The sequence below is a fragment of the Gossypium raimondii genome, chromosome 13, assembly GCF_025698545.1.
Source record: "Gossypium raimondii isolate GPD5lz chromosome 13, ASM2569854v1, whole genome shotgun sequence".
In the NCBI taxonomy this organism is placed as follows: Eukaryota; Viridiplantae; Streptophyta; class Magnoliopsida; order Malvales; family Malvaceae; genus Gossypium; species Gossypium raimondii.
The window spans coordinates 38,110,043-38,182,131 of NC_068577.1; the positions used below are offsets into that span (position 1 = coordinate 38,110,043).

The 72,089-nt window shown below is 32.2% G+C and overlaps 3 protein-coding genes and 1 long non-coding RNA gene across 12 annotated transcripts; 2 read left to right on the plus strand and 2 right to left on the minus strand.

The window, feature by feature from the left end:
- Positions 1–9,909: 9,909 nt before the first annotated feature.
- On the minus strand, positions 9,910–14,426 carry LOC105783909 (transcription factor bHLH81). 3 transcript variants are annotated; one of them, XR_001130271.2, is made up of 6 exons: positions 13,673–14,426; positions 13,189–13,332; positions 13,041–13,106; positions 11,137–11,192; positions 10,705–10,773; positions 9,910–10,492 (listed from the first exon to the last, which is right to left on the minus strand). XR_001130271.2 is itself a non-coding variant. In XM_012609623.2 (5 exons), the coding sequence occupies exons 1-5, from the start codon at positions 14,123–14,125 to the stop codon at positions 10,445–10,447; spliced, it is 780 nt and encodes a 259-aa protein (XP_012465077.1). In that variant the 5' UTR covers positions 14,126–14,396; the 3' UTR covers positions 9,910–10,444. The 3 variants fall into 3 exon arrangements, 1 of the variants encoding a protein (XP_012465077.1); XR_001130272.2 differs by having other exon boundaries at positions 11,137–11,189; positions 13,673–14,425; XM_012609623.2 differs by lacking the exon at positions 11,137–11,192 and having other exon boundaries at positions 13,673–14,396.
- Positions 14,427–20,510: 6,084 nt separating this feature from the next.
- LOC105784419 (uncharacterized) lies at positions 20,511–23,458 on the plus strand. 7 transcript variants are annotated; one of them, XR_008192446.1, is made up of 4 exons: positions 20,511–20,772; positions 21,060–21,204; positions 22,177–22,984; positions 23,064–23,458. It is a non-coding gene; the product is annotated as an uncharacterized LOC105784419 (long non-coding RNA). The 7 variants fall into 7 exon arrangements; XR_008192445.1 differs by having other exon boundaries at positions 22,177–22,976; XR_008192443.1 differs by having other exon boundaries at positions 20,523–20,772; positions 22,177–22,319; positions 22,539–23,458.
- A 19,276-nt stretch (positions 23,459–42,734) lies between these two features.
- On the plus strand, positions 42,735–47,154 carry LOC105784486 (pentatricopeptide repeat-containing protein At3g13880). Its single transcript, XM_012610392.2, has 2 exons — positions 42,735–44,589; positions 45,099–47,154. Exons 1-2 carry the CDS (start codon positions 42,896–42,898, stop codon positions 45,460–45,462), a joined length of 2,058 nt encoding a protein of 685 aa, XP_012465846.1. The 5' UTR covers positions 42,735–42,895; the 3' UTR covers positions 45,463–47,154.
- An 11,992-nt stretch (positions 47,155–59,146) lies between these two features.
- On the minus strand, positions 59,147–61,239 carry LOC105783816 (hypothetical protein). The gene is made up of 2 exons (XM_012609475.2): positions 59,830–61,239; positions 59,147–59,750 (listed from the first exon to the last, which is right to left on the minus strand). The coding sequence occupies exons 1-2, from the start codon at positions 60,967–60,969 to the stop codon at positions 59,412–59,414; spliced, it is 1,479 nt and encodes a 492-aa protein (XP_012464929.1). The 5' UTR covers positions 60,970–61,239; the 3' UTR covers positions 59,147–59,411.
- Positions 61,240–72,089: the final 10,850 nt, after the last annotated feature.

Below are 72,089 nucleotides of genomic sequence, written 5' to 3' on the forward strand. Positions count from 1 at the left end.
GTGACTAAAGTCAGTGAGTTACACAGGCATGAACACGGGCTGGGACACGGCCGTATGTCCTTACTTCGAATGTCCATACAGTTTGAGACATGAGCGTGTCTCTTGACCGTGTAAGTCACACGGCCGTGTGACCCCTACAGTTTTGAAAATTTTTATTATTTCCTGAAAAATTCTATAAGCTTTCGATTTAGTCCCGACTTGTTTCTAATGTGTTTTTATGGCCTCAATGGCTCGTATAGGGGACAACATGTATGCCATTGATTGATTTTGCTATGATTGATATAGTGAATTGAATGTTTCTAATTTTTTTTATACTTTTGAAACGTAAACTCCAGTAATGCTCTGTAATTCTATTCCGACGACAAATACGGGTTAGGGGTGTTACATTACTCTCTTCAAAAGTTGGTCAAGTTTTATGTTTTTGGGGATCGTAAGACTTCATGGGTTTCCGGTCTCAATTATTTATGATAGAGATCGTCAATTCACTTCTTGGTTTTGGAGGAAACTTCATGAGGCTTTGGGTTCGAGGTTGGACTTCAGTACTACATTCCATCCTTAGACAGATGGTTAATCTGAGAGGGCGATTCAAATAGTGTAGGATATGTTTTGCAGTTGTGTGATAGACTTTCAAGGTAGTTTTGAGTATTTTTTTCAATTAGCCGAGTTCGTCTACAATAACAGCTTCTAGTCCAATATTCAGATTGCAGCTTACGAGGTTCTATATGGTGTGAGCGACGAATTTTGGGTCCTGAGTTGGTTTCTGAGACTGCGGATAAAGTTAGACTGATTCGGGATTATCTTAAGGCGACTTCTGATAGAGAGAAGTCCTATGCAGATCTGAAAAGAATAGGCATTGAGTACTCCATGGGTGATTATGTGTTTCTTAAGGTGTCTCCATGGAAGAAAGTTATACGGTTTAGATGTAAGGGCAAGTTGAGCCCTAGGTTCATTGGGCTGTATCAAATTCTGAAATGTGTGGGACCAGTCGCTTATCAATTGGAGCTACCTCCGAAGTTAGATCGTATTCATGACGTGTTTCACGTCTCTATCTTGAGGCAGTATGAGTCGGATCCATCTCATATTGTCTTTGTTGAAGAGATCAAGATGTCAAGGTCTTGAAGAGAAAATCTATTCCATTAGTGAAGGTTTTTTGGCGGAATCATGGTATTGAGGAAGCCACGTCGGAACCTGAGGACTCAATTCGTCAACAGTATCTACATCTGTTTGGGTTAGGTAAATTTTGAGGCTAAAATTTCTTTTAGGGGGTAGAGTTGTAACGCCTCAATTTTCGTATGTGTGATTTGTTAAATTTCATCATAAGTAAGTGACTGCCTTAGTGGTTAAGTGATTTGTGTGTATGTTTGAGGTCTTAGGTTCAAGTCTTACTTTTGGAAATTTTTCTATTTTTGTTCCTAGCCTTATCCTTAATTGTTTGGCTTATATTATATTTTCGGTCAACTCATGTTAAAATGAGCTTGTTGGTTCAAGTGGTAAGGTGTTAACTTGCCTTAAGGTCTTGTGTTTGAATCCCTGAGTGGGCGAATGACAATAAATTTTGCTTCTGTGTGTGTGTCGTTTGTGTAGTAGAGGTTTCGTGGAATTGAAATTCTGTGGTAGTTGGATGAGGATTAGTGGGTTAGATTTTGTGGGATTTGGTTGGTAGTGAGGGTAGTGGGGAGTTGAGAGTATTATCTTGAATTCAATTTAATTTTTAATTTGTTTCCAAAATTCCCTCTTTTCCCCACGTTTTTATTCCTCTGTAAATTTTCTTCTGACGTTATTTTTTGGGTCCCTTCCCCTTTTTGCTTTCTTCAATTCTGACATATTTTTGCTTGATTGAATCGTTGTGGCTTGGATTCTTTTGGTTCTTCTTGAGGTTTAGTAAATAGGGTTTATGTGTGTTCGCTTGGTTTAGAGATTTTGGGAGTGACGAAATTGTGGTAATAGTTTTTCTAACAGGAAATTAACGGTTGTGAATCTTTTGGTTTAGGTGGGAATTGTGAGTTTAATGCTCCTCTAACGAATAAATTCTCGTAGAGAAGTGTTGTTCATTTGAGGGTAAGTGATTTTGTTGATTTGGGATAATTGTGGTTGTTGAAGTTTTGATTTTTTGGGAAGCTGATGGATTTTAGTTTCATAAATTGGAGTGTTCATGAGGAATAATTTGTTGTCTCGTAGGGGCGATTGTATCGAATTTAGACCATGTGTATAATGAGAAACCAAAAAATCAGCGAATAGCGAAAGCCGAAATTGGGAACAATCAACACTATATGGCCATGTGACGAGCCGTGTGGTAGGCCATGTGCAACACACAATCGTATGATAGGCCGTGTGTGACACACGGTCTAGGCCATTTTGGGCCGTGTGCCAGGCCGTATAGGCCACATGGACAAGGCAATTTGAGTCGTGTGGGCCACACAGGCAAGGCAATTTGGGCCGTGATTCAGAATTTTTCTTTAGGATCGTACATGTCATCCCGATCGACTGTGAGCATTCCATGGGGTCAGTATGTGGTTATATAAGTTATAAAACATAAATTCAGTTAACCTATTAGTATGAAACTTGACGTAAATAACGTTTGATATGTCTGATATTATGTATAAAGCATGTTCTACATCTCTTATACGAGCATGATGATATGTAAATTTGGGCATCTGTTAATTCTGTTTATATCTTATTTTAGGGCGGGACATATATTATGAAGAGGAAGTGTTTTGTGAGAGGCGAGATCTCACCCATTATACTGGCAGCGCTGTTGCAATTATTCTAAAAAGTGTCATACCGACACTAAGTGGTGTAGGCTAGATGGGTCTTTAAAACCCGATATAGTGTGTAGGGATGGTCAGAGATGGTGTGTAGCAGATGGGGATAGGAATGTAATTTGCATATGATTCTAATTCTGTATGAGATATACATTTGTATCTGTTGTGTCATGTTGTAAATATAGAAATAAATTTGTAATTCTGTTTTCTGTTAAGTTACACACTAAGTTTCAAAAACTCACTCTCTATTTGTTTGACACTTTTAGATAACCCTCAGACTTTGGCGGGCCACAGCGACGAAAGCTCAATTATGTCCATATTTTCATAAACTTATTTTACTTAAATTTGACTTATTTAAAATTCTGGTTTGGGAGTTTTGTAAATTTTGGACTCTCTCTAGACATTCGAGATAACTTTTTATTTTGGTTTTTTAGTTTGGATTTTTGGCATGACACTCGATTAAATGACCATTTTTCTACAATCAATAATTTTCGAGAAAACAATCTCGATTTTCCAAAATATAACGATCTAAGATTTTTCCACTGCAACATATTCGATTTTATTAGAAAATGTAAACAAATAATAGTTTTAATTAAATAAGTGTGACGAACATGCTTTCAAATAAAATGGACTTTTTTTAAGTAACAAAGGTTCACGTTGTTTTTAATAAACGAAAGTCGGATTTCAATTCATTTTATGTAATCACTCCAAATTCGGTCATAACGTCCAAGCCGGGTTTGGGGTGTTACATAGGTACAAAAGGTTAGTCACTTACTCAGGTTTGAGGTAAGCTATATCATGAATGTTACAAGTGAATAAATCCAAAAACAAATTCAGGACAAATTCTACCTGGGTTCAATCCAATGCATTGTCAATCTAGACAATAACACCTATGTGCCTATCTTTAGAAGTCAACTACTATGATACCCAAGATAAGGTATCTACCAATTGGACTTAAAAAAAACATAATAGTCCCCATTAACTAATTGTTCATTTTGATTCGAATAGACAACGTACAATTTTAGATTACCTACTAATATAAGTTGTCTTCTATATCATAATCCTTCCATATGGAACAACTTAATATTAGTAAAACCCTTAGGTAATCAATGAGTGCATATTTGCTCATTCATTTTGTTTTTCTTGCAAAAATCATTTAGACAATCATACAAAAATATAATAAATTAATTATTACAAGTAAAATGACAAAATCATTGCACTAAGGAAAAAAAAATCTAAACACCTTCTGATGTGAGCTCGTAATCAATTTAGAAATTACAAGTCATTCAACTGCCCGATCATTTCTAAACAGGTAGTTGTTACGAAATAAAATAATATAGGAATCCTTAATTCAACAACTTGTATGAGAAAAGAACCAACGCAATAGAACGTGACCCGTTTTCTATACGACAAACAATTGGAAACAAGAATTAAATTTGAACAGACCCCGACCCATTGTTTATGAAAGAAACAAGAACCGAAGGTATAAGAAAAGAAAGAAGAACACCACAAGCAAAAAGCCTTGATAAGTTCAGTTTGTATGTTCTTAAGAACTCAAGAGAGAAATCTCACAAATCACGTTTATATTCAAAGTAGTCTAACCAAAACAATGTCCTCTTACAAGTTATTTATAGGTCTAATATGACTATTCAAATGCTTATAAAGGACCTTTCAAATTCAACATTTAACTAGCTGTTAATACAAGTATTTAAATTTGATTTAACTCATGTTGGGCAGTCGATAAGTCATGTCTTTTCACTTGATTCATGTGTAGTTGAAAAGGCATGTCTCTTCACTTGTTGATGACTTAATGTTCCCTTAATGTGTTGCTTGGTGTCCCTATATCTCCCTTAAAACCGAATGTCAAAAGACTTGTGCAAAGACCTCTTAAAATGACATGATAATGAGCTTTGAAGGCACAAAAACTGATCAGATTTGAAAAGTCTTCCTTGGTCCATTTGAATAGCCACCATAATGAACTTTTGAATGCTTGAAACTGTCCAAACTTGAAGAGTCATTGGTCCTATGAACAGTTTGAACAACCACCATAATGAGCTTTGAGTTCTTCATTATCCACCAAAAATGTTTCCTTTATGCACCAACAATTAAGTGACCGAATGTACAGTCTTTTATGCCAAAACTAAACAGTCATTTGAATGTGACAGCCTTTGATTCTTCTTGGCAAACGAACAGCCTTATTGTAGCTTTAAAACATGTGACTAGCCTTTTGAACTTTCCTAGGACAAACAATTGAACACTCAATTAATTTATTTAAGATACATTAAACATTGCAAACTTTTCACATTCTTATTCAACTTGTCAATTAACTAGAGACACACATCTTTATTCATGAAAATAAACACACTATAACTTATGCATTAAAAAGTAACAGTCAAAATAAATGACACACTTCACACACTTATGAAACTAACTCATGCTTAAACATAATTAACAAATAAGATGCTTAAATGCATGGTTTAATTAAAATGCAAACTAAATAAAAAATGAGCTACATAATGCATGACATAATTTAATATGCAACTTAATTAACATAGGAGTTACTTAATACATGACATAATTAAAACACAAACTTTATGAACATATGAGATGAATTAATGCATGAATTAATTAAATGCAGAACACATAATGTAAATCATAATTAAATATGCAAACACATAATGCAAGTCATAATTAAATATGCAAACTTATTAAATGAAATAAAACTTAATTAAATTAAAAAATCCTTCAAAACGTTGGTCCAATAATCAATTAGGCCCGTGAGATGTTTCATTTTACACTTGCGCCCCTCATGCTTGGGTCAATCCCGACATCGTCGAACTACATCGTAACATGATGTGGTTGTGCTCACATCACCTTCCATCTCAATTGAACATCAACAACAAGATCTCCACTTAGTTTGTCATGTGTCTAGCTTTGATACCAATTGAAAGTTCATTGATTTTTGCATGTTAATTATTTGTTCAATTGCAACTACATGATGAAACTACTAGTAGGGAAATAGAGATGGACACAAAAAAGATATTCACGCAATTTAAAAACCTCCTACATCTGCAGGACCCTGCCAGAATAATCCGCTGTGAACAAGAAGTACAGACTATGATTTAAGTTTAACTCACTCACAAATCGTAACCTCACTCTTATAAGTCAAACTATATCACTCTTTCTAATAGGTCAATTTTGACCTGAGTCTAAAGACCAAAAACAAATAAAAACAAAGCCCAAAATACCCTGGCCCAAATGGCCCAAAAACAAACAAACAAACAGAAACCCTAAAATCTCTAGCATTTAGCCACGCTACTGCCCCCATGTGCTTCTGTCAGCGCGTCCACCGCCCACCTCAGCCCGAGGTCTGCTCCTCTGGTACGGCCTTGCACCAAGATGGAAAAACCCTTCCGTTGACCTCACCCCGCCTGCAAAAAGAGACAAAAATATAAGCAAAAAAAGTGAAGAAACAGTGGCAAAGATGAAGCCAAAACAGTAGATAAAAGTGCCTTGTAAATCGGCTATAAATAGCCTAGAGAAATAGATTGTAAAGGGGGATTTTTCAAAAAAAAAAACATTTGAGAAATAAAAAACAGAAATCGTTTTTTTAAAGGTGATTGCTTTTATTTTATTTTTTTTTCTGCTCTTGTTTTTCTATTTTTTTCTTATTTCGAAATAAAAAAAAGAGAAAGAAGGAATTTTTACCTCTGTTTGTTGTCGCTGGAGGGGTACGGGGGGCCAAGGGAGTGCGTCGAAAAAAAAAAGAAATTTTTCAACTTCTCGGCCGCCGTGTACGATGGCACTGGCACCGGTGACCGGCAGCCGGCACAGTGGAGGATGGTCGGATTCTGGGTTTGCCCAGAGAGAGGAAACTGAGAGAGAAAAAGTTTTTTTTTTAAAAAAAAAAAAACAAGAACTGAAATGAATTTTTAGAAAAAATTTGACTTAAATAGACCCATGAAACGGCGTCATTTTGGGCTTGAGCACCTATAGCCAAAACGGCATTGTTTTGACCTGTATCGGACCGACCCGACCCGAACCACCCTTAGGATCCGCGTGTTTCTGCGGTAAAGGGGATATTTGCGCGCGAGTCCCTCCGCTTTTGCGCCTTAGTGTGATCTGGTCCCATTTTGTTTTTTTAATTTGGCCGTATAATTTTCTGCGTGTTCCATCTTAGTCCGCGCTGAAACGCTGTGCATTAGGGCAAGGGATATTGCCCAATCGGTCCCTCGCCTTTCTAGCACGCCCTATTTCAGTCCCGGGCCATTATTTTTATTTTTATTTTTACAGATTTAAACCCCGAAGTTCGTTTTAAAGTTTAATTTAGTCCTTTTTTTATTTTGTTCATTTTCTTATTAAAATTAATATATTTGATATTATCGTTGTTAGTATTAATTATTATTTTGTTATTTGCTCATTTACACCTTGCAAATTTAAAATTTTGTTATATACCTATATACATACATGCGTTTTTATAATATATATATACACGTACACATTTTTATACACTGTCTATATATACATATATATACTTATACATTCTTTATATTTTATAACTTATATGCATATCTATATATCTATGTGCATATTCTATTTTCATATATATATATATATATATATATATATATACTTTTGTATACCTTCTATAATTTTTATATACATGCATGTACATATACACATTTTAATTTACATACGTATATATTTATGTATATGCTTACCTATATATATTTTATATAATAATTTTAAAATATATACATACATATATATATTTTCATATTTCCATAATTTTATGTATACACATATATATCTTTTATATTTTTATAATTTTATTCATTTTCTTTGTTTATTTCTTTATTTACATTTTATTATTATTTTGAAAGAATGTTTTAATTTTATTTGCTTATATGCATTGTTATTTTGTATGTCATTGATTTGTCCTTTTATCTAATTTATTTTCATTGCTATTACTCGTATTATTTATGCTACATCATCGTATTCATTTTTGTTTTGTTCGCATATTGACACCGTGTTTTATTTCTACTATTTCGTGTTAGATTAATTTTATTCAATGCATAAATTATGTTTTTTGAATAAGTAAAATCTCGTGTTTAGATTCGAGAAGGTCGTACCCTAACTTACTGGGTTTCGATTTTCACAATAAATCTAAATACACGAATCTTTTCAAACTCAAGTTTTTAAACAATCTCGGGAATTAAGAAAAGATCGTATCCTAACTTACTGGGCATGATCCCTTTTTTAAACTCGAGATAATTAAATATCTTTTTAAATAAGTAAATTTTTGACATTCATTCGTGCATTGGGAATTCAAGACATCGTGTCCTAACTTACTAGATATAATTCTCTTTCTCGATTAACGTGAAATATGCAATTCTCCCAAAAATTTTCAACATTTCAATAAAGGATCGTATTTTAAATCTCTTAAAAGTTTTCAATTTTCGACACTAAGACATTAATTAATCAACTAGGTATCAATTTTGGGCGTTACGAGGGTGCTAACCCTTCCTCGTACGTAACTGACTCCCAAATCCGTTTTTCTAAATTTTGTAGACCAAAATCGTTGTTTTAATAAAATCAAATTGTTCATTAAAAACAACCACTTTTCGAGGTGACCCGATCACACTTCATCAAAAAATATTGGTAGCGACTCCTGTTTTCTTTTTCATTTTCAAAATTCAAGTCGACCCCGTTTTATCAAAAAATGGTGTCAACACTCTCCTTCTAATATTTCCCCTTGAAAGCTTAGATGTAAACTAATTGAATCAATTCAATTTACTTACAAATTTTGCACTCAAAGATAATTTATAATTAAACAAATATGTGCTCTTGAGTTCGTACTAACCTAAACAAGTCATTTAAAATAAATACAAAATAGGCTTGTTAAACACAATAACTAATTCCTATAAAATAGCCACTTAAAAAGTCTTCAAGTAAGAGAACTTCGATCACATATCTTATTTAAGTGAACTTTGATTGCATTAGTTTGAATCCGATCTATGCTTAGCTTGATTCTTCCACATAAAGTTTTCACTAATATGGTACTAACAATCCTTGGAAACCAACAATTACTAATCTAAATAAATTTAGTCAATATATGTCAATCAAATAAGAAAAGTTATAACATTCTACCAACTTTCCTTAAGTTGCAACTGATTTTGTAATTGATAGTTATAACTAGACCGGCCCAGAAAAAATTTTCGACCCGCCTCCTAGGCCCGGGCCCGGCCTGGCCCGAAATATGGGCCTGAAATTTTGCCCAAGCCCGGCCCGGGAAAAATATCATAAGCCCGACCCGGCCCATTTTTAAAATAAACATTAAAAAATTATTTTAAAAATAAAAAAAATTTATTTTAAAATTAAAAAATAAAAATATATTTATTATATTCGGGCTGGGCCGAGCCGGGCCCGGGCCAAAAAAGTAGTTCCCGAGGCCCGGCCCATTTTTTAAACGGGCCTCATTTTTTGCCCAAGCCCATATTTCGGGCGGGCCGTCGGGCCGGGCGGCCCATGGACAGGTCTAGTTATAACTAGCACTAACAAAAAAATATATATTAGGTTTTTTATGTTTAAAGTGTTAATATCATTAAATATTAAATTAAAAATAGCATAATATTTTATTATCATTATTTGAAATTGATAAAGATACTTGAATTAACCATTTATACAAATAGATGATTGGGTTAAAATTTAAGATCCATATTTTAAATCAGATCAAACAGGAACATGCACGTGTAATATTAATACCATACATTAATTCGACTATCAATGAACACTTTACCAAATATAAAGTTATCCAAACATGTATTCCAACAAAATAACCAAAGCTATAACTAAGTTTTCGTATTTCTACATAAAGCTAATATTTCTCATTATCATATAATTAAACAAAGTTGTCGTATTTCTACAACAAAGTATGATCTCTAATTATCATATAATTAAAATAAGAGTTTAGATCCTCTACCGTTTCATGTACCACCACTTCTACTTCTCTTAAATTATTCTTGGTCGATGTGGATATTCAAACATATATATTTTCTTCCAAAGACACACATATTAAACACATCCTTGTGTAATACTTAAGTGTTAGAGATTAGGTTTTCGTAGAAAAAAAAAACATACGAAGACGAAAATAAAATGACAGCCATTGTTATCATCTGAATTTGTAAAAAAATCACCATACAAAGCAAGCAATTTCTTTTCCTGGTATCATGCCATTCCCAGGTCAACAACAAATATCTGAAACCTCGAACACAGATCCTCACCGATTCTTAAAATGTAAATAGAGAACTTCATTGAATACAATTATCTAGATATACAATATGAATTATGGAGAAACAAATATCTTAATTAAAAATGGTATATATATATATATATATATATATATTATAGCTATATAGTTAATAAAAAAATATTTATAGTCTACGTCAATATTGTACAAGTACAATTATACCAATTGATCTTCCAGGAGCAGTACTAGGCAAAGCAAAGCAGAGGTCCTGATATGAGGTCTATAGTTAGCTTCAGAAGCAGCCACATCTAGGTATTGCATGCTGAAGAATGCAACATCGTAGGTGGTAAATCTAGTAATTACAGTGTGGATCTACCACCCAACTTTATCACTGTAGGCGAGACGGTTTACACTAAAAGCTCTTGGTAGTCGATCAATCTTTAGCTTTGCATTTGCATCTCTTTTGATGCTCTGTGAGTTCCTGCGAACATCCAGGTTTCTCAGTACCCTATCTTTTTTTTCTTCTTTTACTGCAGCACCACTAATATAACACAGTGTTGCCTCTTTTCTCACTTTGTTACGATTTAACAACGGGCAGGGGGAAGTTGCATGTATTTCTAAAACTTTAAATCCACTAATCCCTTGAAATCAAATGGATAATTACTTTTTCAGACAAATTTAATAAAGGAGTACCTGAATCTGCCTTTGAAGATATTTAACATACTCCACCGCTTCTTCCAGCATGTCCGCCGTGTTGGTTTGCTGATAGTAGAAAGAAATTACAAAGTTAAGTAGTGTAAGATACAATTTTCAATAATCTTTGAAAGATATATTCAACATTGACATTTTAGACAAATCCGATCATTTTTCATTTCCAAGGTTCAGATGATTTGAGATAGACGGCGGGATATTTTATTTAACGCAAAAATCTTAGACAAATCCAAGTCGAATAGAGAGAATTAAATGAGCAGTCACTTAGCAGTGTTATTTGCACTAAGCCAATTTATGAAAGCTCCCATGTTATGTCAAGATTAATAACAACAAACTAATATTTTCCCACTCATTACTTAAATAAGAAAAGAGAAGATAAGGAAAATGAAGACAACTTGTCACAATGGCCTTCACCTTGTTAGAAATAGAAATCATAGTCTCAAAGCCTTTCAGGGATACCTTTTAATCTGCTAAGATGAAGAAGTGACAAAATTTTCAAGACATTTGCTAATACATAGCTAGATGAAAGCAACTTAAAAAATGGTATGATCTTGAATCCTCTAACAATTGACATGGTAAACATTTCTAATACTAGACTTCTGTTTTTTTCTTATAATGCTTTATTGTATTTGCTCTTGTTTTAGCCCATCATTAAATGGTCCAAACCGTGACAAGCTGAGTTAATTGAGAATGTATACAACTCATAAAATCTTAATCCACTTAGTCCCAATTTGTGTTTAGGAGCCTCATCTTGTGACACTATAAAACCTCATCCTTCTTGTTAAGCTCGATTGATCAATTTTAGACAAAAGCTTAAGCTTATAGCAAAGGGCACGACTATTATATTTAAGTTTCAACATGAAACTGCAGGCATATGAACCCAAGTGTAGAAGAAAAGTGAACAATAACAAATAGCTTGATGAACAACAAAACACTGGGTGAAGAAATACTGAGGGAGGAAAGCGGTTGTTATGATTCGAACTTGAAACTCTGATACTATGTTAAATTTGGGAAACCAAATAAAGCTTAAGCTAATAGGAAAAGACATAACTATCATATTTAAGTTAACACTTACCAACTTCAACTAACTCCTAGATAGTGAACTCATCAATAAATCTAGAAAATTTCTATTGAGGCATTACATCAAGTAGTATTAACAGAAATGTCATCGTTTCTGAAATCCACAGAAATTCCTCCTACTTCATAAAAAGTTAAAATAATACATGAATATATCTTGCTTTAACATTAGAAGATTATGCATGATATAATGTTCACCTGAACATAAATTTATAGGACAGCCAAGAAAATATGAAGTACTACAGTTTTACTCAAATTAGAGCTTATGGATATAAAGTTCCGTTGCACCCTAAGCATGCCAATTCCATTTGGCTTATGCCTTATATGATAAACAGTAACGCTAATGGGGGAAAAACATTGATCAACTTAAATCGCTTAAAGATCTGAGCATAACAAAGTATGAATCCATATCGCAAGTTTTTTTATTTCAATCTAAGAGAGAGATCTTTCCAATGCCTTTCCTCCACCAAAATAACTCTTCTTTCCCCCTACAATTATGGAGTTGATATAAATCTTTCTATTGATAAAAAAGCAACTTTTTATATATAACCATGAATCAAACACATCTCTTTGCTTTTAATAGGCACTCAAGCTCTATCAGAACCATCAGCAGAAGATACAAGTACCAACCACATCCCACAGTTGAACATTAAGCAACCATTTCCAAAGGAACTAGAGTTTCATCTCTTTTCTAATGTGTTTCCATGAACCTTTAGGACCCTGAAATTTTGACAAATTCCTTCTCTTTTCTTACAAACACAGAGGATATTTGTCACTAAAAATAGGATAATGGCCACCCCATGATTAATTACTTCATTTACTTATAGTAATAAAATCCTGGTTACAAACATGACAAGTACTGGGGCGGCCAGCCCCACACTTAAAGCCTAAGGCTGCAAATAACCAACATCCTCCAAGTTGAACTAGTTCTCTAATAAAAAACTTAGCCAGTTAAACATATAAAACTGGGAACTATATACTAGATATAGAGAAATAGTGCTTTAAGTGTCGCTATAAGCTACAAATGCCCATTCTACCGAAATTATCCAATCTATATTGATATATAGTTGTTCTTCAATCTCATTTATGTCTCTTGTAGCCAGTCAGACAAATCAATACATTTCGCATTAAACTTAATTAGGATGAAACATTAATATAGGTTAGAAAGTCCTTTTGTAGAATGATAGCTACATACTGAACTTGAATTTTCCGATTAAAATAGATCTCAAGATGTAGCCTACCTTATCCATGTTGGGGACAAGCTCCTGAAGCTTTCTAATGCGATCGCTAATCCGTGTTCTCCGAACCTAACAAAAATAGTCATGGATAGTTAGAACTAAACATAAACACCATTTTACTTCTTAATTATCAGCAAATGAATACAATTACCCTTTCTGCAATACTTCGAGGATGAGTAGCACACCCTCGCTTCGCACGGACCCTGCAAGGTACCGAATCCTCCAAAAGTTTCTCCATATCTACATCTATAAGATTAGATATCCCACCAGAAATCTGATCACTTGGCTCTCCTTTCTACCCAAAAATAGAAGGAAAACAAAGGGTATTGTAAAAAAAAAAAAATGGGGATTCAACCATATATATTTTTGCTCAAAAGAGTAAATTTATCCTTTCCTTTTTGGCTAAAAATGTATGGCCATTAGTTGGTCAGCTTTGAAAAGAAATAGTAAAGCCTAAACCATTAAAAGAAGACTAAAAAGAATATAATAAGATGACGATCAATATCTATCCTTTCACAGGCAATTCAAAGACGGCAAAAACATAAAACAGAAGTATTCAAAATCCATATAATAGAAAAACTAACAAGCTGTGGAAGTTGAAATATAATATTAGTATGGCTATTTCTTAGTCTTACCAACTGAGAATGGAACTTTGTTGGTGGGAATTGCGTATCAAGCTCGCTAGCCCTCTTACTCGAGGGGGAAACATCCATAGTTGGCGATAAATAGTCATAATTTGCAACAACTCCAAAGTTAGAGAAGTAGGCATCAGAGGAAGCAGCAGGATTATTCCCAGGAAAATCAGCTGGAGAACTGTTTTGCCTCTGGAAACCCGAAGGCTCAAACAACCCAGATGGATAGGCTGAGTTGGGAAAAAGCAATGAATTTCGAATGGTGGGTGTTGAGGTTGAATTTCCAGTTAGTAGCTGAGTCAAGCACTGGCTAGGCTTCAAAGGGTCCTCTTCTTCTTCCTCGAGAAGGGCTTCTAACCAAGTGGCTGGCGCTGAGCGGAAACGGGCGAGTCCAGCTCGACTCCCTTCAGCGCCACCGCCACTAGAGCTGCTACTGCCGCCAGGCGTCGGTTTCATCTGCTTCTTTGTTCAGCTTGAGGAGTTAGCTTTGTGAAGCTATGAAAAACTCTCCTTTTTTCTTTTTGGTTTCCTGTTCAGCAGCTTTCCCTTTTTCGGTGTGGGATATGCCCTAACATAGCTTATTTTTGCAAGTTCTTTTTCATTTAAATGATTTTGAGCCGTTCGATTAGAACCAAAATGTTTCGGAAAAGAGAGATCCAACGGTGGCAAAGTTGGTTCTATCAAAAAAGGGAACATGTAAGGCCAGAAACTGCAACCTCATCATTTTCTTTCAGATCAGACCTCCTCTTCACCGTAACCTCTGGAAAGTAAAGTCCGTTTCAGATGCAGGCATTTCACGTGACAGTCACGGGCCAATACATTTCAGAAAAGCATGCACGTGGAATATACGGCTTAATAATGCGTGGGTAGGTTTGTGTGAAATATTATATCTTTTTTTGGTTAGAAAATATGTTGCTAGATGTGGCAAAATTAAGGAGGCGGAGGCAATTTCACCCAATGTCCACTGTAGATTTGATAACAAGCTTTTAATGTGTCAATTTTAGTGCCCTTTGTATCCTCCTTTTATATATAAATAAGAATTATTTAATTATGTTTTATTTTTAGGTACATAATTTAAATTTAAACTCACCTCCAAATTATATTACAGTTTTTACTTAGATATTTTTTTTTTTCTCATTTTACCTAAAAACACATTACCAAACAATAAGAACATGCCATATAGTATGTTCTTATTAAACATCGTACGTTTTGGAGTAAAATGAGACAAAATTGATAATTCAAATATCATATTTGACCAAATAAAACTTTCAAGTACCTAAGTGAGAAAAGTGATAATTTGAGGGTCAATTTTGTAGTTAAACCTTATGCAAACTATGAAATAAATTGGGATTGAGAAAAGTACAATACAATGGCGTTGTCAAGGTCGACTCGGGGGTTGTCATTGTCGAGGGAGTGTGGAGGGATCACCATGGGGGTGGATTCTTGAGTTTAACAAGAGGTTGAGACAGTGCGCTGTCTTCAATGCTAAGTTATGGAGTATTTTAGACGGCTTGACATTACTACAAAGCAAGCAATATGACAAAGTATTGATTCGAACATATAGTATGGAGGTTCTTTAGGCCATTCAAGAATCATTCTCAATTACATCTTGTTCCACACTTATCAGACATATTCAACAGCTTTTGTTAGAAATGGGTCAATGAAAATTTGAATATATTCCTAGAGAAGAGAACATAGAAGTTGACCCATTGCCAAGATGGCTTTTGACAAAAATAAAAGTCTAGATTCTGTTAGTTTTTGATATATTAATGTGATTATTTTGTTTGGTTTTTATAAAAAAAAATCATGACATAATGTTTAATGAGTAGACTAATCTATTTAAATAAAAATTAACATTAAAATTAAAATAATAAAATACATTCTCTAAATTTCAATTACTAAGATAAATGATTTAAATAATGTAAAAATCATTAAAAATTAAGAGCATGAACGCATATTTTCCTTTAAATTGAATCATGATAATAAACTAAGCAAAACATTAAATAATTAATGCATGATTTAAAGACAACATAAGATAAATAATTACAAAATAAAACAAACACAATACGAATAAAATGGTTGTGTCATAAAACTGTAAATTATTAATGCATAAAATATATATTTACAACAACAAATTTATAGTATTCTAAACATATTTAAAAATAGGTTATTATTATATGTCATGGGTTCATGTACTCTTCTCAAATTTAGAATTTAGTCTTTATACTTTAATTTCTAAGAATTTAGTCCATTTACTTTTCAGATTTCAAAATTCAGGTCCAATGGTTACTAATGTTAAGATTATTTTGTTAAATTTAAGTTTCTTACAATATCATTTTTTAATTAATTTGCTACCAAGTGAGTATTTTTTTATATTTTAAAATGTCACACCAATCAATTTAACAAAAAATTATTATTGTACTTGAATTTTAAATTAAAAAAACTAAACTTCTGAAAATAAAAATATATAGACTAAATTCTAACTTAAAATATAAATACTTTTGGCATATTTAAACCTTAAAAATAACTCAAACAATTTTCTTTTTCCTTTTTTTCCCTCCTTTTTCTCCTTTCTTTCCTCTTTCTTCTCAACCCCATCGTCCCACAGGCCATAACCCAAAAAAAAAAGTTTCAAGCTTAAGGCCTTATATCTACAGTAAACCTGTGTTATAGATTATAGATAATTAATCTAATACACTATTGATGATTTTTTTATAGTATTTAAATTATTTAATAATATTATATTACAGCAGAAATGAAAATTTGAAGGTAAATATGTTCCAAATAGAAAAGAAAGTACAAGCCAAATTGAATAAAAATATAAAAATCAAGAGTAAATTTTGTTATAATGGCTTATATATAAAACATTAAAATAAGTTTTTGACAGTAAAGTTTTAATGAATGAACTATTTTGTACTTTTATCTATTATATATTGATTAGTTTTTTTTCATCATTTAGATGAGGATTTAGGCTACATATGTTACTATTTACCATAAATAATAGGGATTTTTTATAAAAATAAATTAATTAAATACAAAAATGGGGTAGAGAACAAATTAATTATGAAAATAGGATGTTTGTTACAGTATTTTTAGGTGTTGTCTGACATGTTGGCGGCATCGTTGATTTTTTTTTTTAAAAAATAGGTCTAACAAAAAAATTTGAAAAGGTGAGAAAAAAGTTTGTGGTGTCGCCTGATACATTAGCAACACTAGTAAATATAAAAAAAGTCTGATAGAAAAAAAAAAGATTAAAGTTGTAATCCCAACCCCTAACAATTAATGCCTCACTTTTTTTTAGCTAATGTCTCACTTCCAAGCTTTTAATGTTTTTTTCTTTGTTAAAAAAAAGAAAGGGTCTGATATGAAAAAAAAGCTGAAAGTTGTGGTTTTAATTTGTCAAGCAGCACTCAAAGTTATTGTAGTAAACACCCTATTTTCATAATTAATTTTTTTTCCACCCCACTTTTGTATTTAATTATTTTTAATATTATTTTTATAAATAAAGCCCAAATAATAGCATTAATTTTCTTTTTTAAATAAAGATTGTTTCGTCATGTAAGTTGGGGTTAAAATACGTAAATAATACAATAATTTTACTCTTATTATAAATAATATTTTATTTATTAACAAGTGTTATTGTAGTGATAAGGTACATTGTACTTTTAATGATAGATGTATAATCAAAATTTTAATAACGACATTGTTAGAATGGACATCCACAATTCTTAACATAAATCGTAAAATGGATACTAATAATACCAAAAATTATATTTCATTTATATTGTTATTAATATCTTATAAAATTTTAAAGTAAACTATATTTATTAATAAAGTATAAAATCTTTATGGTGCATTATTTTGAATTTTTAATATAATTTATCGAAAGAGGTTTATTTATAAATATTATTTATCTGCAATTATAATAAAACAACAGTAAAATATCATTACCAAAATTGTAACACCCAAAATTTGGACCCAAAATTTTGATCGAATCCTGGAAGTCACATTGGCCACCGAAATGACTCAAAACAAAACACAATTTTAAGTACAAAAATTTCTATCGAAAATCTTTTTCCTTTTCATGTGTAACGAAAATCCGATATAAACTTAATTTACATGATAAAAAAATGGTTTTAATTGCCGTTAAAATTTAAAATGGATATTTTCTAAAACATTTTGAATACATTTCAGATATAACGAATCGTCTCTCAAAATTTAAAGATAATATCGTTGTAGCTAAAAATCCGTCGTTTGACTGTGATTCAAAATTCGTAGATTTGACATTTCAAAGTTGGAGCGTTTCAAATATCACAGTCTCAAAAATTCTTATTATTTCCGTTTTCGTAAAAATCACGTATGAACTTCCAAAATTTAGGTTCAGTATAAAATCTATAGTTTCTAAAGTCCACCTCAAATAATGCTGTACGAGAGTCCAAAATAAAATTTATACCACAGTTCATATAAAATATTTACAATCCAAAATAGTTCAATTATTAAAAATTGAAGAAAAACTTTATTAGATTAATTCAAAACATATCAATCTGAGACCTCTGGCTGCCGAGTCCAACTTCAAAACGTGGAAATTACCTAAAAGGAAGAAAAACTAAGGGGATGAGCTACACAAGCTCAGTGTGAGTCTGAAACATAGGCAAATGGCAAAAGACAGAGTAACACAACGAATATTTCAGAAAAGTATATGTATATAAATAACATACGAAAATCTCAAACCAGTAATCCAATTTACAAAATTTTTACATTAACAACAGAACACAATTATATTATTCCAACATTCCTTTAGACAAACATACACTTAGTTATGTAATGAATGCAATGAACCAAAATCACACCCAACCAATCAAACACCACTCCGACCACATTGCACACCACAATTGGGCTACAATAGGCCCATCCACCCTGCACACCACAAAGACTATTGTAAGCCCACCCACCCTACACACTATGATACTGGAACTAAGCCACTCAAATGATAATATGCAACTGAGTTGACATATGTATATATACTTTGCGGTATTACCGCTATAACAAATTTTTGCAGTTAAACCGTCGAATCAGACTTCCTTCTCTCCATAACCAAATCTCAAAATTTTTTCATGAAAATGAAAAAATGCACACTATATGCAAACAAACATAAAGAAACAGAAATACAAATATTCAGTCGATCAAATTCAGAATAAGTTATACATGTATTCAATTACTAGGTAACATCTCAAATCCATTTATCACATTACATTAACACTTAAACAAACAGTTAAATTTAATCCTATAATTACAAATACACACATGAGTCCAAGCTGAAAACGAGTCAGTTTACAAACAAAAAATAAAAATTGCAAAAATAGGGTCACACGCTCGTGTGGCTGCCCGTGTAGCCCCGAAACCACACCAAAACTAGTTGAAAATTGTGAAATATGGCATCAATTCAATCTCTAAATAATTTAGTTTCAGAAACACACCTTAGAACGTGATTCTAACATCAGAAACCAGTCAATTCGACTGAACTCAACCAATTTGAAACTCAATTTAGAAAACGCACAATATCTTTAATAATTCCAATCCTAAACCAACAAAGAAATCAAAGCAGACAATTTAAATCACAAAAGAGACTATACTTACTCTAAACCGTTCCAACACTATGACAAGCGAATAAATCGAAGAACTACCGAAAGCCGGATAGACGACACAAAACTACCAAAAGGGCAAGTAAAGCAATAGAGAAAATAAAGGAAGAAAACCAAAAACAAATTTACAAATGAGATAAAAAAAAAAGGATGCAAAAACAATAAAGATCCCAAAAACCCGAAATTGACAGAATAACTCTAAGGGTGGGTTTGGATGGGCGATTGGGTGCGGTGCGGTGCGTTTAGCCTACTTTTTTTCTCACACTACAGTGTTGCTACAGTATCTAATCTCACCGCCACCGCTATTTTTATACTAACTGCAGGTAAACGCACCGCCCATCCAAACTCACCCTAATAGTACTATCGTGAGAAGGAGAGAGAATGTGAGAGAAAGAAAGTAAGTGGGAAAAACGTGGAAACAAATTTTGGAATATATATATTTTTATTTTTAATTTAAAACTTAACTAACAAATAAATAAAAGCAAGGAATTAACAATTTAGTTAATATCTAACAAAACCATTCAAATTTATTTATTATTACTATTAAAATAGATTTCAAAACAAAATATTCAATATCCAACTTGTCAAAACCCCTTTCAAAATTTAACTACCAAAAATACAAAAAAAAAAAACAATTCCCACATTGCATACACATAGACTCAAACTCGAGACAAAAGATAAGCTACCAAAAAGTTAGCTACTAAACCAACAGACTCATTTTTCTCCTAAAGCGTAAAAATAAATTTAACAGTCCCACCGAACCACTGATCTAACCAACTGACCTGAATAATTCTAACCCCAATTTTGGGGTATTACAAAAATAATAATTATTAAAATTTATAGTAGTCTTAAATTACAATATTAATATATTACTTATATAATTTTATATAAATATTATTTTAATACTTATAATATAATACTAGTTTTAAATGTATTTAAGCCTTAATATAACATTTGATACTTGAAATTGACATTTTTTTTTAAATTTGGTACCTAGACCATTTTTTTTGTCCAATTTGGTTCTTGGACTATACTTTTTCCTAATTTGGTACCTAATATTTTGTTTTGGTCCAATTAGATACTTGAACTTGTTAACGTTATACAAATTACACCAATATACTAGCAATATTTTTTTATGAAGTAACAAAAATAATTACAGCGTGTTTGGTTCGTTGTTTTCCCCCCTCTGCATGCGTATTCCCCCCTATGCAGCAGGCCCACCAGGAAACGATTGTTTGGTTCGCTGTTTTCCCATTCCCCGCCGAATCGGTTACTCCCCCATTACATTGATTGCGCGTAATAGGCATTACGGCCCCTCAGCGCCGATTACCCATTCCGCGTCTTTCCCTTTTTTCTCTTCCGTTTTCTACCCTCGTCCTCAACGCTGTCAAAAGCTTCCCCAAAGTAATCGACAGAGTCCTTGACGTTGTCAAAAGCTTCCCCAAAGTCGAACCTTCCAAGGTCACCCCCTTTTCTCACATCCATTTCAAGATTTATTGTTTGATTTTATATTTCGGTGCTTGGGTGCTTAGGAAGAAATGATTTTGAAGTTATTCTTTTCTGGAACTACTTGATATTTCACCTGATTTATAGTGTTTTATGTGCATTTTTGGGTTTCATCCCCAAAATTGAAAGCCAAATCTTTCACCGGTAATCAATCATTTTTATACAATTTCTTTTCATGCTCATGTTTCCTTGTTTGGGTTTCTTTCAAAATTTCTGAATCAAATTGCTCTAGTTATTGGTAGATATTAGAAGAAGATGGTGCTGGTTTTGGCTTTAGGGGATTTGCATATACCCCATCGGGCGGCTGATCTCCCTCCCAAATTCAAGTCCATGCTAGTTCCTGGAATGATCCAACACGTCTTTTGCACTAGTAATCTTTGCATCAATGTATCCCATCTTTCTTTTCCTTTCTGGATTTTTTTTTGTAGCTGAAATCATAGTTGAATTTGGTTTCACTTCTTTAGCACTTTGGGTTTTATGTTTCTCAGCAAGCAATTGACTATATTAATTTTCTCTTCATTTTTTGGAACTATGGATTGTTCATTCCTTTGTAGTAGTTATGCTAAATTTATGCCTAATTTAATTTGGATTTCATGTTTTTGCCCAATTATTTTCTCTTTGAGCTGTAATATGCGAAGAGATATTATTTGCTAGTTTGAATTTGGGAAAAGCAGCAGAAGCTACCATACCTGAATTATCAGTATTTTAAATGATCACCAGCAATTGTTTTATTTGATAATTGTAATTTTGATCCGAATAGCCATTGCTGCTACCTTGCATTTATACATGCAAAGAACGATTCCTGTCATGTTTGATCTGAAATGCGTATAATCACGTGTCAGATACTAGTTTGTGCCCAACTCTGACATGAGTATGTTCAAAATTTCTGAAGCTTTTCCGTATATTTGAAGGATTTTATCTCAATCCTTTGAATATGTGTAGGGCATATGTGCCACTTTTGAGAAAACGAGAAGAGTCCGTGTAGCATAGCATTAAGTAGGATTGAAGTACATATTTGGTTGAACTTAGAAACATGTAGGAAGTTAGTCACTAAGGGCTAGTTTCTCATTGCTTTTGAAAAGTGCTGCAAAAAAATGCTTATGAAAAATGCTTTTGAAAAGCTTGGTCTGAAATTTAAGAGTTTACTATCTGTTTAGTATTGCTTATGGCTCTAAAAGCACTTTTGAAAAGCTGTTTTTCTCTTATTTGCATAGCCAACAGCAAATCAAATGAACCTGATTTGTTAGCTTTAGCTTTATGGAAATTATGCCATAGTATTTCTACCAATTGAACTTTTATGGTTTTTGTTTATCTTATTAAAATTACCACTGGCCCAGCTAATTCAGACTAAAATTTTAGGAAGTTCAAGATTACTTGAAGACACTTTGTCCTGACTTGCAAATTACCAGAGGTGAATATGATGAAGATACAAGATATCCCGATACCAAAACATTAACTATCGGATAATTCAAGTTGGGATTGTGCCATGCCATGGCCATCAGGTATTATTTTCTTCTTTCCGCTGGTATATAGTATTGGACTCTGCATTTTAAATCAGTAAGTAGTTTGCCATTGATGCGGTTTATAAATTTATATTGAAGCATGCATCTCCTGCTGTGAAAAATATGTGATTTCATGCTAATGGTGTTAAATAAATATAAAAATAATCGTTCATGCCTTACATTTCAAGTTAAAATATGTTCTGTTTGGAAAACTTGTAGACAGAGATCTTGCTCTCTTTTTTTGAAGCTGCTAAAGGATGCACGAAGGATCTACAGTTTTATGCATTTGTAACTTGTGATTCTTGTGGTAAGTAGCGCCTAAAATTTGTTGGAATCATGTTGTGTTCAAGAACCATACAAGCACAAATGTAATCCACTAAATGCATAATCCCTGTAGTATTCAATTTACATTTGTTTAATACGTATTCTCATAATCTCGTTACTGCTAGAAATCAATTTTTGCTTAATTTGTTGCAAATATTTTCCAGCATCTTTAAATAAATGTGTTTGTCTTCTCTTTCCATTTGGATTCGGTGTTGCCTTCAACTCCGAACATCCACGTCAAATAAAATAGGGTCTGTGGGTTGTTCACAGGCTAGTGCTGACTGCTATTTATGGCTCCATACTGTTTATGTACCATTCCAAGTGGAGAGAAAGGTAACCTGGTATGTTCATCTAAGTTACTTACATTTTTTGCAAGTTGATTAATCATAGACTTACTGTTGCTTCTTTGTCCTTCTGCAGCAAGACCTGCATTCTACAAATATGTTGCCTTCATGTTCATCTTGAATGCACTAGAACTGTTTGCTTTACCTAGAGCTTCTTCCTAAAGATCAATATACCAATATTGCTGTGGGAACATATCCAAAAATGTAGAATATGCTTTACCTAGAGCTTCTTCCTAAAGATCAGTTAGTCCTTGATTTTTTTTTTCAGTATGTACTATGTGTTATCAAGTAGATTTGGAGTTTGAATATCTACATCTAAATTATTTTCATTTCCAAGCAGAGATCTTTTCTGATCAATTTTCTTGTAACAAAATAAATAGTATCATTGTGTTTGTTATTGTAGAATTACAAGAGTCTTGTACTAATAGAATTTGATGGAGTTTGAATGGCTCACAGGTTTGATGGAGTTTATTTTTAATTCTTTTTAATTTTTAATTATGTTCAATTATAATTAACACTACAAAATTATTTCAACAAACGAAACAAAAAAGAAGAAGTAAAATGCTACAAACAAATCATGTTTTCTTTTTAAAAAAAGAAAGATATTTAACACACTATATTATTCAAATGGGTTTTTTAATAATAATTATTAAGTCATCAATTAATCAAATCCACAAAATCAATTATTTTAGATTATATTTTATAGTATTATATATTATGATTTTAGTAAATTCATATAAAATATTTAATATTAAGAATTTTATTAAATTATATATTTATATTAAATTATATTTAATAATAATTATTTTAGATTATATTTTATAGTATTATATATTATGATTTTAGTAAATTTATATAAGAATATTTTAATATTAAGAATTTTATTAAATTATATTTTTATTAAATTATATTTAATAATTATTATTTTAAATTATATTTTATACTATTATATATTATAATTTTAGTAAATTCATATAAGAATATTTAACATTAAGAATTTTATTAAATCATATATTTTAATTAAAATATATTTAATAATAATTATTTCAAATTATATTTTATAGTATCATATATTATAATTTTAGTAAATTCAGATAAGAATATTGATTATTAAGAATTTTATTAAATCATATATTTTAATTAAAATGTATTTAATAATAATTATGTTAAATTATATTTAATTTATAGTATCATATATTATGATTTGAGTAAATTCATATAAGAATATTGATTATTAAGAATTTTATTAAATTATATATTTTAATTAAAATATATTTAATAATAATTATGTTAAAATATGATTAAATTATTTATTATTGATATTAATAATCTTATTAAAATTTAATAACAATAACAATAACCATTTACCTAAACAAATTTCTGCTAATGGTATTTTAGTCATTTTAGTTTTTTCCCTTATGCTATTACACCTCCATTCCATTCAACCAACCACAAGAATACTATTACGCCTCTATTCCATTACATTGAACCAAACAATTGATTTGCTATTACGCCTCTATTCCATTACGCCTCTATTCCAATACAGCGAACCAAACGTGCTGTTAATGTATGACTTACATGAGGTAGATCACATGTACTTTTTTTGTATTTTAAATATTCAATTAATTTTATTTTAATTAATTTTATTAATTTAAAATAATCAATTTGTTTTATTTTGAGTTTTTATACTTTTTTTATTATTCAATATTAATTCACTCAATGCATAATTTTTTAGCACAAATTTTCCCAAATTAGATGATACTTTTTTGTGGGATTGAGGGCTTTGTAAAAGCCAGGCTATGCTTTAAGCATGCAGTCTCATTTGAATCATTCTTGCCAGTTAAAATAATTTCAACCTCAATGAAAAATAAAATTTGAGTATATTGTTTTGTGAAACATAGGAAACTCCAAATAAATGCAAGAATTAATATATATAGAGGTTCCTAAGCTTGACAACTTGGTACCTAAACTATTTTTGGACCTAACTGGTACCTAAATTTAGAAATTGTAAGCCACTTAGTACTTCTTTAGGTATTTGACTAGCACTGTTAAAATACATTGACGTAGCATTGACAGTCAATAGCATGGTGACATGTGGCAAAAATGATTTATATTATTATTTTGAAATTTAAAATATAAAAAATAAAAAATACATACATTTATAAAAAGAATATTAGAATTATTATTTGACACTAAAATGAATCTGGACAACAAATTATCTAGATACTTTTAAACATGGAAAACCATTTGTCTATTCCAGACATGTTTTGTTAATAATTTTATATATTTTAATTTCTCATAAATCATCATTTTTTATATTGTTATTCATTAAAAATACATAAAATTTGATATTTTATAAATTCATATGTTTTTATACATTTTAGATCTTATATATTTTATATAAATTATATTTTATATATTTGGATAAATATATTTTACAAAATCTAATATTTTATATATTTTTATAAAATCTGATCTAAAATAATATATTTTATAAATAATATATTTTATATATTTTTAATTCTATAATAAAAATTAAAATATAATATTTTATGAAAATAAAATATATAAAATGACTCAAAAACATGTTTGGAATGAATCTAAACAAATGGTTGTCTGATTCAAATGTATTGGACAATCAATTGTCCGAGTTCCTTCTACGTCAAATAATAATTTTAATAATTTTATAAATTTATAAATTTTATTTTTCAGATTTTGTATATTATAAATTTCAAAATAATAATAACATAAAAATATGATATGCTGTAAAAAATTAAAAATATATAAAAAAATACTAAAAAAAGTAGGTCTAGAATGAACCTAGACAAAAAGTTATCCAGATTCAAATGAGCCTAGACAACCATTTGTCTAGGTTCATTCTCTATGTAAAAAATTATAATGATTTTATAAATTCTAAATATTTTTATTTTTACCATGTACCAAAATGTGAGACTGTCACATGTCACTATGCTATTGGTAGTCAGTGCCACTTTAGCGTATTTTAATGTTGCTAGTCAAGTACCAAAAAGAAGTACAAGTTAGCTTAGGGCTAGTTCTTCATTGTTGTTACAATTAAAAATTCTTTTTCAGAAGTGCTTTTAAAAAGTGTGATAGAAAAGTGTTGTGAAAAAGTATGATTTGTTAATTTTTAGTATTCTCCATTGCCAACAAAAGTTGTGGTTGAAGGTTAAAATGTTTTTTTTGGATATGATAGTGGAAAGTTAAAATTAGTTAATTTATATGATATTTAAATAATTTAATATCATGGTACATGAAATATAAATTTTAAATACTTTTAAGTAATTAATATACATTATTTGAAAAATTAATGATGCATAAAATATTTTAAAACTTAAATATAATAATAAATTATATTTAAACAATTTAATATAATGATAAATGTTTAAATAATTTAATATAATGTTACATAAAATATAAATCAATCTAATTTTTTGTATAATTCTAAATAGTTAATATAAATAAGGGTATTTTAATAATTTTTGCTTTCAAATGTAAAAGCTAAATGTAACACTCCTTATCCGGTCCGATTGTCGAACCCGAGCTACAGATTGCTACAACAGTTAACAAGATCAATCACATACACTTAACATAAAAAAAGTCAATAAATCAACAAATACAAGTCTTGAATCATATTTATTATGAATTAAAGAAAATTTCGAGTCTTAATCGAGCTTACAAAAGCTCTAAAGTTAACCCCGAATACAAATAAGGACTAAATTACAAACTTGTATACAACTAGGGAAAAATCATAAAACAGGGTCACACAGTCGTGTGGCCAAGCCGTGTGACAGGGTGAGGATGTATAGTGCTAGGTCACATGGTCGTGTATCCAAATCATGTCACACACTGAAACTGTGCAAAACAAAGTCATATTACCGTGTCGCCAGGCTGTGTAATAACTTGATCCCGTGTGGACCTAAATGTAAAATCTTGCAAACATTTACACAGTCATGTAACCAAGTCGTGTGAGAGACTGAGACTGTGTCTAACCAAAACCACCGTGATCATACAGAGCACACGGTTGTGTCACTTGCCTGTGTGTGACAGAAGATCGCGTGTTAGCCCATGTGCACAAAAATAAACCTTTTCAATCGAGTTATTTAACTCAAACTTTTACCTAGACCTTATGCATACAACAATCAATTCTTACCTTAGCCATATACATGCAACAATCGATTCTTACCTAGGTCATATACATGCAACAATCTATTTCATACCTGCAACAATCGATTCTTATACTTGTTCCAAATGCACCAAAAGAACCAATACATATAACATATTTATAACTTCCACATCAAACATCAAACCATTATGCCTTATGCTTCAACCAAAATCTTATCTATCCTATTGTTCCATAACATAATCCAACTTACCAAATACTTATCTCATTTCATCACATACCAAACTCAAATACCACATTCAAGGCTCATATCATGATCAACAGCAGTGATATACCAAAATGACCACAACTTTGAGTAATCACAAATACAAATTACATTTACGAACACACACACACACACACACACACACACACACACACACACATATATATATATATACACAATTCAACTCCCATTACATACCACATAATCGAAATAAAATATCTTCAAGATCTACCAGAAAGGTGGTTGGATAGTATGATCTTCAAATTGATTCGATCATTGAGTTTCGCAAAATGATAACTGCAGGAAATAAGAAAATGAAACAGAGTAAGCTTTAGTTGAGCTTAGTAAGTTTATATGAAAATTAACTTAACATACCTTATTGTTATAACAATTTAAGTATTGAAAACAAAAAGGCACGACATTGTCTTATCATTGGCATCCTTACTTATATTCATATACAATTCCACAAGACAACCAAAAAGTTAGTATTTCATATTACGGGATCCTAGTATTTAAATTCATATACATGTATAACCATACTACTTTATATCATACCATTCATCCTTGTTAGATATGTAAACATACCATACTACTTACGGGACCTTAAAGTTTCCAAATTTAGGTATCAATTAGGTCCAAATAAGTTTAGTTATCTAGTATGTATAAGTTGTCAAGTTTAGGTACCACCGTATATAATAACTTTAAATGTAATTATTCCTACATTAAATTTAATGCCTTCAGTAACATATTAATCATACATTAGTTATTTTTTCCTTCATAAAATAAAACAATAAACACTGTTAGTATTTTGGTGTCATTTGTATAACAATTGTCAAGTTTAAGTACAAAATTGAATCTAAAAAAAGCTTATGTACCAAATTAAGAAAAAGTGTCAAATTCTGAACAAAAAAGCTTAAGTACCATATTAGGAAAAAAAATTAAGTTCGGATACCAAATCACCTCAAAAAGTTTAGATCTCAAATTTAGAAAAGTATCGAATTTACACTAAACCTGTGTTTAATAACAATTTTACTAACATATAAGGATTTGTTTGGTTTACATTTGCTTTTGATTTATGGAAAAATAAAAAATTTATAAAAAACATATGAATGAATATTTTAAAAAGAATTTTGAAAAATAAATAAATAAAAATTATAAAATAATAAAAATAATTTTATTATTTTCACTAAAATTAAAAAATTGAAATCAAAATGTTTTAACATTAAATTTAATTAATAAAATAATTTTAATTTAAACTTATATAAATAAAAATATTTTCTAAAAATTTCAAATTTATATAGCTCGAGCCCTAGCAACTTAATTATATCTTGAGTGAAAATTGAATTTGAGTTTGAATTAGGAATAAAAATATATATAAAAAAAGTGATAGGTTTGATTTTCTTATAAATAATTCAAAAAGATAAGATAAAGGAGAATAACTTATCACAATAAATTAGATTTAGAAATATAATAAAATTGTAACTCCCCAAACTCGACCTAGACGTTATAGCCGAATCTGGAGGTGCCACTAAGAAGGGTTTAGAAAACAAAGTCGTTTCGATAAAGCTTTGTGTAGTTGTTTGAAAAATCGTCCAAATTTTATAGTTATCACTAATAGCGTTATTTAACTATATCATTTGCAAAAACATAACTTATAGCAGAATGTTAGAAGTCGTTATATTTTGAAAATCCAGTTCATGTTTTCAGAAAAACCTTTATTTTAGTAAAAACTATATTTTTAGTCAATGTGACAATAAAAGATAAAACGCCTCCAAAACCAAAATAAAAGTTAAACAGTCCAGAGAGTCCAATTATTACAAAATTTCCAAAAATAATCCTTAAATTAAAATAGAAACCATAATCTTAAACAGTTTACGAACTCGTGGTCACCGTGAGGCTCCCTTACACGGATCCGCCTAAGTCCGTGGTTTACCTAAACAGAGCAGACAAACAGATGTGATTTTTTTTAAACTCAGTGTGTAACCTAACGGATATAAACATGCAATACATACAGAAATCTCATATACAGTCAAATACAGATTTAGACTGATGCCTTTTTCAAATACAGGTAACATAATCAGATAACTAGTACAAATATGCAAAATCCTACCCCCATCCTCTAAACAACCATCTCCGACCATCCCATCATACCATGTGGGTTAAAAACACCCACTCATCCCTATACACCATATAGAGTTGATGCATATATATGATTCCCACCCTAAACATATATACAAAATACAGATACAAATAAGTCATGTTTAACATGCTCGCATACAAATAACATATATAAGTATTCAACAGAACAATCAGACATCCATAACAGTGTCCTACTCAGAGCAGACTACCAGAATATCAGATCTCATAATTTATGGTATGGTTAGCCCTTACCGACCTTACCCGTGTGACCCTAGGAAAAATTTCAAAATTATGGGCCCATATGTCCATGAGGCCCCACACGGCCTGGCCCAAAACCCATACGCCTGTGTGGCATGCCCGTGTGGGCCCATTCGCCTGTGTATCCCACACGCCCTACATGGTATTGCCTGTGTCCCCCATACGGCTACACCCACACCACCACACGGCCATGTCTTGCGCACATCCAAGCCCTCGTCAAACACACGAAACTCAAAGTCAACCAACACCTAAAATCGATACAACAAATCTTCCAAAGTCAGTCTTAACTCACAATTAACCGAACCCACGAAATCGATAACAGTTCAAAACAAGTGTTCATCACTTACCTCAAAACTCCGAATAATTTTGACTACAATTCCATAAGAAGAAAGCCTCGTTCTTCACGATTCACTGTTGCCAAAACTTAAAGTCAACTAACGAAAAGAAAGAATAGAATCGATTCAAACAACTTAAGAAATAACTTCCTTAATCCACACAAAAATCACCCCTTATGCTTACCAAATCGCACAAAAACACCGAAGAACTAAAAAGCCAGAATTGAATGGAAGGATTGCGACAGAATTTTAAACACAAGAAAGCAAAAAGATTTCTGCCAGTCAAAAGAAAAAGAACGTCAAAATTTTGAGAATTGAAAGAGAGAGAAAAATAATAACAAAAAATAAAATAAACCAATCAAAAAATCCCCTAAATTTCTCCCCACTAACCCACTAACACCCAACTAACTCAGAATTCCAACTCTACTGAAATTCTCTAGTGCAACTAAGAAAAAATAACATCCACACTTGCATAGGGATTTGAACATATGACCTCTAACACTCTAACTCCCTTACCACTTGAACCAACAAGCTCATTTCGATATGGATTAACAGATAATTTTATATAAGCCCACTCAACAAGGGTAAGGCTGTGATCCAAAATAACAAAATTTGTTAAAAGTGGGACTTGAACCGAAGACCTCATACAAACACCCAGAACACTTAACCACTGAAGCAGATACACATTTTTGTCATGTATTCACAAAAACAGAAATAAATTATTCAAGGAGTTACAACTCTAGCCCCTAAAAGAACTTTCGGCCTCAAAATTTACCTAATCCGAACAGATGAGGAGACTACTGCCGTATCGAGTCCTCAGGTTCCTACGTGGCTTCCTCAGTGCCATGATTCCGTCACAGAACATTTACTAACGGAATGGACTTCCTCTTCAGAACCTTAATATCTCGATCCAAAATCTGAATTGGTTCCTCCTCAAAATTCAAATTTGGTCTAACCTCGATCTCCTAAATAGAGACAACGTGAGATGGTCAAATCGATACTGCCTCAACATCGAGACGTGAAACATATTATAGATATGGTCCAACTCTGGAGGTAGCTCCAACTGTTAAGTGACCGGTCCCACACGTTTCAGAATTCAATACGGCCCAATAAATCTAGGGCTCAACTTACCCTTTCGACCGAACCTTAGAACTTTATTCCACAGAAAAACCAAAAGAAATATAAAGTCACCCACAGAGTACTCGATATCTCTCCTCTTCAGATCTGGATAAGACTTCTGTATAGCAGAAGGCGCTTTCAGATGATCTCGAATTAGTCTAACCTTATTTTCGGACTCAGAAACCAACTCAGGACCCAAAATCCGTTGGTCACCCAACTCAGTCCAACATAGCGGAGTACGACACTTACAGCCATACAAAGTCTCGTAAGGTACCATCTAGATGCTAGACTGGAAATTATTATTATAGGCGAACTCAGCTAACGGCAGAAAATCCTCCTAACTACCTCAGAAATCTATCACACAACTCCGAAGCATATCCTCCAGTATCTGAATCACCCTCTCAGATTAACCATCGGTCTAAGGATGAAACGCAGTACTGAAGTCCAATCTTAAACCCAGAGCCTCATGCAGTTTCTTTCAAAATCGAGAAGTGAAGCGAGGATCTCTATCAGAAATTATCGAAACAGGAACCTCATGCAGTCTTACAATCTAGGAGATATAGAGCTTCGCTAACTTTTACAGAGAGTAGTTCGTCTGAACTGGAATAAAATGAGTGGACTTAGTCAATTAATCTACAATGACCCAAACATAAACCACTAACGAAGTCCATCGTCACTCGTTTTCATTTTCATAAGGGAATCTTATCAGGTTGTAACAAACCTGAAGGTAACTAGTGCTCAGCCTTAACTTGCTAGCATGGTAGACAACGACCAACAAAATTTGTAACCTCACGTTTTAAACCTGACCACCAGTACAGTTCACTGAGATCCCGATACATCTTATTACCACAGGGATGTATAGCATAAGGGCTACTATGCTCCTCCTTCAGAATCGACTGTCTTAGATCAAAATCATTCGGTACACAAACCTGACCTCAAAAACTCAAAACATCATCTATATTCAGCCCAAAAATTGAAGTGCAACTACTCTCAACCTAACGAAATCGCTGAACCAAATACTCATCCCCAACTACTTACCCCGAATTTGATCAATCCAATTTGGCTTAACTTGCAACTCGACTAACAGATCTCCATCATTGAACAGACTAAGACGAGCGAACATTGTTCTCAAATCAGTCATCTCTCTTCGACTGAGAGCATCGGCCACCACATTGGCCTTACTAGGATGATACATCGTGCAGTCATAGTCTTTAAGCAACTCAATCCATCGGCGCTGCTTAAGATTCAACCCTTTTTGATTAAGGAGGTACTTGAGGCTTTTGTGATCAGTGTAAATAATACACCTCTCACCATACAGATAATGCATCTAAATCTTTAACGCAAAACCACAGCAGCTAGCTCGAGATCATGTGTCGGATAATTATCCTCATGTGACTTAAGTTGGCGGGACGCATAAGCCACAACCTTACCATCCTGCATCAGTACACATCCCAAACCAACGTGCGATGCATCACTATAGACCACAAATTCTTTACCAGATTCAGGCTGTATTAGAACAGGAGCCTGAGTCAGAACATGCTTGATATTTTCGAAGCTCGATTGTTGTACATCAGTCCAAATAAAAGGAACTCCCTTGCGCAAAAGCCTAGTCAAAGGAGCTGCAATCAGAGAGAACCCCCTAACAAACAGTCGATAATATCCCGTAAGACCCAGAAAACTATGGATCTTAGATACATTCTTATGCTGTTTCCAATCAAGCACAACCTCAATATTTCCAGAATCAACTCGGATCCCCTCAATAGAAACCACGTGCCCCAAAAAATTTACCTCTCGCAACTAGAACTCACACTTGCTCAACTTAGCGTAGAGCTATTTCTCTCGGAGTATCTGAAGCACTACTCTAATATGCTCATCATGCTCATCCTTAGTCTCAGAGTAAACCAGAATATCATCAATGAAGACCACAAAAAACTGATCCAGATACGACTGAAACACTCGGTTCATCAAATTCATGAATATAGCCAGAGCATTTGTCAGACTAAAGGGCATAACTAGGAACTCGTAGTGCCCATAACGAGTCCTAAACGCCGTCTTATGAACATCCCCTTACTTAACTCTAAGCTGATGATACCCAGATCAGAGATCTATTTTCGAGAACACTGAAACCCCTCGAAACTGCTCAAACAAATCATCGATCCTCGGACGTGGATACTTATTCTTCACAGTCAGTTTATTCAATTGCTGGCAGTCAATGCACATCCTCATGGTACCATCTTTTTTCTTTACAAATAGAATTGGTGCCCCCCACGGAGACGCACTAGGATGGATGAAACCAGATCTAGAAGCTCTTGAAGTTGAGCCTTAAGCTCTAAAAGCTCCTTCGGTATCATTCGGTAGGGAGCTATGGACATCAGAGTTGTACCAAATAGAAGCTTAATACCAAACTCAACTTCTGATTCAGAGGTAAACCCGGTAACTCCTCAAGAAAGACATTTGGAAACTCTCTCACTATTTTGATATCTCCGACAGAAGAGTCCCTAGAAACTGAAACACTAACGTAAGCCATATATGTCTCACACCCTTTCCAAACTAATTTTTCAGCCACAAGAGCGGAGAACACATTTGACAGATAATCATGACGCTCACAAATCACTACTATCTCTTTATCATCCTTGGTCCTCAAAACAACCCTTTTAGTCGCACAGTATAGACTAACTTGGTGCTCTACCAACCAATCCATACCCAGAATTAAGTCGAAATTTCCAAATGGTAGCTCTATTAGGTTTCTCAGAAATATAGCCCCTTGCACTTTTAACGAAACATTCCTATAAAGTCTACTAGCCCGCACAGATTGCCTCAACGGATTCAGTACGATAATCTTACTAGCAGTACACTCAACAGAAATCCCCAAGTTCTTGGAAGTAGTACTAGCTACATAAGAATGTGTAGAACCTATGTCTATCAGAGCAGTATAAGGTACATAAAAAAATAAAGAACGTACCTGTGATAACATCAAGAGCGTCTTTATCCTCTCGGCGTCGATCAGCATAAACTAGTACAGGCTGCCTTGCCTCAGTCTAACTAGCACCTCTATCTGGTGCTCTCTGTCCCCGGCCCATACCACTACCACCCCTAGTTGGTCCACGGCCCCTAGGTGGTTGCTGAACTGCCATCTGAGGCTGTACAGAACTCGGTCTTGAAGCTTGCATCTGATCAGCCCGTTGTAGACACTCTCTAATACGATGCTCTAAAGATCCACACCTCAGAAAAGTCGCCAACCGCTTCCAACACTAGTCCAAATAGCGCCTACCACAATCACCACATGGTTGAATCCCAGTAGGAGCAATATGAACCTCCACTTTAACAGGCCCATCAGGTTTGGCCCATTTCTTAAGCTTCTGAACAGAACTAGAGGGCTCCAAATCCTTCGTATTCTTGCCTCTCACCATCTCTATTTTAGCACTCCACACACTTAACCTCTTTGGCGATTTTCGCCTTATCCACTAGAACTGCGAACTCTTACTTCCTCTGCGGAGCAATCAGAACCCTCAAATCGTCTTCAAAACGGACGCATTTCTCATACTCAGACGCCACCATGCCTCGAGCGTAGCAGCTCAACCTCAGAAACTCGGCCTCATACTTGGCCATAGATCTATCACCTTGCGTGAGATTCATGAACTCATGCTTACTAGCATCAACATAGCTCACCCCTACATACTTTCCCTGGAATGCAGTATTAAAATAGTCCCAGTTCAGACAATCCAGCTGAGTACCCTCCTCAACTGACAACTACCATTGATACGCATCGTCGTGAAGCAAATGGACTGCACCCTTTAGTTTCTACTTGGGAGTACAGTCTATATCATTCATAATCCTCTCGGTGGCCTCCAACCAATACTCGACCACAGTAGGGGATACTTTAGTGACACCTCTAAACAGCTCAGCTCTATTGGACCGGAGTCGTTCAGTCATCGACCCATGACCCCCAAATCTAGAATGGGGTCTAGCGACCCTCTTCAACACCCTCAACATGGCTCGGGACAATGCGTCGTCCCAAGCCAAGCGGCTTTGAGACCCAGTCTTAGTAGCAGACGAAGTCGACAGTGTTTTAATTTGACATACTGTCCAAAGAGGAAGACTCAACTCGAGCCTCTTACGACCTTTACCGCGCCCACAATTACCATTACCACGAGTCTCACAAGCGCTGATTGTAAATTTTAAATTTATCTACATTATAAAATTTTATGTATCAGTTCTAGTATTTATTAGCAGATATTTTATGCTTAAATTATCATAATTTCAAAAGTATTCTAGAGGTTTTAGTCTCTAACTAACTCAGTGTAGTTTTCAAAAAGTGTTAACTACAGTGTTTCCAGTGTAACACCCCTTACCCGTATTCTACTTCGGAATAGGGTATAAGGCATTACTAGAACACTTACACATATAAACGTATTAAACCGAGTTACAAAATTTCATTCAAATTTAAACTCTTCAAATTTTTAACTTACTTTTATAATTCTTTACAACATATCCTCAAAATACTATATTCATAACAAATAGGGCCTATGAGACCCGATACTTACTCATGTAATTCAATGCTTCATTTCCATTTTATTCAATTCACAATCTTTCACGTTCACAATTCAAATCAATTTCTCAATCCAATATATATATTTCAATACCACAATAATTCTTTTAATTCAAATCATATCACTAGAAACTTCCATTTAATTCATGTACACTTCAATATCGTTAAGTTCAACACTAGTACGTATTCACCATTTCACTCAACGTTTATCGATTATACTATTCATTAACACATTTATAAAATTCTTAGTATTACAATGAAAACATCACTTAAGCTTAAATAACAACATCAAATCAACTCATCATCCCCTTTTTTGTCATTTTATTCTTCAAGTATGGACTTAGTATTTCATTTCCTTTCCACACCCATTTCCTACGAATATCACACAAAACAATAACATATCATTCAACCATAGTCACAAGCTAGTACATTTAAACATAATTCTTTTTGGAATTAACCACATGATAAACTATTTCAAGTAAGTTTACATAATTTAAACATTACCACCCTTTCCATGATCACAAGCATATTCCCATCTAGGCACTTACCATTTCAATGCATAACTTATAAATTTAACGTGGCATAATTCAGCCACCACTTGGCCAAAGCTTAAACGTGTACACTACACATGTTACCCAAATAAACATATAGCATAAGCATTATAAGTATGGCCAAGTTCAACATTTATTCATGTATGAAACTTACCAACATGAGTTAATCCATAAACCATTCATGGCCTTACTTCATACCAAATCATATACCAAATATACCACACTCACATACTATGAAACTTTATTTTCCCATATGAGCTTAAATCATGATCAATAATACACAAATGTAAACATCATTTCTATTTTAACGTTTATCAATTATAATCGAGGATATAACCAATTATACACAAATCAATCATATATATAATTTATTTTCCTCCTCCTCCTCTCCATTCCACATCCTTTATGTATAAAACATGCTTAAATAGCATTATACATAATTTCACTATTCACTTATATTTAAATTCAAAGCTGTCTATTTGAGTCAGAGTCACTAAATCATTTTTATCCGAAGCTGCAGTGCTCCAAATTAAGATCCGTTAATTTTTCCAAAAACTAGATTCACATGTCTTCTTACCGTAAAATTTTCAGAATTTTTCACATGGCCAATTAGTACAGTTTATTCTTTAAAGTCACATCTATTTCACTACTCAACATCTCTGACCTCTCTTCACTAAAAATAAATTATCTCATTGTACAGAATTTGGATGATATTTCTATTTGTTTCCTTTGAAAATAGACTCATTAAAGATTCTAAGCATATAAATTATAACTTGTAATTATTTTTTTAAAATTTTTAATTATTTTCCAAAATCAGAACAGGGGATTCGGAAATCAATCCGACCCTGCCTCACTAAAATTCAAATATCTCAAAATGTATAACTCTTTTGTTTTCTCTGTTTCTTTTATGTAAAAATAGACTCCTTAAGATTTCATTTCATATCTCATTCACTCTCTAATTCAATTTCCATCATTTTTGGTGATTTTTCAAATTCACACTATTGTTACTGTCCAAAACTATTTTGTTGCACATTTTACTTTTTCATAATTTCATTACTTCTTTTCATCTTACTCAAGGGTCGATTAAATATCAAACCCAATATTCATCACGTAACCTTATTCGATTTACATATATTTTCACTTATCCATTTTCCCTGATGAACACTTCGGAATATTAATTGATACACGGTGGAATCAGCACTTAGCAACCACCTCATGTTCAAAGGATCCCGGTGGAATTAGCACTTAGCAACCACCTTATAATCAATGATACGGGGAATCAGCACATAGCAACCCCTTTCACAATCAAGGATACGGTGGAATCAGCACTTAGCAATCACCTTATAATCAATGATACGGGGAATCAGCACATAGCAACCCCTTTCACAATCAAGGATACGGTGGAATCAGCACTTAGCAACCACCTTATAATCAATGATACGGGTTCACATAGTAGCCTGCACATAGTACTACACATGTGACCATCACTATCCGATACACGTAGTAGCCTGCACATAGTACTACACACGTGATCATCACTTTCACTTTCACATAGTGGCCTACACACAGTCCATGACACACATGTGATCATTTCTGTCACTTCATTCGTATCCCTTTTTATTCTGAATGTTCAATCGGGAAATTTCTCACTTTTTCTTATTTTTTCATTTTTCACTAATCAAAGTCAATTCCTTGTCTTTCTTGACTTATAATAACACATTTAACATATTTAACACTCACATTATTCAATCCAGTCCAAAATTCAAATTTTGGAAAAATTACATTTTTGCCCCTAAAGTTTCACAAAATTATAATTTTGCCCCTAGGATCGAAAATTAAAATTTATTCCTTTTTCTTATGTTTTATGACATGCTGAACATTTTTCCCTTCTATGGCAACATCAAATTCTCACTCTAACACTTACTTATGAACATTAGGTATTTTTACCGATTATGTCAATTTACTCGTTTTCACTTAAAATCGGCTAGCAAAAGTTATTTAACATAATTTAAAGCTTCATATTTTACCATAAAACATCAAAATAAACATATTTCACCTATGGGTATTTTTCCAAATATGAACCCTAGATTAAATTATTGCTAGAATAAGCTAAATCAAGTTACCGAGACTCTAAAAACGTAAAAAAACATAAAAACGAGGCTTGGAATGACTTACTATGGAGCTTGGAAGCTTGAAAACCCTAGCAATGGCTTCCCCCTTGTGAAATTCGGCCAAGGCTTGAAGATGATGATTTTTGGCCTATTTTGTCTTTTTAATACATTTTAATTACCAAATTACCAAAATACCCCTAACTTAAAAATTCCCTATTTCACTTATCTCATGTCCATTTTTGTCCACAATGTAACCAATGGTCTAATTACCATTTAAGGACCTCCAATTTAAAATTTCATAACAATTGGACACTTCTAACATGTAGAACTCAACTTTTGCAGTTTTTACAATTTAGTCCTTTTGGTTAAATTGAGTGCCCAAACGTCGAAATTTTTGAACGAAATTTTCACGAAATCATTCCGTAAAATTGTAGACCATAAAAATATAATAAAAATAAATTTTTCCTCGTCAAATTTGTGGTCCCGAAACCACAGTTCTGACTAGGCCCAAAATAGGGCTGTTACATCCATAGTATACTATCTAAGTTAAGAAATACTTACAGGATTGGTGCCGGAGACTCGGTGTACCACATACTTTCTAAAATTATCCAAATTATTTGAAAATCAATTCTTTTTGAAACACAATTTTGGAAACCAAAATTCACAGCCCGAGTTTCGCAACCTGACTTTGATACCACTAAATGTAATGCCCCAAATTTGGCCTAGATGTTATGGCCAAATCTAGAGATGTCACTAAGAAGAGTTAAGAAAACAGAGTCGTTTCGATAAAGCTTTATGTAGTTGTTTGAAAAATCGTCCAAGTTTTATAGTTATCATTAATAACGTTATTTAACTAAATCATCTACAAAAACATAACTTACAGTGGAATGTTAGAAATCATTATATGTTGAAAATCTAGTTAGTGTTTTCAAAAAAACCTTTATTTTAGTAAAAACTATGTTTTTAGTCAATGTGACCATAAAAGTTAAAACGCCTCCAAAACCAAAATAAAAGTTAAACAGTCCAGAGAGTCCAATTATTACAAAACTTCGAAAAATAATCCTTAAATTAAAATAGAAACTACAATCTTAAACAATTTATGAATTCATGGTCACTGTGAGGCTTCGTCACACTGATCCGTCTAAGCCTGTGGATTACCTGAACAGAACAGACAAACAAATGTAAGTTTTTGTAACCTCAGTGTGTAACCCAACGAAAATAGACATACAATACATACAGAAATCTCATATACAGTCAGATACAGATTCAGGCTTATGCCTTTTCAGAATCAGATAACCAGTACAGATATACAGAATCCTACTCCCATCCTCTACACACCATCTCCGACCATCCCATCACACCATGTGGGGTTAAAAATACTCACCCATCCCTACACACCATATAGTGTCGATGCGACACATTACAGAAAATATGCAGCCAAGCTGCCAGAATATAGGCGAAAGGTCGTTGTACAGACCACTTCCTTCATATATACGATTCCCATCCCAAACATATATACAGAATACATATACAGATAAGTCATGCTTAACATGCTCGCATACAGATAACATATATAAGTATTCAACAGAATAGTCAGACATGCATAATAGTGTCCTACTTAGAGCAAACTACCAAAATATCAAATCTCATAATTTAGGGTAAAGTTAGCCCTTATCGATCCTACGGTAGGCCCACAGCCGATCGGAATGACCCGTACAACCCTAGGGAAAACTTCAGAATTATGGGCCCACATGCCGGTGTTGGCCCATATGCCCGTGTGACCCACACGTAAGGATTGGCCTTGCCCGTGTAGCCTACACGACTTGGCCCAAAACCCACACGCCTGTGTGGCTCACACAGCCACACCTATACCACCACTCGGACATGTCTCGCACACGGCTAACCACATGGCTAGGCACACGCCCGTGTGGCGTAGACAGAATGGTTTTTTGGCTTTCACCAAAGCACCCAAAAACTCTGAACGATTTTGACTACGATACCGTAAGAGGAGAGCCCCGTTCTTCACGATTCACTGTTGCCAAAACTTAAAGTCAACTAATGAAAAGAAAGAATAGAATCGATTCAAACAACTTAAGAAACGACTTCCCCAATCCACACAAAAATCACCCCTTATGCTTACCAAATTGCACAAAAACACCGAAGAACTGCAAAACTGGAATTGAATGGCAGGATTGCGGTAGAATTTCAAACGACAAAAAAACAAAAAGATTTTTGCCAGTCAACAATAAAAGAACGTCAAAATTTTGGGAATTGGAAGAGAGAGAAAAATAATAAAAAAATAAAATAAACACAAAATCAACAAATCAGAATTCCAACTCCACCGAAACTCTCTCATGCAACTGAGCAAAAATAACATATAATTTTATATAAGCCCACTCAACAAGGGTAAGGTTTGGATCCAAAATAACAAAATTTGTTAAAAGTGGGACTTGAACCCAAGACCTCATACACACACCTTAAACACTTAACCACTAAAGTAAATACACATTTTTGTCAAATATTTACAGAAACAAAAATAAGTTATTTAGGGCGTTACAAAAATGCTAAATGAGAGCTAGATAACTTTCATATTTTTAACCTATAATTTGATAGAAACACATAATATTTTGTTTTGGTGCTGTCTTCATTTATTCTTGACTTAAGGTATGTCTGTTTCACTGAAAATAGTTTTTAGAAAATAATTTCTGGAAAATGACCTATTTTTCTGAAAAAATTACACCATGTTTGGTTGGGGTCATTGAATGGTAAACCATTCCTTTGTTTGGTTGAGTGTAATACTCATTCAATGGAATGACCATCACTTCCCTATTACTTGTCTTCCTGTAATAGCTATATCTTGATATCACCAAAGAATAATTATGCCATGCAATATTGAATAACAAAAAAATTAATTTCCAAATTAATCCTTTAAAACTTGAACCTAGAAAATATAAAAATAAAATATTTGAAATATTTTAATATAATTTAATATAAAATAATTAATTTCAAAATATAATTTAAAATAAAATATTTTAAATATTTTAATATAATTTAATATAAAATAATTATATTAAAATATTAATAAATTATATATTTTATTTTATTAAATTATATTTAATAATAATTATATTAAAATATGATTAAATTATTTATTTTTTATTAAATTATTTTAATAATAATCGTATTAAAATTTTAATAACAATAATCATATACCTAAAAAATTCTACTAAGGGTACTCTAGTCATTTCAATTTTTTCCTTATGCTATTATAACATCATTCAATTCAACCAAACGCAAGAATATTATTACAATTCTATTCCATTTCATTCAACCAAAGCAGTTAAATTATTGATTACATCTTTATTCCATTACGTTCTATTTCATTACAACTCTATTCCATAACAATTTTATTCCATTATAGCGAACCAAACGTAATGTTAATATTTTTCATTGTTTGGATGAGTCTGTAAAATATTTTCTTTTGTTTGATGATTTCTTAAAATATTTCATAAAAGCTGTTTTCAATGAAACAAACATACATTTGAGATTTTTTTATCTTTTCATTGTTTAATTGAGTTTATTTCATATCTATATTTATATTACATTTTTTAAATTTTTACAGATATTTTGTTAAATTCGGGTTTATTACAACATCATTTTTAGTCATATGACTACCAAGTGAGTAGTTTTATTTAAAATGTGACATTAACAAATTTGACAAAAAAATTAACAATGGCAATAATTGAATTTGATTTTCAAATTTAAAAGAAGAGGACTAAATTCTTGAAAATAAAAGTACCGTGACTAAATTACAAATTTGTGAAGAGTACATAGACTTAAGACATATTTTAACCTTTATACTACAAAACATTTATTATTAATATATTTATAATTATAATAAATATTTATTATTAAAATATTAATATTGAATATTTTCAATAATTTGTGAAGAATATTATTAAAATTTATTATTAAAATAAATTAAAATATTAAATAATTTACTAAAATAATAAATTATATTAATAAAGTATTATATGACTAAATATAAATAATTAAATATGTATGTTTAATAATATTCTAAATATTTTTAAAAATAAAAATAAAATTTATTATGAATATAATAATATTAAACTTGATCAATTTTACAGAAAAAATAACTTATTTTAAATTAAATGTAAGCCACATTTTTCGTTAGTTAAACTGTTTTATATGAAATAAAAACATAAATATTTAAAAAAACAATTTACTAAAATCTTTTACACCTAAACAATCACTTAATGATGCGACTGCCTGTATCTGTAACATTTACTTCCCTCCTCAATAAAGTCACGTCTTCCTCTCCCTTCTTCATCAGATCATCAGAAGATTTGGGTGTATGGTATATGATGTTATTTACCTATTTGCCTCGTCTTTTAACTGCACCTTGAATGTTTAGAGACCATGTTACTTGAAAAAACCAAGCTCCTTGGCTTACCTAAGCCCCTTGTTTTCCACCAATTTTATCAATCATGTTACATGCATCTATCTTTCGATTCTGTTACCTACACTAAACTCGTTCAGCACTCCACCAAATCTAGTTGTCTGCTCCACGGCAAACTTGCCCATACCCATATAATCAAGTCTGCTTTCAACCCATGCCTTTTTTTGCTAAACAATCTTTTAAATATGTACTCCAAAGCCGGTGAAATGGATGTAGCTCACCGATTGTTCGACAAAATGTCCAAACCAAATCTTGTTTCATATAATTCTTTGATCTCTGGATATACCCAGATGGGTGCTTTTGATAAAGCCTTGGAAGTTTTTGTCGAAGCTAGAAAAGCATGTCGAAAACTTGATAAATTCACTTATGCTGGTGCTTTAAATGTTTGCGCTCAAACTGGGGATCTCAAGCTAGGGAAGTTAATTCATGGATTGATTTTAGTAAGTGGATTGATTGAGAAAGCATTTTTGACCAACTCCTTAATCGATATGTATTGCAAATGTGAATGTGTTGATCAGGCAAGGTTTTTGTTTGAGAATTCCCAGGAGTTGGATGAGATTTCATGGAATACATTGATTGCAGGTTATGTCCGTCTGAATAAAAAGGAAGAGATATTGGAACTATTAATAAGCATGCATCGAAATGGCTTGGAGTTGAATACTTATACCATGGGAAGTGTCTTAAAGGCTTGTTGTACAAACACTGATGTAGGGATAATGTGTGGGAAAATGCTTCATGGTTGTATAATGAAACTTGGGTTTGATATTGATATTGTTGTTGGGACGGCATTGCTCGATATGTATGCAAAAAATGGAGAACTAAATAGTGCAATTAAAACTTTTAAAAGCATGCCAAACCGCAATATTGTCATGTATAATGCCATGATATCTGGAATTATGGAAACAGAAAGCATTAGCAAGGAATGTACAAATGAAGCCTGCAGACTTTTCTTTGAAGTACAAAGACAAGGATTGAAGCCCTCAAAATTTACATTCTCAAGCATGCTTAAAGCTTGTATTGCGGTTGAAGATTTTGTCTATGGCAAACAAATTCATGCTCAAATATGCAAGTATAACTTGCAGTCTGATGAGTTCATAGTAAGTGCACTTATTGAACTGTATTCCTTAATGGGATCAACTGAAGATGGTTTGAAATGTTTTATATCAACTCCCAGGCGAGATATTGTCTTGTGGACATCCATGATCGCTGGTTATATTCAGAATGGGCAATTTGAAAGTGCATTGAGTCTCTTTTATGAACTGATGGCATATGGAGGAAGACCAGATGAATTCACTATCTCAAACATTTTGAGTGCTTGTGCGGATCTAGCAACTGCAAGATTGGGTGAGCAGGTTCACGGACATGTTGTGAGAAGTGGCTTTGGGAGCTTCAGAATTGTTCAAAACTCACAGATTTGCATGTATGCAAAGTGTGGTGACCTAAACTCAGCTGATCTGATCTTTAGAGAGACAGAGAATCCAGATGTGGTTTCTTGGTCAGTGATGATCTGTAGTTGCGCACAACATGGATGTGCTAAGGATGCTTTAAACCTCTTTGGGTTGATGAAGGAACATGGGATCAGGCCTAATCATATTACTTATGTAGGGGTTTTATCTGCTTGCAGTTATGGAGGGCTTGTCGAAGAAGGATTAAAGTATGTCAATGTAGCCCTTCATCCTATCATTTCTAAGTTCATTTGTAGGTTTGATGTATATGCATGAGGATGTGTGGGGTCATAGTGACATAGGTTTGATGTATATGCATGAGGATGTGTGGGGTCATAGTGACAGGTTTCATCCAGAAATTTCAAGACTGAATCACCTCTAATTTTACATGCTACCCAATTTTTTTGCGATGGGAAATTGTCAGTATATGGAACATAATGATAAACTAACTTTAGTAAGCTGGGGACTTGATTTAGCATATATAAAATAGCACTTTGTTTTAGGCAGATATTATAGTACTTGTAAATACATGCACTGGTTTTGATGTCTCAACTTCCTCTTTTTCTTTTGTTATTGAACTGCTTTATTTCTCCCATAAGCATTCTGTTTTCCTATGCCATTCTCTTTAGGAGCTTCTGTGCAAACAGGTTTTTTTTTTTTTTTTTTTTGCTTTTATTCATAATAACTATGTGATTTACCTTTTGAGTTTCTACTGCAGATACTTTGAAAGCATGAAGGATGATGGTGTTGAAGCCAGCATAGAGCATTATTGCTGTGTTGTTGACCTCTTCAGTCGTGCTGGAAGGCTAGCAGAGGCTGAAAACTTCATACTCGCCTCAGGTTTCAAGAATAATCCTATTATGTGGCGAGCATTGTTGAGTTCTTGCAGGGTATATAAGGACACAGTAGCTGGGAAACGTGCTGCAATGAAAGTAATTGAGCTTGAACCCCAAGATTCTTCATCTTATGTTCTTCTTCACAACATCTATGCTGGTGCTGCTGTAGAACCATTGGCTGCAAGGATCAGAGAACTAATGCAACAGCGAGGGGTCAGGAAGGAGCCTGGTCTGAGTTGGATTTAGGTTGGAAACATAGTTCATTTCTTTTTGTGGTTGATATATCTCACCCTACAAGTCAAGTAATCTAGCGAGGTTGGAAGAAATTTTGGAGAAGACAAGGGAATTTAGTTATGTTAATGAGAGGACCGCTTCTAACTCAACTGAAACAAAACCCAAATGGGAGCTCAGTTATGAACTATCACAGTTTGAACCAGCAATTACTTTTGGACGTACTGGCTATAAAAATTGATCTTCTGTTAGGTGATGACATAATTGAAGCCCTGCCCTGATTGCCATTTGCCACAGAACAATTGAAGCTCTTGTCAAAGGTGGGAAAGGCAGAAATAATTCCCAGAGATCCTTTTCTATCTGTCATTCCAAGAAGATGATTCTTCTTATAGAGATTGATAACAGTTGGGTGTGAGTGTTGGACATGGGTATGCATCAGACACGGCTATATCCTATTTTTTTCAAGTCTTTTCATGTATTTGGAGGGTCCTTGGAAGGCAATATCCTGCTACCCATGTCCAGATACGTGTCTGACATGGGTGTTGGATACAGGTACTTCAAGAAAAATGAAGTCCAAGCATAATAGCGCAGAGCTCTGCCTAAGAGAAGCCACTTTTAAATGCAAAGTGAGCGGAAATGGAGGTATGCATCCAACCTCAAAGTTTTATTTTTCTGTATGGAAATACATAATTCTTGAGAAAGTTATAGCTGCTTCTTATCAGTTTCTAAATAGGGAGATTACACTTGTTAAGGACTTTTTTTTTTTTTTGAGAAGCCACAAGATGCAGTACACCAAATGTGATTGGTAACAGATACTCTCATTTTTAGAATCTCTTGTTAGGCTGACAAATTTAGCTGAAGGTAGGAAACCAATTTAGCTGAAGGGATGGGGATGATGTGGAGTTATAGTTTCATACAATCTATTCTCTTAAAAAATTGACTTAAAATGAATTTAAATATTTTCATCAAAACCAAAATAAGTTTGATATATTTTGGGCTCTAATATTCAATAGAAGTAGAGTTTTAGGAGAAGCATTATAAATATCCCTGTTGATCAATAAAATTTAGAGTTGTCTTGCTTCTTCTTTCATAATATGTTATCAACATAATATTTTATTTCTTTTCCACTATTTTTAAACACATCCTGTCCTTTTTTGAGGCAAAAGAAAAAAAAACTCTGAAAAAAAAAAAAATCTTCCATCACCCACACCAAAGGTTAAACCTGCAACCCTTCACAATTAAGCCAAACCACTCGACTACTTAAACTATTTGTATATTATATACGAAAAATACTATAAAAGTCATTCAAATTTGGTCATTTGGAGGCAAGAAAAACAATATTGGTGCCGCCAAAAGAATTCAAACTTGAGAAGGTTTTGAACCACTCAACTATTAACAAGTTTTTGTTGTATAATGTCAATAGCTTTATAAAACTAATCATCGCTGCAGAAAAGAAGAGAGTCAAAACTGCCGGAAAAAGACTCGAAATTGTGCAAAGATTTGAAGGCAATTTTTATTTAATGTTTAATATTGAGATTATTATTATGTTATTTTATGATTAATTATGATTACCTTGTTTTATTTCTATGTTGTCTAGGATGTTGAAAGATTTTATCTTAGAATGAATCTTTGTTTTATTATTGATCTTTGATTTATTACGGGTAAAGTTTAATTTTGGTAAGGAATTTTATATTTCAACCATTTTTTAATTGTAATATGCTTACTACTATTTTTTATTTTATATTCTGATGGTATTTGAATTTTTCTTCTCTAGGTTATTATTTTTGTGTAAAAGACATAATTGTTAGATATATTTGCTACTTACATGATATATATATATATATATTCACAACTTATTTTTGTACAATAAAATTCTCTTTGCTTGATTTATTCAATTTTTTTATATTTGAATTATGATTAGCTTGGGTATTAATTGAAATTATTAAGTATTTTTCGTGTGCTTTATTAATGAATAAAACGATTACGATCTCTTTGGTTGATCATTGATTTATTTATTTGATTTTAAAGAATTTATGTTATCTGAACGGTACTTAAATGTATGTATTGTAAGGCAATATTCTATCTCTAAATTGGTTTCTTACCTTTAGCTAAATTTGTGGAGTTACTGAATTATAGAGATTTTCATAAATTGAAATAGTTTGGAGTGGGTGCTTCTGGATGAAACATTGAGAAATTATATATTTGTGATATTATCATGAATTATGTGATTAATTATAATTTATCTTTATGATTAGATAAAGAAAGATATGATTATCGAATATGATAATTTTATCTAAAGTTTGTTATGTTTGGACGCACTTGAAGTTGCAAGTTTCTAAAATTGTGAGTATAACTCTACAAGATTCAAGATAAGTTCACAAATAAATTTATGTGAGAATATAACTAATGATAACCTGTTAGAGATATTCTTTTTAACTTTTCGTGCTTTGGATGTGCTCCAGTAGTAGCAATATCGTGAAAAAGATTAATATATATTTTGAATGTATACTTGTGGTAAAATAAAGTAACAAGCTATACAATGGCAAATAACAAAGCCCGTCCCACTAGATCCACTTCATTCCTTGAAGTGAATACAATAATATATATAATAAATTAGAAAGACGTAATCTTGAATGTGGATATAATAAGTTGAACTATAAAAAAAAAAGTCAAAGGGGATGGTCATAATAATTTTTCTCATCATCAAAAGTGAAAAAATTAAGATAAGCAAAATGAAGAACAAGAATTCTCAAGAGAACCATTTAAGGAGTGAAGATATCTTATGTTATCGATATGGTGTGAAAGGTCATTGGTCGTGTACTTGTAGTACGCCTAAACATTTATGATGATCATTTTAAATACTAGATGATAATATTTAGGATTTCTTTAATCCATATTGAAGAATTTATTGCTAGAATTTATTGTTATTGATATTCATTACTAAATTTCAAGTCTATGATTTGATTTTGATATTTATATGCAATCTTATGGTCAATTTACTTAGGATTGTATGTATTTTGTTTAAAACGAAATTCTAGTATGAGTTGCATCCTTTTGTGAATTGTGGCACTTATTACTTGATTCTTAGATATCTTACTAGTAATATCTTTCTTGCCACCGAAGAGCAAATGCATTGTTATCCCAAGAAATAAAGCGATAATTAATACACAATGTTCTAGTCGGTCTCAAATAAATTATTTTTAAAAAAAGGATATACGTTGTAATAGATATCATATTGAGACTTTGGATGATGAGACGATTAATTAAGTCTATTATATTGGGTAAGAATTTTGTATTGAAAAACTATCATTTTTTCCTCTAGTTGGTACTATATATATGTTAGTTTGTTTAAATCACATGAGATGGTAAACTTGAAGTTTACATTAGTATCGTTTAATCATATCATAGTAAGCCAAAAGTTTACATTAGTATCGTTTAAACTTGAAGTTTACATTAGTATCGTTTAATCGATCAATAATGATGCGACAAAATGAGAATTTACATGGAAATTTATTGAAGAACCTAAAGATTCTTTATTTTAAAGATTTTTGAAGTGTTGCTTATTCTCAAAGAATGTGAATTATTAAAACCTCATTAACAAAAGTTGAGATTGAATCTCTAGCATTTATGAAAGAAATATGGGGTCATTTATCAAACAAGTGGATGTTTGGATATAATTTTAGTAGATGCATCTACAAGATAATCATATATGAGTTATGAACGGACAATATGCGCTTTGTGAGATTACTTGTTTAATGATTAGTGTAATTACTTGTTTAATGATTAGTGTAAGAACAAAACTTTTAGTTTATGCAATTTAGACAATTCTTGCTAATGTTGGTAACTTTATTACTCAGGCTTTCAATAGTTATTGTATGCTAGATTGTCAGTGCGAGTAACTATCACAAAAGCTTGTTGTTTATATATATAAAATGATTTACCAGAATTAATCATTAAATACCTCCAGTTAGTGGCTAAACCATTACTTTTGAGGAATTTTTTTTTGTATATAATATGATATTTATGTGAATCAACACTTGTACACATCATGCTAATAAATTGTGATAAGTACTCCTCATTACAACTGGTTTTTAGTCAAGAGTCAAATACAACCCATTTTGGAGTTTTTGAATGTGTGATATATGTTTAAGTTGCTCCACCACAATGGACAAATTGTGTATTCAAAGAATGTTAAGAATATATTAATTATGAATCTCCTTATATTATTAGTTGTTTTGAACGAATTAGAGATTCAATTATGACATGACTTGTATTTTGATTTGATAGTTTTCCCAACATTAGGGGACATAAATAATAGCTAGATAAAATAAATTACTTGAAATTAATTATCATTATTTAGATCTTCAAAGAAAGTAATTCGAACTAGAAGTTCAAGAAGATAATTCATTTTATTACAACTTAACTACTAGATGCATTTATTGACTTTGATGAGAATAACCGAGTGTTGTATACCGACTAATGTTTTGATTTAAATTGAAGTCCCAGTAGGACAACTTGTTAGACTAATTGAAGGTAATGCATGCTTGAAGTAAGGTAGTTCGATTGGTTCCAAACATGAAAATTCTTATAAATGAAAAGAATAAATTTAGATGGTCAAATAGTGGAGGCGGTGCTCTTGAAGAGAACTAAGATGTAAGTAATTATTCAAACTCCAAAAGAGATTCAAGTACTTGAATATGAAAATGATGAAAATAAAAAGATCTCAATAAGTTAGGTCAATATGAGAAAATATGGAACCATGAAAATAAAAGTTGTCGACAATGGTTTTGCATGCAATAGTATTATTGAAATAATGAAAGAAAATGAGAATCTTGAATAAATTTGTCAGAAATATATGCATGGAATAGATTAATCAAAATAAAAGACAAATAAAGTAGAATCAAATTAGTGAAATTTTTGGACTTATAGTCCAAGTATCTAAAGGTAAAAAGACAACGAGGGTACAAATTGTAATGACCCAAATTCAAGGTTATCGGAATAGTGGTTTCGTAACCACAAATCCGATTTAAAGAGAAATTTATTTTAATATTTTTGCATGAATATTGGTATGATAGGAAAATCGTATGAAAATATCGATAGAAAAATTTTACCGATTTAGTGGTTAGTTAGAAAAAGAAATTATTGAAGAAATTGGGTAAAAATAAGGTATCGAGACCTCAATCTCGTAAAACCGAGTCAAAAATATTTTATAAATATTTATGAAGTGTTAGTAATATGGTATTAAAATTTCATTAGAAAGTTTTAATGTTTGGGTAGTCAATTAAGTGAAAATGACTAAATTGAAAAATGTGTAAAAGTTACTAGAAGGATTAAATAGCTCAATTTTTAAATGAGGAGGGACATAAATTAAAAATAACCCCAAAAGGAGATATTTTAGGCAAAATCAGGAGAATTGAAGAATTAAGGGTAAAATTGGAATATTGCAAAATTTGCTTTAAAAGTTAGGACTAAAGTGGAATTATTTAGATTTCTCTTTATTTTTCTGCATTCTCATCAGCCAAAAATGTCCTAAGGGTTTCTTCAAGCTGGTTTTTCATAATTTTTTCACCAAGTGAGTTAATACTTGCCTTTTTCTTATAATTTTTGTGTTTCTAAGACTTTTACAACTAGGTCCTATTACTAAATTCATTAGTTTTTGATTTTATGAATGAATTTGAAAGTTGACATGAATATGTGCTGGAAGTTATGATGAAATAGGATGAAATTGAAACTTTAATCTGTTTATGAGATGATTTTATTAGGTAATTTCAATAGAAATTGATTTGTAGGACCCAATTGTGAAAAAGTTTGGAATTAAAGTCTAGTACTAAAATTCTGATTTCCAAAGCTTATAAAGTAGTTTAAAGTGATGGGATAAAGTGTTCATTGAGAAAAATCAGCTCAATTGAGAGGTAAATTGAGCAGGGATGAAATTATCATTTATTGAAAGTTTAGGGAAAAATGGTAATTAACATCATACACTAAAACAGTTTTGGACAGCAGCAGTAGTCTAACTTTGAAAAATCACCAAAAATTTTATAGATCGAATTAGAGGATGAATAAAATATGAGATTAAAGATTATTGAGTCTAGTTTCTCATAGAAGTAACGGTTTAATCAATGGAATTGTAAATCATGAGATATAATAGCTTTTGCGAGACAAGGTCAGAATGAATTCGGGTTCCCCTATTCTAACTTTGGAAAATCATTAAAAATTGTAAAAAAATGATTATGAGTTATAATTTATATGGTTAGAATCCTTAATGAGTCTATTTTCAGAAGAAATAAACGTAAATATCATCAAAATTCTGTAAAATGAGATAATTAATTTTTAGTGAAGAGGGGTCGGAACTGTCAAACAATGAAACGGGGGAAACTTTAAAGAATAAAATGTACTTTTTGGATAAACCAAAAATTCTGAAAATTTTATGATAAGAAAATATGCGAGTCTAGTTTCAGAGAAAATTAACGGATCTTAATTTTGAGCTCCGTAGCTCAAGATATAAATAATTTAGTGACTGTGACTCAGTGAGACAGCTTTGAATGCACTATAAATAATAATGGAATTATAGAGAATGTTACATATGAACATGAAATGTATTAGATTAATGATTAAATTTATTTATTTAGATCCAAAAAATTCAAATACGAAGTTAGATCGAGGAAAAGAAAAATTTCGGGATTAGTAGATTTTTGTTTACGAACAAGTGTCGAGGTAAGTTCGTGTAACTTGAATTATATTCTTAAATGCTTGAAATGTTTGTTATTGATGTGAATATGATTTGGATGTTTATTGTACAATAATTGATGAAGTATTGATATTCTTGATGAAAAGAGAAAATAAATCCCGGTTGAATGGAAGGAAAATTCGATGGATCTCGGAAAAGGAATTGACGGTAAAAAGGATCTAGCCCGGACAGGTGATGCTATCTTGATATAGCCCTCCCGAAGAATATGTGGAAAATGGATTTAGCCCGGACGGGTAATCCGAATTAGGGTCTGAATTTAGCCTGGACTGGTAATTCAGATCCAAGCTCATTAGAGTAATTGTCGTTGCAGGAGATTTAGCCTGGACTGGTAATCCCGACAATACTCTATGAGTTTATATTACATGGGATTTATATATTACAGGGGATTTAGCCTGGACTGATAATCCCGCTATAAGGATAAGGTTCGCGGGAGTGTGCTCTCTGAAATGGAAATGTGCGCACATGAATATGAATTGACGGACTCGGATTTGTACACTAAAGTGTACCTCTGAAAATCCATCGAAATTCTGAGAAATTCAACGGGATAAATATGGAAAAATAACAAGGAAATGGAAATCATGGAATTGATGAGCTCATCAATCATGATATATATTATTGATACATGGAAATTATTGGGCTAATTTGAATGTTGAGTTTGTGCATGATAGGAGAATAATGTATTGAACGGATGTATGAATGTTTATTGCATTGTATTGAAAATATTAGGTAAGTATAATTCTTGTTACATGAGCTTACTAAGCACAAAGTGCTTACCCTGTTTCCTTTTCCCCTGTTTCATAGTGTTAAGAGCTCAGAGGTCGGATTTGGTCAGAGACGCATCACACTATCAATCTCAAGATCTCGGTATATAAAGAAACTTTATTTTGGAAATCAATGGCATGTATAAGCTAGTAAAGTAGATGTTAATGTGAAATGAATGTATAGTTAGTCATTGGTATGGCTAACAAATTTTGGTTTTGGTATGTGATGAAATTATCTTATGAATACGATAAATCTATCTTGAAAATATATTGAAATGGATTGGTTGTGTCGGATTGGTCTCGGTTTAAAAATTTGCAGGGAAGATTAGATATTTATAAAGGGGTTATATTGAATTTAAAAAAAAAATTATTCGGTAAAATCTGGTAATGCCTCATACTCTATTTCGGCGACGAATATGGGTAGGGGGTATTACACAAATGAAGTAGTTTTGTGAAAACAAAATAAGAAAATGAAGTTTTTCGGTAAATCCTGACATTGGTTATGAAAAGATTCTTTTGTAGTGGATGCAATAACCTTTAGATATCTTATTAATTTTCTAGTTTATGAAAGATTTGACATGCATCTTATGATTGTTGTTACAACATTTACATGAATCACTATACATTGGAAGTTTATATTAAAATCCTTGAAGGATTTAGAATGTTGGAAGCATAAAGAAGTTTCCATGAATTGTTCAATATATTTGCATAAATATTTATTGATTTGATTTGAACATATATATAATTATTGAAGGATCATGATCAAAATTTTTTATGATTATTGTTGGAACTCCCGAAAAGATCAAAATATATTTCCCTAAAATTTTTTCACACTCATGACTTTCAAAAGAATGGTGATATAAATGTTTAACAAATTTGTTCGAGTGATCATTTGAAAAGTTAGTATTCAAGATTGAATACGTAGAATATGAGATATCATGTGATGTTGTCATGAGGGGGAGTAAATATGCACTGTACTCTTTTTCCCTTAATTGAAGTTTTGTCCCATTAGGTTTTCCTGGTAAGGTTTTTAATGAGGCAATATGTTATGCATATTATAGATAAGTGTACTCTTTTTCCTTCACTAAGATTTTTTCCCACATATTTAAAAAAAAAGTCTTAGTAAGGTTTTAACGAGGCACATTATCTACCAATGGACATCTTAGAAGAAGTGTTATAAATATTTTATCATTAGGTGGATGTCCATTAAGATCAAGATAAATTTGATGTACTTTAGGAATCTAATATTCATTAGAAGTAGAGTTTTATTTCATTTATACTTCTTATGTCTATAAATATAACATGGGAAATCACTATTTTAATTGAAAATTGATATTTCTAATTCAAAAGAAAAAGAGCTCTATCATATATAATGAACTGCTACTCCAGGTTCTCACAAAAGAAAATCATTTCTTTCAATATTCACTCAAACGAATAACCCTAGTGATTGTATCTAGTATGCATATTCTGATAGGAAATAAAATATTCAATTGATTTTTCATTGAATGACTACTCATCTACTGTACTTTCATGGAAATAGAGGCAAGAAAGTTCTATGAAAAAATCATGGTTCAATTTGATCTTGTTTAAGGGAGAATTAGAATACAGATGTGGGCTAAGTAAATCAATGGATAGCCGCCTTGGTCTTGTTGAAAATACTACTGTAAACGAAGACCCGACTAGAAATGGTACGGATAAAAACATTCATGATTGTAGTGACAGCTCTAGTTATTACAGTAAGGTTGATCATTTAGTTGACGTCAAAGACATTCGGAATTTCATTTCTTATGACACCTTTTTAATTAGGGATAGTAATCAAGACCGTTATTCCATATATTTTGATAGTGAAAATCAAAATTTTGAGCTTAACAATGATTATTCTTTTTTGAGTGAACTAGAAATTTTTTTTATAGTAGACTTTGAAGAAACATTGTAAAACCCTATTGATCAATAAAATTTAGACTTGTCTTTCTTGTTTCATAACAAAATATAAATTGTTTGAATTTAAGAGTGATTTTAAGTATAAAGCATTCCCCAAATTAAATGAAGTATTATATATTAATTTAAGATGTGGCTCGATAATTATATTAATATTGTATTGGATGAAGTGTCAAGTAATAAAAGTGTCCATTGGTGCCACATCTGATTGTTTCCTAATATACTTACGTGCCTTACTTTATATATTATGTATGTATATATACATGTATATATATATGATGCAGAAAAACTTTAAAGATGTAAAACAAATTTGAATTAAAATTATAGATATTTAATTTAGAAGGGATTTTCTAGCCTAAACAAAGTATACATTATTGCTTGTGCTTAGAAATTTTTAAACTTTACTCATCTTAGAACTTCCTTCATTATTTGAGCAAGGGCTCAAGTACTGTAATTTTATTGTCCCCACATCTTGACCATTTTTTGGAGCTTATTACTCATCTGATTGTCTTTGATTCTTTTTCTTGCTCTTTGTTGGTCTCTTGCTCATTGTTCTATGTTGGATTAATGTTCTCTCTCAACAATCTTATGTACTGAGATGCATGAGCTCTTCATTTCAACTTCATAAATTTATTTTTCGTGGATACAGGTGATTTTGGTTCTCATTTCCTAAAGCTTGAAGCACCCATTTTTTCATTGTCTACTCTCGTTCAGGAGCTATAATGTGGAAAAAGAGAAGATTAAGATCCCTAGAATTATTTATTCTTATATCCTTTGAGCAGGTTCTGTCTTCATCTCATTCATTATGTAAGTTGGTGTGAATATGTTGGCAAAAAAAAAACTTCTTGTTTCAGTTGCTAATTTGGGTAGCCAAAGGCTATATTATACTAAGGTTGTAGAATTCCTCATAGAGAGTAAGAAGCAACCAAATTCAAAGGTGGGTTCATGTAATGAGTACTATTACAATTAGGGGTGATATCCGTTCGGGTCTTAGCTTTTTATACTAATTTTTTGTTTTGAATTTTTAGATTTATTTTGATAAAATGAATTTTTTAAACAAAATTTTAAAGTAATTTTCATATACATATATTTAAAAAAAAAACTTTTAAGTAAATACAAATAATCATTAACTTTTAAATGGATTTTAAAAAATATTTTTATATAGATCTTTTGAGTTATTTTCACTATTTTAAATATAAAATATTTATTTTATATTATAAAATTAAAATTAATTCTAAATTAATTAAAAATAAAATTCGGTTTAGTTTTGGTAACCACAAATTTTTAACTTACATTTCATAACCACCCAAACACTTTGATTCAGATCTATTTTCAATTTTCAAATTCTTCTTACTCAACCCTAATTAAAAGCATTGAAAAAGGAACGAAGACAATCTATTTAGCTTCACAATATATCAGAATGAATCAGGCTCTTACCTACCCTAAAATTAGATGAATTGATTTAGGTCAACGATTTAAAAAAACCTAATGACAAGCATTAAAAAGGGAGCGTGAATAATCTATTTACCTTCACAATAATCCATAATATATCATGCTTTTATCTACCTTAAACTTAGATAAACTGATTTAGGTCAAAGATTTAGAAAAAAAGGCACCATGATATCTTCTTTGAGTAAAAGTTTGAACTTGCAATTTTAATGCAATTGAGACATTGAGCACTTATGAAGATCCTCCCTCAACTTGAAATGTATTATCTCCTCCAATCTCACATTAAGAAATATATTATCTATTTCATGATTATCCCATCCTATATTAAAAGGTTGATGATTCATTATGATATATAAAAAAAAGGTAAATTACTTTAGTTGGTCACCTAACTTGTTGATGGCTTACATTTTGATTTTCCAAATAAAAATACTTAGCAATTTGATCACCATTTTTTTTTAGTCACCTAAATATTAAATCCCTAACTATAATTGGTTGTGAACACTATATCATCATTTTTTTACTATTTTTTTACCCTCGTTTCTACTGTTCATCATCTTATTCCCTTCAACACCACCCCTACTTCTACCATTCTTCTTCTTCCTTTGCACCCTACTTCCAGCATTGCACTGAACTTAGTTGCGAGAGGAGGGATGAGCTCTATGAAAGGTTTAGTGACTCAAATCCAGAGACTATCAAGCACTACCTCTGATGTTTTAAATGCTACAAAATTCACTTAAACAGGCAATGACTCACTTCATGCCGAGTCGACTCGCTTATTTTCTCGATCAACTTGACCCTTTCAAACACTCTCTCGGTTACCTCTATTTCTTGTGAGTTATTTTCAATTTGTCTTTTCACAAAATAAATAAATAAATAAATAAAGACTCTGTTATTTTATATGGAATTTTGTTTTTTCTTTTGTGGTCTCTAGATCTTTTTCAAAATTTGATGCTTGGTTGCTAAGAAATAAAGAAATATAAAATCTATTTTTATATGTATTTTAATATTTAGGATGAAAAATAATTGCTAAGAATTTCATTAATGGTTGAACATTGAGGCATGCACTGCTGGTGCAGTTACAAAAGAGAAAACTAGTTCATATGTGCTAATCATTGCCAAGTTTCTCAGTTCAAGTGTTTCTGAGCAAATTCGATTGGCTTCTCATAAGTGCATAACTCTTACTTTGAACCAAATTATATATTAAGATTGCCAAATCCCTTTCTTGTTTCATGTTGGTATTGTTGATGTTGAACTCAACATGATTGCCAGTTTATATACGTCTGTAAGAGGTTCAAGGACCAAGTTCTGTTGCTCAGAGAACCCTTGCACGGGGTTGCTCCGATGCTGACCGCTATTCGAGGTCTCGTATGGATTTAACTCTGTAAGTTTTGAAATAGTGTGGTGGTTGGAAGTAGGGAGTAAAAGGAAGAAAAATAGTGGTGTGGAGGGGAAGAAGATGATGAATAGTAATAGGTAAAGAAATGATAAAAAATGATTATGCGGCATTCACAATTAATCGTCGTCATAAAATTTCTCTAATAGTGGTGACCAAACTTAAATATTTTTATCTGAGTAACAAAAGTAAAAACACCCAAAAAAAAAAAAAAAGATTATCAACTAGTTAGTTTACCCTATGCGTTGGAAGGTTTGTTCTTTTGAAAAAACCATAAGAGTGTCAGCCTAAAGCAAGCAATACCTTAAATTGGGTGCAATCCACGTAAGAATGTGGAACTTGACTAGCTTATGGATGTAGAGATTTGGGGAAAAATACTCTTTGATCTTATCACGTAGTGGAATCCTTAGGAGATGAAAGATATGTTGCATTAGGAAAGTTGTTCAAAACAAAAGATAATGATTCCCTTGTATCAAGGATTTCATTTCCTTTTTCCTTTCATTCTTTTCTGTAACTTTTTTGAATTAATTAAAAATACTTTCTCCTTGTCCTAAACTTACATATCAGAGCCAACCTTTCTATTAAAGGTCGAAATAGTCAGTTTGACCATAGTTGTTCCCAACAATAGTTACTCTTACACATAATCAAGAATTTACATTTGCTTAATTGGGTGAACCTAACATACGCGACTCATTCAACATCGTAGAATTAAGAGATCCGACGTGTGCTAAGTTCACATGTGAAAGCTTTAACTTAATAATAATTTTTATAGTCCAAGTTGAATCGAGAAGCCGGGTTTAGAAAGAGTGAGTGTACAGCTGTTAGCAATTGATTAAGTATTATATCACTAATTCATTCACCATGATATTCAATTAGAAGGTTCACTTGAGACCATTAGTTTTAGCTTAGTTTAACTAATTTATTCATATTAGCATTGATTGGTATTTTCTGGAGTTGGTTTAACAAAGTAAACATTTGTGTGAATTGGAACTCAATTTGAATTTCCAAATTTTTATCCCTTACCAAAGTAAGTGTTTCACTGTAGCCTATCATCACCCCTATCTGACCTAAATTCCCTCAGCTGGGGATAGCGCTCCGCTTTTTCCCCATGTTCACACTTGATTACTAATTCTGCTAGAGCTGGGAAAATCGAATAGAATCTGAGCATGCCAATCATAGGCCTTATGTCTTTAGACAGGGTCAAAACCCTTTTAGAACCGCTTCTGCCCTGTACGAGGACTAAGCTTCTAATATAAGTATAACGACAATCAACCATCGAGAAATTCTCTAAAGTTCGTTCCAGCTCGTTTTTATCCATGAGTCATGGAAGTTAATCACATCGACAGTGCATTTTGGAGAGAATTTTTGTTTTTAAATTTCACACATTTTTTATGGAAATTTCAGGGGAAGTTCTAACAAAGAAAGGGGTAAAACCTAATGACTTTCATCTACTCTACATACAAAATACTCAACAGTTGCGACAGAAGGTTCTTATATGATCTCCAACAAGTAGGGTTGAAGCTTAAAATGTGGGTTTCTATAGGAAGAGAAAAATAAATAAAGAAAAAAGAGTTGTGAACAGAAAATTTTACTAAAAAGTACACAGAAACAAGTGTTGCAAAACCAAACTGTCCTAGACTAGATCTTTACACAGGATCAAGTAGCATCCATCTCATCAACAGTTGAAGGTTAGGCGTTGGCCGAGGTAAACAAGATGCCAGGTGAGAGCCATTAAAGTGAGAATATTAAGCATTGATGAGTTTGTATTTAGCTTCTTCAGCCTCTCATTCAGCCTACCCATTGTCCGCTTTATCACTTCCTGTTCTGAACTAGTGGGTGCTACTGCTGGTGCTGGTGCTGGTGCTGGTGCTGGTGCCGTTGAGGGGCCTTTCCTGCTATTTTTAGCTACTGGATCTGCAACACTTGGTGACTCAGTGGCCCTGCTTCCCTCCGCCACAAAGTCATGTCTTCCTCTCCCGTCTTCCTTCTCCATTTTCATCCTCTCAAACATCACCTACAATATCATATCCAGTGTGTTAAATAAAAAAGATTTGGTATATACAATTAGGAGCATCAGAAATTAAGCAGGTTACCTTTGTGGCTTTAGGCTCCAAATACAGTCCATTGACCAAAACCATGAAAAGGGATGACAAAAGATTAATAGCTTGAAACACCTCTGGCGGGCTCGAGATCGATCTTTTCCTGTGCCACAATAAGTGCCCCAACAAAGCCATCCCTATACTATAAGCCATTGCCCTGAAGTAAACAGGGTATATCTTGCTCTGCACCACCCCAAACTGCTGTCTTGGTAGCTGTCCTGCCAGGATATAGCTGGAAATGAACGTAACCCACACACTCATCCCATATGCTGTAGCTAATCCAAGTAAGTTCACTATACCCATCACTGTATTCAATGCCTCCATTGAAGTCATGTACTTCAAACCATCAAGATACTTGTTTGCACTAGTTTTAACCTTGTTCGCAGCTCGGCCTGCTTCTTCCATGGCCTTTTCCTGAACGTTCTCCACTTGCTCTGATGTATTTGTCACTATATCAGCCCCCATCGTCTTGGCCGTGTCTTTTGCTGTTGTCGCCGCCTCCTTGGCCTTATCAATGGACTCTTTCGCCCTTTCTTTAACATCTTGGCCCTTTTGCACAACTGCCCCTTTTGCTTTGCCTAAAGCATCGCCGATAGCTCCCTTTTTATCTGCGACCTTGTCTCTGGTTTCATGTGCACTCTCTGAAACCTTCTCTCTAACCTCCTGCGCGGTTTCCCAAGCCTTGTCTTTAGCCTTCTCTTTGGCTTCATGTGCGGTCCCTGAAGCTGCTTGTTTAAGCTTGTTAGCTTCATGTGCGGTGTCTGACACCTTATCTTTGGCTTTACCAAGGGCAGTGGCGACCCTCTGGGTACATTTCCCGAAAGCATCGCAGATAAGTTCCCCAGGTGAATGTCGTCCGGAGCCAGCTTTTCCTTGTGAAATGCCATGGCCAACGTTGGGAAGCGCAGATGCGGCATCTTTCATAGTTTCCTTGCCAAAATATTCCCCTTGGTCTGTTTGCTGGTGCAGCGACGGGGATGAGATTGAGACTTTGGTGTTATGTTTGCCATCTTGGTCATATTCAACAACTATGACCCTATGGCCTTCTTTCAATATAACATCGTCCCTTCCGACTGCAGCAGCCATCGCCAGTGAACTAACTACAAGAAGACTCAAAAGCAAACCATTCGTCATCTTTGTCTTAGATGGGGATGCTCAAGCTGGGTTACATTTTTAATGGAGGTTTGCTTTAAAGAACTGGAAGATATGGTTTCAAATTGAGGAGGAAGAAACGATACGCATTGTGCATAGTCCACGTTGCCTGTAGTAGTCGAGAAACCGACGCGTTTGCATTGACTCAACCACGTTCTGATTCGACGTGGCTGCATTTCAGGGCTTTGTTAGGCTCTTATAACAACACCTGGAAAGAAGAGAAAATTCAAGAGCGGCTCCCAAACTTTTGTAATGGATAAGAAAGAAATAGAATAAAAGCTTTTGTTCCATGCTCCTTCAGCTGCCTCGTTCTACCAAGTATGCTGGGGTGACATGTAAGCATAGGAGAGATAATATGCTCCTCTTACCATACCGGTCATATAACTTTGCTATTTGATCTAGTAAGATATTAAATTTTATGGGTTTATAGAAATATCATTTAGTTTGATATAGGTTTATGCGTGTAGAAATGTAGTAAAACTTAGGTTATGATGGATGGCCCATAAGTATTAAGTTCATGGCATTAAGTTTTCTTTTTCCGAGTAGAAACTAAACAGAAACAACCTATTTAAACATAAAACATCTTGATTGTTTCAACTATTTCTTAAATAAATGAAAATAATTTTTATCAAAATTTCGACTACTTTCTCAAATGTAAGAATATGTTGAATTGAATTTGTATTTTTAAAATTAAGATAATATATATAATAAAATATCATTTTGAGAGTTACGAGGATGCTAAAATTTTCATCACGCGTAATTGATTCTCGAAATTTTTAAAACTTTAACAATTAATTTTGATAACAAAATATATCTATTAAATAAAGTATTTCTTAAACAAGGAGAGGATACCACTCCTTTTCCTTGAGTTAAAAATCCAACAAAACATCCCAATAAAAACCTTCACCCATTAATCCAATGAAGGTAATATCTTAAAGTTAATTATTACAAACCCAAACTCTTAATAGTATACGAACAATTTAAATGTGTATTATTTCATGAAAACAACAGAGTATATAATGAGAAAGATAATCTTTAGTGGCCAAGATCACTAAAATTCTCAACATAAGTGATTGGAACATCTACCAGGGCAGCTTCATCGATGATTGGAACATCTATCGGGGCAGCTTCGTCATTGATTGGAACATCTATCAGGGCAACTTCATCAATGATTGGAACACCTATTGGGGCAGCTTCATCATTGATTGGAACATCTATCGGGGGAGCTTTAGCATTCTGTTCGACTCCAATGCTGGCTTCGGCTTCTGAACTCACCACTGTTTTCATCTTTCTCTTTCTTCCACGCCTACCTATTGAATGAAGAAAAAACCATGGTTGAATAACTCTCAAAAAGTGCTAGATATAGATATGTGCTTTAGTTTAGAATCATATTGCCTAGTGTTTGAATACACAGTAGATATGGGTATTTCATGAAAATTGGAAAGTTAGAGTTAGGGTTAGAATATGCTTAAAAAGTGAGTGGAAAGAGAAAGATACCCTTTGGTGCAGTTGAAGCTGAAGCTGAAGCAGTAAGATTGGACATGTGCATATTCTTAGAATTTGTTCTCTCCATAGTTGAAGCCTCTAGTTCTTCATTCTGTTCTCCAGTTTCTCCATAAGTCAATAACTGCAAAAGTTGAAAACCAATATAACAATGATCGGGGAAGAAACTCTCAAATCACGAAAGAATTGTTACAAAGGAAAAGTTAAAAAAATAATGTAAAGAAATATGAGAAATGAACTTGTTTAGGGTTTAGGAAAATAGCATGCTTACTAGAAAAGGTGCTGGCGATTCACTTTGGCCATTGCTCTCATTTTTCTTCTTTCCACGCACGGGGAGAATGCCATCCGTTTCATACCTTTTTACCTCAAGAAGTGATCGAAGAGTAATATTGCGCTCTTTATGGCGATATTTCTGCAATAATGAGATATTATCAAACATCAGTGATAAATGAGATATATATATTTGCCTACATATGGGAAAAAATAGATCATAAGAGTTGTAAAAGTCATTTAAAGGTAATTACTTTATCAATCCTCCCATTTTTGCGTGGACTTTCTGTAACAATCCAATTGTTTATGAACTCAGGCAGTGGCTTTAACTGATATGCAAAGCATTTAAGATAACATTGTAAGAAAATGGTAGTTAATAGAGCTATTTGTTTATGTTTCTAAGGTGTGTGAATGCTTACCTTGTTGTATCTTCTCTTCGGAGTAGGAGCTTGAGCTTTAGGAGGCAGCATAGAGATAGGGGTTGCCTCTATTATATAACCAGTTGTTTCTGCGATTACCAATTTCAAACCATTTAGTAAATTCTGTCAGGACAATAACTTTGTTCTACTATATATGTAAAAAACTAATATAGTTTATATAAAACTAATATAGTTCTACTTCGGAGTAGGAGATTAAGCAAGGCATAGGTAGGTAAATGTGTCCTCTAAATAATCTTACTTATAAACTCTATTATTATTAGGTGAATTTCTTAGGTTGAAGAGAAGATATTGGCCTTAAGAATTTAAAGTGTAAATAGGAAGGAGTATTCATGTGTACAATTTTTTATGGGTGGTTTACACTATGATTAAGAAAATTAATACTTTCTAAGGAATATATATATATATAGAGAGGGGGTAGGTAGTAGATATAGGTATTCGATATGTGTACTTTATGAAAATTTAAAAGTTGGAGTTAGTGGTGGAATATGCTTAAAAATGAGTAGAAAGAGATACCTTTTGGTGCTGAAGCAGTAGCAGGATTAGGCATGTACATATTGTTCCAAGGTTCTGTCATGTGACATTGTTCTTGGGGAATACGCATTCCCGTCTTTGGAGAATTGCAGGTATCCACATTTTCAATATTCTCATAAATTATTATCTCATTAGTTGAAGCATCTGGTTCTTCTACATTCAATTGTTCAGTTCGTTCATAAGTCAATGCCTGCAAAAGTTGAAATGCCAATATGACAGTAACATGGGAAGAAACATTCAACTCTCAAAAGGACCATCACCAAAGAAAAGTTAAAATTTTTATGTAAATAAATATGAGAACTAAACTTGTTTAGGTTTTAGAGTTTATGAAAATAGCACACTTACTAGCAAAGGTTCATGTAATCCAATTTGGTCTTCATTCTCTTTTCTCTTCTTTGCACACCCAGGGTAAATGCCTCTCGATTCATACCTTTCAACCTCAGCTAGTGATCGAAAATTAAGATGCAACACCTTGTGTCGATAGTACTGCAATAAGAGGTATTATTAGACAACATTGACAATCAAGATATATTTTTACGAAAAAATATATTGGAAGAGTTATAATATTCATTTAAAGATGGTTACCTTGTCAATCCTCCCATCTGGGCGTGGCCTTTTAGAAACAATATATTTATTAATGTATTCAGGCAGCGGCTTTAACTGACATGCAAAGAATTCGAGACAACCAAAATTATAACACAAAATATCTATAAAAAAATTACAGTTAACAGAGTTATCTATTCAATTTCTAAGGTGTGGCTGCTCTTGAAATTATGTTCTTACCCTCTTGTTTCTTCTCTTTGGTACCTGGACTTGGGCTTTAGGAGGTGCGACAGGAACAGGGACTGCCGTTCCTGGTTCTATCAATTTTAAACCATTTGGTAAATCATGTCAAAGATAAGGACAATAATTTCTTTCTACTATATAAGTGTAAGCAAAATTGTACGACACATTGCTATATATTTAAAATATGAAAGAATCGAAAATTTATCTAAAAAAACCTTAAGGTAATGATAGAAAGTAAGAAACTATGTGTGTTTTACTTTTTCAAAATGAGACATGTTATTGACAAATAATAGTATCCAAACAAGACATAACTTATGTGGAAAGTGTTGAATAACTTTCATAAAATCTTCTTTGGAGTTAAACTAGCTTCCAAAAGTAAATTTGCTATTAATTTAAGTGTTGATTTACAAGAAAACAATAGCTTACAAAAATAATTTTGAAATCCTAAATTGTTTTTACTATTTGTATGAAATAAATTTTACCCGTTGTTATTTTTAAAAAAAATTATGAATTGATGTAGAAAAGTTGAGTATTAAACTTTAGGGATCAAATTGTTTTCTCCTCGTCATCTCTAGCCTTACACTTATTGATATTAAAGCTATAGCCAATTTTCCTATAGTTTAATTTAGAGATTATAGGGTTGCTTTTGCATGGTTGCAACTTGGAGACATTATAAACATTGCACGTCATTGGGGGAGATTTTATCTCTATGGAAGAGAACACTCTCAATCTTTCTAATTTCTCTAAAGGTACGATGTTAATCACAACTAACCAATTGAAAAAGTTGATGAATTATGATATTAGAATGCGGAGAGGAACAATATCTAATAAGAGTTCTATAAGTTGGTGATATCTCAGATTTCAAAAAATTGTAATGTTAAGGCAAAATTGTTGCCATAGAGTTTAAAGATTCTTCCATGGAAGATGAGATGGAGGGAGACAAATATGTGCATAAGGACTAGATTGGGTTGGTTATCATGGTAGGGGAGTTTTATGCTAATGCCTTGGTGAGTGGAGGTGGATGTTCGACTACTTTTAAGGTTTAAGTTTGTTCAATTTTAGTTATAGTTATAAAGGTGTCGTCATGGATTATGCATGGGATTGGCAATTTGTTGAAGAGCAGTATGTCTATTATGTTTTACTTTATTTTAGGGGTTTTGTTTGAGTGGTGCAAAGGTAATATTGAATTTTTTTAAGATAGAATTTAGGGAAAGGTCTCTTAGGAGGTTTTCTAATGCCTAACGAGAGCCTAAAGGATTATTAGTTGGCTTAGCTAATGTATGAATTGATCAATAGAGCATGTTTTCATCTTGGATGTTGATGTATCTTGATTTTGGATATGGATTTGTTTTGATTGTGAAAGCCCTTTTTTGTGTTTTTGTGCATACTGGAATCTGAGATTACTTTCTATAACCATCCTTATAACTAGCTTTTGACTTTCTAATTAATAAATATAATTTCCTTGTTGAGCAAAAAATATTGTATGAAATGTAAAAGTTTTTCACAAGGAAGGTTTTTAAAAAATAATTAGTGAGATAGATCGATTGATTTTGGTACACATGGCAAAAACGCTCCCTGCAGGAAGCGCTTTTTGCTAGCATGGCAGGAGAGAGAAGGAAAGCGTGCCTTGTAGGATGCGCTTTCAGTGAAAGCCTATGGGACTTCTTATTGACTAACTTGAGAAGGCATGGCGTGCCACAACTCGATATATGCATCATTTCTGATACGACACCTGAAATACATGTTATGATCGAACGACGTGGAAGCCTACGGGATCATGTACACCTTAGGTATTATATACGTCATATCGGGAAAAGTTATGGGCCAATTCCACAAAGATGAGGAACGACAATGATTTTTTTAAAAAAAATTATGTGCAATGTGCCTGCTGCCACGTTGGCGCACCCTGTTGGATGCGCTTTTTGCGAAAGCGCGTCCAGTAGAGTGCGCTTGGCCTATGTGGCAACTGCACCCCACAAAAACTTGTTTCCGTAAATTAAAACGAACAGTCTAATCCCTTAATTTTTCTTTCAAACTAGCATATATGCCTAATTTTCCCAAAATAAGAGAATGGAAAATTAATGGAATTTTCCCGGTATATATTCCCTTTTTGAGTTCTTTTGTTGATGTATATTCACCAAGGTTTAGGTTATATCTTTGCTTAAATAATGTGTTTTGCTGATTTAGTCTAAGTTTTTTTTCTTTCTTTCTTATTGTTTAAGCTATCAGTTTGAATTGTGTATGAGAACATAGGGCTTTAGGACCAAGGTGGATTTGCATTGCTTCTTCATCTCCTTGATGAAGCTTAGCTATAATTGGTTGTTGTAGAGTCTTAATGTTTTTTTGTTGTTGTTCTAGTCTAAGGTATGGTTCTTTCTTAGGTTTATACTATGTATACCTTTTTCCAAGGTCTGTGTTGGATTTTAGTTTTTGTAGTTTGTCAAAGGAAAACAATAGGATAATAGATCAATTAGAAAAATGAAGTATATGTATTTAATGAAATGTCTTATCCAAAATATGTACATTTTATGTCTCCATAATCTTTCTCATCCCATTTTTTTTATTAAGTTCAACATGAATAAATCTTCATCGGATAGAATCTAATCTAACAAGTTTTAAGAGTTTTTTTGGTAATTAGAAGTACAAGTAAGGATACTAAACATTGAACCTAAGTTTCCATGTCACACAACACAAATATCTTGACAGTAGTTTGTTTTCCATTCAAGAGAGTTCTATGTGATAATAGTGCAATCATTCTTCACTTTCTTTTTCAATGAACATTTCTATTACAAATTTTGGTGATTCTCAATCACTAGTTGACTAGGTATTTTTATATTTTTTATTGTAGGCCAACACCATTGCGAATTTTATTGTGAAAGGTATTCAATAGTAAATAATTCTTCTTGGCTATTAAAATTTTCTAAACAAGGAAATTTTCTTGCAATTATGGTAATATTTCTAACAATTTTGGCCTCTTCCTGAATAGGTATGTCTTTGTCACTATCCTATTTAGGAATTTCTCCAATAATCGGTAAAAAAAGGTATAAGCAATGTGATGGGTTTGGTGATATTTTTTTGTTTGTTGTTTTAAAAATAATATTGTACTATTCTATCTACTAACAATTGTGCTAACTTATATGTTTGCATTTTCATTACAAAATAAGTATTATCTTAGTTTCATATTTTATATAAGAAAAAGCAATCTAGACAGTAAACTACTTCAATTTTTTATCAAAATATTTAGGACAACATTGAGGTGTTATTCCAAAATTAATAAGTCAATCTTAGTATAACTTATAAATAAAAAATGAAAAGAGAAAAGAAGAAAACTATCTATATTATCAACTATTCTAAAAGAAGATTTATGTAATGATCTTATAATATTTGTAACAACAACATCAACAACAAGAAAAAATATAATGACGATAAGGTAATTTAAACAAAAATAAGCACAATAAAATTATAAAGAAGGAAAAATAAAAGAAATAACAAAGAGATTAATCCAACATTTTTACCCTAGTAAAATTGAATTCAAGAACAAAAATAAACACAATAAAACCATATCCAAATAAATTCAAGGAAGCCAATGTTTGGTTAATCTAAATAGAAGGTTATACATGTTAAACAAAAATTAAAGAAGAAAATGAAGATTGAGATGAAGAATCACCTAGAGGATTGTTATTTTGCAAGGATGCGAGACCTTTGACTCCATGTCTAATTCTTTGAGTTCACAAATCCTAATTACTTTTAGACTATTCAAAATGAACACTAAAATAATTTATCATCAAATCTAAAAGTAATTTATATGTTTTTAAAATTTAGTTGATTTTCATCCATTTTAGGTAAGTGAAACATATAGCTAATTATTAGTTTTAAATTTAGAAATATGAGTTATCTTTAAAGAGTAAAAAATCCAAAAGTGGTAGGTAGCATTTATTATTGCATAGGAAAAATATTTAATGCTGTTGATTTTATTTGGAAGTATTACCTAAAGGGCAAAAGTTGAAAAATGTTTTAGGGGGGCGAAATTAAATCTTAATTTTTACTATACTAGAAATGCAATTTCACCATTTGAATAGCCTATATCTTTATAATTTTTAAAGGATTAAAACAAATTTTTATCATTTTTTAGGGGGGGGCAAAGTACAATTTTACATTTACTAATTTAAAACTTTAAAAAATTTAAAGGGCCTAATGAAAAATTTACCATTTTAGAGGGGATTAGTACCCTTGCCAGCCCCCTTGGCAGCCCCTGGGTATCTATACGTAAATTTAGATTATTTCTTGTACATGGTATTCCGGCAAAACTTTGGATTTGTCAAATTTAAATTATTTCAAGTTGCATCATTTAGATTTTACACTGGAGCTATTTAATTTAATTTTTTAATTTTAAAATATAATTTAATCACATTGGAATAAGTTAAATTATTTGAATAAATTTAATTAAGGTTTTCTTAAAATATAGAGAATATATTATAAATAATTTTTTAAAACAAATAACTATCCTGTAATTTTAATTTTACTATACTTATATTTCATTAGACGATTCTTGCTAGTCTGTATATTACCAATGATATGCTAAAGACTCTCCCATCGCATTCGCTACATTCTAATGTGTGTCGTTGCACTTTATCACCAACTATATATCTAGTAGCCTTTTCGATCCAATCGCCTCGTGGAATGAGCCCTCACAACCTTACCACTTAACCGATGAAGCAAAGTTGTTATTGGTTGGGACTCACAATTGGCTCGCCTCCAAACCCACTATCTATATAAGTCTTCTAACTCTTTAGAAAGAGCCGATGATCTCCTCCCTCAAAAAAGCCATTATTTACAGTACTTACCTCATCTTACCTTGTGGCTCTCGACACCTCCACCATGGTGTGAACAAACCTTATCCATCACCCTCCTGTTGGTGTGTGGGGATAAAGATAAAGTTATGAGAAATTAACGCAAGTTTCAAGGCGTGTATCAATGCCACTTTCTTTAAGGTTATATCCGCCACCAGCTATATTATGGAGAGCAAAAGAGTTATTGATAATTGAACCTTGAGGATACAATGAAGCTCAATGGTTGTCTACGTTTTGCATTGATGAAAACAATCCACTAAACTCTAGTGGAGCATATTTTTTTTTTGAATTTTAGTAAGTATTGGGTATTAATTTCGGTCAAGGATTGACTTGAAAAAAAAGTGAAATTAGGAGTTTTAAAAGCTTAAGGGCTAGTTTGATCAAGGGAAGAATTGGGGTGCTTTACATTGATAATTGCCTAAAGGCCCAATAATCGATTGCCCTAAACCTAATTTGGTGTAGAAATCAGCCTACTTTTCCAAGCTAGGCCGTCATTATTTGAAAGAAAAAAATATTGTTTTGCTTACTATTTCTCTAACGATCATCCCTCTTAAAATTATTAATTGCTTTGCTCCAAGTTATTGCTACGATTTGGTTCAAATCATTGCTGCCATTGTCGCTTGAATTTGCTACTTTAAGTCCTTCAATAAACTACCCCTAACTACTTGTATTGAGGATATTTTTTTAATTGACGTATTTAGTAAATATTGATGTTTATTTGGTTAAGATGAGTTAGAACATTAAGAATTAATTTAATTTCAAATTCTTTTAAGTTTGTTTTGTTAGCTTAATTTTGAACTTGATTTTAGGATTTGATATAATTTAGTTAAAACATGTTTCTTTATGTAATCTTGTAATCATGATTTCTCTATTTATTAAGTTATGCTCGAGTTTCATTTTGTTGCCTTCACTTGATTGAATTTACTCGTAATGATTTTATATGTGATTTATTATTATTATTATTATTATTTAATTAGATGTTTAGATTAAGAATATTAACTTTGATTAAATGAATTAATTACATCTAATTGCTTAATTTTATTGTAGAATCTAGTTTAATTACATTAATAAAATTCAAATCTAGTTTTGGTTCCTTTCAATTTAGTTTACTTATATGATATTTTTCCAGATTTTGGTAGAATACTACTGAATTGTAAAAAGCTTACGTTTGAGTTTTTATTCCGTGCATAGGTTATTGATGGTTTGTAGGTTCGTGATCGAGCATTGCTGCCAAGGAGTCTTCGTAATCCTTATCTTGTGAATTTTTTTTACACTTAGATTAGCCTAGGCATATTCTTAGGATTTGTTACTTGGTCGAATTGGGTGCTTTGATCTTTATTTTGGAACTTATTTGATTATTTCAATTTCTTGTTAAACGATTTATTATTTGTGTCATAAAGTTTTACAATTTACGTGTGAATTGGTAATGATTGAACAATTGATTGAGCGAATCGCTTTGGCGGGCACTGTGTTGCTTCAGATTTGATCCAACTTTCTTATCGGGATTGGGATGTTACATTCAGTCAGTCAATACACAAAAAGAACCAAAAGAAAGATTTTCGGAGGCAACAAATATTTTTTTCTTTTCAAGGAATGCATGCATATACAATAAATGATATGAGCTCAGATGAATGTGGTTTCATTGGACCAATGGTCCTCAGCCACGAGGATGCTATGAATCCCAAAATGTACTAAAAAATAAAAAAGGGGAGAGGTTTTTTTGTTTCTTCTTTCCATTTTCTTTTTTTCTTCAAAATAAAGAGATGGGAAGGTTCCGATTAAGTGGTATCATCGGGCTTAAGCCTTACCCACGAGGAAACCCTAAATCCCCAGTCGATCTAAACAAAAAACTAAAAAAAAGTTTTTTTTTCTTATTAAAAATGAATAAAAAAGGAAAATAAAAAGAAAAGCTTTAAAAATATCTTTTATCGATCAACATATATGGTGCTTTGTTGCCGAAGACTAATGAGCCTTTCGGTTCACTAGGGGAAAAGCTAGCCAACAAAAACAGAGAGAGTAAAGAGAAAATCAAAAAAAGATTTGTTTTGAAAAAATTAAAAAATATGAAAAGGAAAAAGGGATTCAAGTTTAAATAGTGGGGAAAATGGGAAATTTGCTACACAATCCCTTCGTGTTTTCATTTTATTTTTAAGGCCTTCCGCTTTTTAAATTACAACAAAGATCCTTCCATGTTTTTCTTTTAATTTTTAAGGATCTTTTCATTCTAAAATTTCTTCATTGGTCCCTGCACGTTTTGATATATTCAAAATTTGAAATTCTGGCTTGGAAAATTACTAATTAAGTCGTTTTAGTTTCACTTTTTTTAAAAAAAATTGAAATTTAAATGTTATTCAAATAAATTTTATTTTATTTCTCTTTTAATTTAATTTTAATTTTATTATCATGTATTTATTTTTATTATGTGAGTGTCTTCAATTATTCTTATTTTGTAATTTTATTTAATCCATTTTCTTTCCTTTCACGAGATTATTTTTATTGTTTCTTTTATGATTATTTTGTGTTTATTCTTTATTGAGTACTTCTTTATGAATTTCCTTTGATTAATTAACTATTTTTCTATTATTTTTAGAATACTTTGATGGATAGTTAATAATTATATTTTTTAGAAATTAGGTTTTATATATATTCAAGTTATTTTAGAATTTGGGTTTTAGTATAATTTAGATTTAATTGGAGTTTGGTATTAATTTTGGATCTTATT

Bases quoted from the DNA above. Each gene is read 5' to 3' on its own strand.
- LOC105784486 (XM_012610392.2), top strand. From the start codon at position 42,896: ATGTTACTTGAAAAAACCAAGCTCCTTGGCTTACCTAAGCCCCTTGTT. The intron at 44,590-45,098 runs GTATGTCAATGT...TTTCTACTGCAG, and splicing joins CTTGTCGAAGAAGGATTAAA to ATACTTTGAAAGCATGAAGG.
- LOC105783909 (XM_012609623.2), bottom strand. From the start codon at position 14,125: ATGAAACCGACGCCTGGCGGCAGTAGCAGCTCTAGTGGCGGTGGCGCT. The intron at 13,333-13,672 runs GTAAGACTAAGA...ATTTTTGGGTAG, and splicing joins CAAAGTTCCATTCTCAGTTG to AAAGGAGAGCCAAGTGATCA. The intron at 10,493-10,704 runs GTACTCCTTTAT...GGATGTTCGCAG, and splicing joins ATCTTCAAAGGCAGATTCAG to GAACTCACAGAGCATCAAAA.
- LOC105783816 (XM_012609475.2), bottom strand. From the start codon at position 60,969: ATGACGAATGGTTTGCTTTTGAGTCTTCTTGTAGTTAGTTCACTGGCG. The intron at 59,751-59,829 runs GTAACCTGCTTA...ATGATATTGTAG, and splicing joins TGGAGCCTAAAGCCACAAAG to GTGATGTTTGAGAGGATGAA.